The 72,089-nt window shown below is 39.9% G+C and overlaps 2 protein-coding genes across 2 annotated transcripts; one reads left to right on the plus strand and one right to left on the minus strand.

Annotated features, from left to right (window-relative positions):
• Positions 1–13,519: 13,519 nt before the first annotated feature.
• On the minus strand, positions 13,520–20,757 carry syap1 (synapse associated protein 1). Its single transcript, XM_075470795.1, has 9 exons — positions 20,447–20,757; positions 20,000–20,118; positions 19,741–19,807; positions 17,508–17,581; positions 17,287–17,426; positions 17,015–17,163; positions 14,554–14,600; positions 14,296–14,452; positions 13,520–14,109 (listed from the first exon to the last, which is right to left on the minus strand). The coding sequence occupies exons 1-9, from the start codon at positions 20,646–20,648 to the stop codon at positions 13,979–13,981; spliced, it is 1,086 nt and encodes a 361-aa protein (XP_075326910.1). The 5' UTR covers positions 20,649–20,757; the 3' UTR covers positions 13,520–13,978.
• A 1,038-nt stretch (positions 20,758–21,795) lies between these two features.
• phospho2 (phosphatase, orphan 2) lies at positions 21,796–27,134 on the plus strand. Its single transcript, XM_075470889.1, has 4 exons — positions 21,796–21,861; positions 22,358–22,435; positions 22,558–22,652; positions 22,748–27,134. The coding sequence occupies exons 2-4, from the start codon at positions 22,365–22,367 to the stop codon at positions 23,311–23,313; spliced, it is 732 nt and encodes a 243-aa protein (XP_075327004.1). The 5' UTR covers positions 21,796–21,861; positions 22,358–22,364; the 3' UTR covers positions 23,314–27,134.
• Positions 27,135–72,089: the final 44,955 nt, after the last annotated feature.

A 72,089-nucleotide genomic window follows, 5' to 3' on the forward strand; every position in this document is an offset into this window, starting at 1 on the left:
TTCCACCTTCCATCTCCACCTGCAGCTTCCACCATCACCCTGCAAAACCTTCCACCTTCCATCTCCACCTGCAGCTTCCACCATCACCCTGCAAAAACCTCCACCTTCCATCTCCACCTGCAGCAACTACCATCAGCCTGAAAATTGTTCCACCTTCCATCTCCACCTGCAGCAACTACCATCTGCCTGAAAACAGCCCACCTTCCTTCTCCACCTGCAGCAACTACCATCAGCCTGAAAATTGTTCCACCTTCCATCTCCACCTGCAGCAACTACCATCTGCCTGAAAACCCTCCACCTTCCATTTCCACCTGCAGCAACTACCATCAGCCTGTAAGATGTTCTACCTTCCATCTCCACCTGCAGTAACTACCATCTGCCTGCAAAATGTTCCACCTTCCATCTCCACCTGCAGCAACTACCATCAGCCTGCAAAATGTTCCACCTTCCATCTCCACCTGCAGCAACTACCATCAGCCTGCAAGATGTTCCACCTTCCATCTCCACCTGCAGCAACTACCATCAGCCTGCAAGATGTTCCACCTTCCATCTCCACCTGCAGTAACTACCATCTGCCCGCAAAATGTTCCACCTTCCATCTCCACCTGCAGCAACTACCATCTGCCTGCAAAATGTTCCACCTTCCATCTCCACCTGCAGCAACTACCATCAGCCTGCAAAATGTTCTACCTTCCATCTCCACCTGCAGCAACTACCATCAGCCTGCAAAATGTTCCACCTTCCATCTCCACCTGCAGCAACTACCATCTGCCCGCAAAATGTTCTAACTTCCATCTCCACCTGCAGTAACTACCATCTGCCCGCAAAATGTTCCACCTTCCATCTCCACCTGCAGCAACTACCATCAGCCTGCAAAATGTTCCACCTTCCATCTCCACCTGCAGCAACTACCATCTGCCCTCAAAATGTTCCACCTTCCATCTCCACCTGCAGCAACTACCATCAGCCTGCAAAATGTTCTACCTTCCATCTCCACCTGCAGTAACTACCATCTGCCCGCAAAATGTTCCACCTTCCATCTGCACCTGCAGTAACTACCATCTGCCCGCAAAATGTTCCACCTTCCATCTGCACCTGCAGTAACTACCATCTGCCCGCAAAATGTTCCACCTTCCATCTCCACCTGCAGCAACTACCATCAGCCTGCAAAATGTTCCACCTTCCATCTCCACCTGTAGCAACTACCATCTGCCTGCAAAATGTTCTACCTTCCATCTCCACCTGCAGCAACTACCATCAGCCTGCAAAATGTTCTACCTTCCATCTCCACCTGCAGCAACTACCATCTGCCTGCAAAATGTTCCACCTTCCATCTCCACCTGCAGCAACTACCATCAGCCTGCAAAATGTTCTACCTTCCATCTCCACCTGCAGCAACTACCATCAGCCTGCAAAATGTTTTACCTTCCATCTCCACCTGCAGCAACTACCATCTGCCTGCAAAATGTTCTACCTTCCATCTCCACCTGCAGCAACTACCATCTGCCTGCAAAATGTTCTACCTTCCATCTCCACCTGCAGCAACTACCATCAGCCTGCAAAATGTTCCACCTTCCTTCTCCACCTGCAGCAACTACCATCAGCCTGCAAAATGTTCTACCTTCCATCTCCACCTGCAGCAACTACCATCAGCCTGCAAAATGTTCCACCTTCCTTCTCCACCTGCAGCAACTACCATCTGCCTGCAAAATGTTCTACCTTCCATCTCCACCTGCAGCAACTACCATCAGCCTGCAAAATGTACCACCTTCCATCTCCACCTGCAGTAACTACCATCTGCCTGCAAAATGTTCCACCTTCCATCTCCACCAGCAACAACTACCATCAGCCTGCAAAATGTTTTACCTTCCATCTCCACCTGCAGCAACTACCATCAGCCTGCAAAATGTTCCACCTTCCTTCTCCACCTGCAGCAACTACCATCAGCCTGCAAAATGTTCTACCTTCCATCTCCACCTGCAACAACTACCATCAGCCTGCAAAATGTTCCACCTTCCATCTCCACCTGCAGCAACTACCATCTGCCTGCAAAATGTTCCACCTTCCATCTCCACCTGCAGCAACTACCATCAGCCTGCAAAATGTTCCACCTTCCTTCTCCACCTGCAGCAACTACCATCAGCCTGCAAAATGTTCCACCTTCCATCTCCACCTGCAGCAACTACCATCTGCCTGCAAAATGTTCTACCTTCCATCTCCACCTGCAGCAACTACCATCAGCCTGCAAAATGTTCCACCTTCCTTCTCCACCTGCAGCAACTACCATCAGCCTGCAAAATGTTCCACCTTCCATCTCCACCTGCAGCAACTACCATCTGCCTGCAAAATGTTCCACCTTCCATCTCCACCTGCAGCAACTACCATCTGCCTGCAAGATGTTTTCCTCAAAGAGCTCATAGACCTTCACAATGAAGTCACAGAGGTAAATGATGTTTAAGAGAAAAAAAAGGGATAAATTAATTATTCAGCAAGAAACAGGAAACATTTGAATTTCCAACATTCTTCATAATCAAATTAAATGTTTTTCCTCTAAATGCAACAAATTTTTCTTTGGCTTTCCTCCAGAGACCCATCTGGCCCTCACAGATACTCAAGTCAAATAGAAGCAAACCAAGTGCCATATCTCCATGGACACCAACACCACCATCTCCTTGCCCTAACTGGGAGTGCTCCTTCTAACTGGACTTACTGGACAAACCAAGCAAACGTCCGCCTCACTGCATTTAAAATAAAAGATCCTGTGACTTCAATTACTTTAAATGATTTTGTGCTCTTTTCACAATTGTTCACTTGAAAGAGAAGCCTGAATGAATGTTGTTTTTTTTAATTGATTTGGTTGAAGTTAAAGTTTTTAATTCTATTTTGTTTAAATGTTTTGCTGATGTTTTGAGGAAGCTGATAATGGTGAAGAACTGTATTCATGTTTGGGGGTGAAATGTAATGTGGAATATATTCAATTACACCAGTGAGAAGAGCTAAACAGCATTAAAAATAAATTTGCTCCTGAAAGTAGAGACCAAACCTTGATTAAAGTATCAGAAAGTAGACATTAGAGCTTTACAGAGAAAACAGAATTAGTATAGAACTTCACATTACCAGTCATATTCTCTCAGTGTAACTTTACTTTTCTATCTTTGTCCATGAACACCAGAGAGGAGCTTTATTTCAACACGGTCACCTCTCTATTTAACTCATTATTTGTTTTCCAAATGATTTAAAAAGGTCTCCGAGGTTTTTGGGAATTAATAAACAATTGCAGTGCATGCAGCCTCAATATAAATCATTTCACTGAGTTCACAATTCTATTCAATTCAATTCAATTCATTTTTATTTATATAGTGCCAAATACAACAAATGTCATCTCAAGGCACTTACAGGCATGCAAACTTGCCACCTTTCGGCGAAATTCGCCGTTTTGAAATCAAAATGGGTCATTCTTCTGAATCGCGTAGATCCGAGGAGAAAAAAAAATGGGGGGGAGGGGGGGGTGAGCATGTCAACTAATGAGTGGAACTGTGAACCTCAAAACAACACTAGACCTATCACCGCCGCTCTCTTCTCGTGACAACAAATGACTGACAAGAGTGGCGTGTGAGAGAAGCACTATCACCAATCAGAAGTGAGGAGGGCGAACCCCTATTCACCCCCACCCCCCCACCCCCACCCCGACCCCACACGGTGGAAATTGCGACAAGGACAGGTAGGGATTAATGTTTACAGTTGTTAACTTTGACGCTAAAATGCTACAATTTGACTGATGTCCTGAAATAGTCTTCATAACGAATTGTGTCGTTAGATCAATTAATGTGCTTTTAATAGTGTCTTTAATACAAGTGTCAGCTAAATGTCTTGATAACAGACTTGAAATAGTCTACAATTCCTCGATATTTCACCGCCTCACAGAACGCTGTTTGTGTTAGTGCTACTCGAGGTAACTGTAGAGTGGCTAACTAGCGCCTTCCACACAAGTTCAGGGCTTTGCTAATACTTTTAGCCTACGTCAATGGAGACCTTAATTGTCGCCGGACTTGGCTTTTTAACGAGGTATGCCCCTTTATAATACCCTCCGATAATCACGGAAAGGGAACATTTTGCCCATTTGAGGAGGTCGTTTCATTCGTCGTGAGTTTATCAATGCAGAGTCCGGAGAGCTCTGCCACAGGTCGTATTTGAGAGTGCGACCCCCATCCCCTCGCTGTTCGCCCACACCCCCGTTGATGATGACAGCCTACAGGTGCACTCGTGTTCATCCAGTATGATGCACCATCAATCGAAGTTAAAAGGGGCACAATGTAGGATTACGTAGTGCTCGTGGCATGCATGTCTCAAAACTTACACTGTCATGAAAAAATGCCGTTTAACTAAGCTTGCCGCGAGAATGTTTTTCATGTTAGAGTGCCAGCTGTCGATACAAATTTGTCTCTGGCGGTACGTCAAGTGAATTGCTGATATAAGTTTTTCCCGTGGAGCTCGTTTGGCTCGGCATGCCAAACGTTCACTTTAATGGTTTAATGACAGCGGACCGCGAAAGTGGTCGGGAGAGTTATCGTTCAGGCTATTACTAAGCATAGGCTGTCTTGGGGCAGTAATTAATTAAACTTTTAATCCTACATACTTGTAGTATCCATTTAAGGACCATGGGACTAACTTTTTCGTTAAATTTAATGTAATTAAATGTATGATACTACAGTTAAATGTTTTTGAAGACCTGTGATGTTATATATCAAACACATAATAGTACAGTAAATGCAATTGATAGGCCTACTGTACCTATAAATTCATCTTTTATGCTGCACAGCTGTTCTCTACTTAATGCAAATGGGACATAATATATATTTTGTATAATTTACAACTTAATGCGTCTCATGTTTCCGCTTTTCCGCGCGTGCCGTGTGTCCGTGTACCCTTGTCACCTTTTTCACCCCTTACCAGTTTGCATGCCTGCACTTAGATAGTAAGTCCAATTCAAGCCAATTGGAATTCAATTAATTAATAATAATCATAATTCATAAAATAATCCAATTCGTTCATATAGAGCCAATTCAAAAACAATTTCCTAGCTAAGAAAACCAACAGATTGCACTGAAAACTTTTTGTTTTTTGGTACAATCTCCCGGCCTGAGCGTGCCTGAGGCGACTGTGGAGAGAAACGACTCCCTTTAAACAGGAAGAAACCTCTGGCAGAACCAAACTCAGGAAGGGTGGCCATCCGCCTCGACCAGCTGGGGTTTGAGAAGACAGCGACGGCGGCACTGTAAGGTGTGTCAGATGAGGCCCCCCAGCAGTCTAGGCCTATAGCAGCTTAACTATGGGATGTTTCAGGATCACCTGAGCCATCCCGAACTGTAAGCTTTATCAAAAAGGAAAGTTTTAAGCCTGGTCTTAAAAGTGGAAAGGGTGTCTGCTTCCCAGACATTTACTGGCAGCTTATTCAACAAGAGAGGGGCCTGATAACTGAAGGCTCTGCCTCCCATTCTACTTTTAGAAACTCTGGGAACCTCAAGTAAACCTGCAGTTTGGGAACGAAGTGCTCTGTTAGGAAAATATCTTACAGTGAGATCTTTAAGATATGATGGAGCTCGGTCATTAAGAGCTTTATATGTAAGGAGAAGAATCTTAAATTCTATTCTGAATTTAACAGGGAGCCAATGAAGAGAAGCTAAAACTGGAGAAATATGATCTCTCCTGTTAGTTCTCATCAGAACTCTGGCTGCAGCATTTTGGATCAACTGAAGGCTTTTCAGAGAATATGTGGGACTGCCCAATAATAAAGAATTACAGTAGTCCAATCTTGAAGTAACAAATGCATGAATTAGTTTTTCTGCATCACTTTGAGACAAGATGTTCCTGATTTTAACAATATTACAAAGGTGAAAGAAGGCAGTCCTAGAAACCTGTTTTATATGCGAGTCAAATGATAAGTTCTGGTCAAAAATAACTCCAAGGTTCCTCACTGTAGAACTAGAAGCCAAGGAAATACCATCTAGAGTAACTATATAGCTAGACAAATTCTCCCTGAAACGCTCAGGTCCAAAGATAACGACTTCAGTTTTGTCTGAATTTAGAAGCAGACAGTTCTAAGTCATCCAGGTCTTTATGTCTTTAAGACATGCTTGTAGTCTGACCAACCTATTGGGTTCATCTGGTTTTATAGATAAGTACAGCTGAGTATCATCAGCATAGCAATGGAAATTTATGCCATGCTGTCTAATAATGTTACCTAATGGAAGCATGTATAAAGTAAAAAGAATCGGTCCAAGCACAGAACCCTGGGGAACTCCATGACTTACTCTGGTGTGTGAGGAAGATTCTTCATTTACAAGAACAAACTGAAATCTATCAGATAAACATGATTTAAACCAGCCTAATTCTGAGTTGACAAACACCACCGTGAGAATCCAGAATATTCTCACTTGTCAGTTTATTAGATATTTTCTTCATACTTACTGGGTCTACTTGACATCTAGACGCTCTCACAGATGTTCTTTAGTCTAATACAAAAAAAGGTCAGCAGTGTCCCTCGTACTAATTTACCTTAATGTGGCACCCCTGAGAGGGAGTGGCCACATTATTATTTCTTATATAACATAAAACGGGTAAAACGTGTTTATGGGACATTTTTCATTAATTTATATATTTATTTTAATTTTATTTAAAATGAGAGAACCATACGAAATGGGTAATTTGATTTTGGGAAAGTAGTGGGGCGGAACATTGCGGTCGCTCCAGGTGTTCAGGGGTACGTTCAGTTACCGTAGTAACAGACTCTCTGAACCTGGTCGGGACCAGGTTTTCCTCAAGAAACCTCGAGTTTCTTTCTGTCTCCGCCCTCTTTCAGCCACATTAATTCAGTCAGCAGAGCGAGTTCTTCTACCTCTAGAAGTACATTAGGCACAGTTGGAGGCGACTTTTTTCACCAACATGTCCTTCTGACAATGATCCCGTGGATGAAGGTGCAGCATAATTGCGCAGAGAAATAAATATTCGTCGGAGATGGTTATCAGACCGCGCACAGATTTTTGCATTTACAGACAATTATCTTTTTGAGCGGCACCATCAGAATTTTGTTGGGACAAGAGAAAAAAAAAACATAAAAGACAAATAAATATTTGTATGAATAGGCTTAAAAAAGACATATATAGGCCTATTATATTTTATAAAGGCACTCGTTTCTTGGGGGTGGATTCCCTCAGCCACTTCCCTTCTGTTAGAGGTGGCGGTGCTGGGCAGCACCCGTTTTACGGGCATCTGCCTTCTTTCTGTAGGCTCAGTAGAAGTCTTGTGTTAGTTAATAGGCTTAATTATTTAACAGACCATGATATAGATGAGAAGACGTGTGTGAAAATAACATTATGTTGGGAATAAGACAGACAGACAGACACTTTATTAGGCCTAATCCCGAGGGAAATTCAAACGAAGCCAAAGAAGCCATTATGAAGTTATTCCACTCACAGTCTGTCAAAACTCTTGTTTGTGGTGGTGTGTTGGTTAGCACTGCCCTTTCACAGCAAGAGAGTTCCTGGTTTGAATCCCAGCTGGTGTTTTTCTGTATGGACTTTGCATGTTCTCACTGCCCAAAAACATGCATGTCAGGTTAATTGGTGGGTCCAAATTGACCCTGGCAGTGAGCGTGGATGGCTTTTGTTTGTCCCTATTTGGCCCCGTGATGGACAGCTGACCTGTCCAGGGTGTGCCCGCCTCTCGCCCAATGACAGCGGGGATAGGTTCTAGCTCCCCTGCAACCCTGAGTTGGATTTATGTGGGTATAAAAAATGGATGTCCCAATAAAAAGAATCTCGCACTGTCAATGAGCGCAACAGTGCTCATTGGTGGCTCATAGTGGTGATGTTTTGGTCGTGTTTTGGTGGAACACAGTAGCCCTCATTTATCAAACTTGCGTAAGACGAAATACATGCGTAGGTCGTGTGTACGTTCTTTTCTGCGCAAAGGTTGGCATTTATCAAATCCATCGTGAGCACTGGAAAGATGAAATCGCCACGACAGGTCTGAGGCTGTGTACCCACTTTTCCATTTTGACTTGCGGTGACTGCAATAGCATACATAAACAGCAGCGTCACAAGTGCGTGCCTCATGAGTCGCAACAAATCCCTATGTTAAAATTACAGACTTATCACTTCAAAGAAGGCCCATGTTTTATTTGACTTCAACATAAATATAAACATAAACGCAAATTAAATAAATAAAAAAATTAAACAAGTACAACTCCGTAATTGGAAGAGTGATGGCTCATTATTCAACCGCCTATTTAAGAGGTGATTCTAGCGGCGCGGTAATGGCAAAACGATGGCAGATCTGGCTTTGTTAAGGCTGATTCATACTCGGCGCAACCTCGCTCATACTAGCTGGTCGCAAATGGCGCAAACGGTCACGTGACCCAAAATTCCGCCACGCCCCCCTTCGCAAGCTAGAAAATCCTCGCTCGGCGCAAGGGCGCGCACACAACTTTTTTTCTGACTTTGCGCGCGCTCAACCGGAAACAGCTGACCAAGAAAAAGAAAAAATTAACACCGCAGAGACCGCGGTGACCGAGAGGATACGCTTCTACAAACATCTGTACGACACGTCTATGAAGTTACACTGGGACAACGTTTGACAAAGTTCGTCTTGTTGCAAAGGACGAACATTCCACCTTCTCTTCTGTTTTTGCCGCAGCTGCTTAGCTCTGAGATACATATACAGTTCTACACCCAGAGTAAATTCATTCCGCATCAGATGTGCCAGCCTCTGCTGACGTGACACCACAGGTGGCATTGTGTATGCTTTTCAGCTTGTTTCCTCAACAGTGACGCCCGCTGGTCTGGAGAGAACTGCAAATGTGACGCATACTCGGCGCAAACTGCGCTTATGAGCTGAAGGAACTGTGAAGGGGCTGGCGCTTTCGATGACGTCATTAATGGTTCTCGAGCCAGAACAGTTGTGCGTTTGCGCCGAGTATGAACCAGCCTTTAGAGGACCTGAACGCGCGCATCAGGCGCGAGAGAGTGTTCCGGGACCGGCAGGATTTCTTTTGGGAAAATGATGAGTGGATTATGAGCCGTACAGGAGAGGCGCTTTAACACTGCGCATACGCAAAGACGTAGCTCCGATCAGGCCCGCCACCCTCTCCTCCAAGGCACTCAAATCCAAACCTGGATCGGAGCCCCCCCCCCCCGTTTGTGACATGCTGCGTCGGAGAGCTGCAAATTTCATATCGGACCACTTCTTCCTGATCTTATTGGAGAAAAAGTAAAACATTGTTCAATTTTAGATTTCATTTAATCTGGAGTTTATCACATTTTATTGACCATCACAGTAGGGGAAAATACATAACTCGTCCGGTCTGCGATTTACATCGCCAACGCTGTTGACAGCCGTCCCAGCTGTCAACAGCGTTGAGAGCGTTTCTTTGCCGCCTTTCGTCTTTCCATGTCCCAAATTCTAGAGGCGCAGCCTTTTGTAGAAGGCGTGGTTAGGATCATACGATGGATTTCTGCCGCCGGATTTATCAACAGCCGCTCGGTCTTACGATGGGATTGGTGTGGTACGCATGTTCAGTAAATCTCACTTGAGCGTCTGCGTACGACGAGTTCTCCGCTCATATCAACAATGCTTTCTACGACGGCTTGATAAATGAGGGCCAGTGAGTTAAAAGCCCGCTCATAGATCAATCATAAAATATTGATTTCACATCTACAGCCCCACTGTGGACCAACGTGGAGGACTGCGTCATCATAATGTCCTATGATTTTCAGTTTTTAAAAAAAGTACTTTCCACACAGTTGCATGCAAAATAAGATAGAACTTTTAGAAAATACTGTATCATGATTTCACTACAGTATTCATATCATATTGTTAAGATTTGTCCACTTATTTGTCTAAACAAGTATTTTCTCACTGTTGAGAGAGCCCCAAAATGTCCCTGTCAGAAATGGCTGTCCTGTTGTTGTTGGGATATTTAACAAACAAAGACGTGATGTTTCTGTATTCATTTATTTTGTATTACTTTATTAATATTTCTGTTTAAAGTTGGTCGAATTGGACTGTGAAGAAAATTTTAAAAAAGTCTACCAAAACCTGAGATGTGAAAGGGGCCGTCCATCCATTTAAATCAGTACTTTGATGTCAGAGTTCTGGGTTGAAATTGAAACTGTCACAGGCAACAACTATTTAGGTATTCTGATTGATGAGAATCTATCTTTTAAACCTCATATTGACTAACTGTTGTTGTTTTTTTTTTAGCTTAAACTTAAATTGGGTTTCTTTTTTGAAACAAAAAGTGTTTCTCACACCAAGTCAGGAAGCATTTGATCCCTTCAACCTTCCTCCCTCTGATGGATTATGGAGATCTGCTATTCCTGAACACTTCAGCCCAGCATTTGAAAAAAATGGATACTGTGCATCACTGTGCTCTGCGTTTTATGACTGATTGCAGCTATCGGGTACATCCCTGTACTTTGTATGCTACAGCAAATGATCCATCTCTATCTGGCCACAGACTCTCACTGGCTGTTTTTTTTTATCTATAAATGCAATTTTGGACTTCTTCCCACATATTTATGCTCACTGTGTAGGAACTTCAGTCATTATGGTCTGTGCTCTCAGGACATCATTTTGATGCAGTTCCCAAAAGACAGGACTGAACTGGATAAAAAGGCCTTTACATTTTCTGCCCCTGCTACCTGGAATAATATGCAAAAGAATTTGAAACTGTCATTTCAGGACAGCGAAATTAGCTCACTTGGCTCCTGTAATTGGCTGCTGTAATTGCCCCGATGTTTAATGCTGTGATATCTCCAGGTCATTTTTTCATGAAATGTGAAACTGTTGTTTATGTGTTTGTGTATTTGGTCTTGTATTTTTGGTCTTGTTGTGTGTTGTTTGTTTTACACTGCTGTCTTGGCCAGCTCACTCTTTGAAAAGAGGTTTTAATCTCAATGAGTTTTTTTCCTGATTAAATAAAGGATACTGACTAACTAACTGTCCAGAGTCGTTTCAGATGACTCAGAACAGCTGCTTGCTGAAAATGTTTCCTGAGACTCATTTGGAAAAGTAGCAGTAACAAGGAAAACACAGGCCAGTACAAACTCTCAGGCACTGAGACAAGTATTTAAGTCAAGAAACATGAATTACAAGAGTTTAATCTAACTTATAGGTGTCCTAAAATTTCATGTGAATGCACATGCAAACAACTTAGAACACTAGACTTTTATCAATAGTAAGCAGTAACTGATAAGTGTTCAGTATATTTTTAAGTTTGGAGCCTTTCCATTTAATGGTGCTTCATATCTTTACCTCCATACATTCAAGCTGGATGTTGTCCTCATTTACGCCTCTACAATCAACTGTCACATAGCTTTCGCTTCAAATATAAATATACACGTATAAAAGAAACGTTTAATAGGAAATGGCACAGGCTTTTATGAAAAATGGAACTCTTATTAATCCAGAATGACTTCTTCGTCAGCTTTCAGCTGCATGGCTGAAACCACATCAGAAAAAAATACCTTTTCTAGGTAACCACATTGTTCGGCTCTCAGATACTGCTAGCTTTAGTTGGATCCAAATGATTGTGTTTGGTGGGACTGATGAGTTGTCACCCCAACCATGAGCTCCCAAACAAACTATGTATGAGGTATATACAGAAAGAGCAGCACAGGTACAACCAAACCTTTAAGTGATGAACAGGGTGTTTTACTGTGTATCATTCTGCAGGCCACACAGTGTGGCAGTTTGGCAGATGGTATTTGCCAGAAGCTGCAGGGTAACTTTAAAATAAATAAAAATAATTTTGACTCTCTGTATGTTTTTAGTTTTGTAAAGAATAACTCACATCTCAGAAGGATATCCACACACTGTAAACCATCTTTTATCCCAACAAAACGTGATCACATGGACTTCTGAGTTGCATGAGAAAGAATTCTGATCTTCTGGATCTCCATCTTCAACGCCATCTTCTGAAGAAAGAAGCTGGATGTATGAAGCTTTTAATGCACATCAGCCTGGAAAAGACTGAATGTACCAAAATTTACTTCCTGTTTTTCCTGTCTTATCTTAGTAGGAAGAAGAGTAGGAAAAGACTCTGAAATTCAAAATCTTTGAATAACATTAGCATTAAACCATCGAACAACCATTGAACAACTCAGTATACCTGCACCGGTGGGAGATGAAGACAGTGGGTCCAAAGGCTGGAAAAAAAAAAAAAATCAAGGGATGTTTTTGCTGAGGAGACACTCCAAGTGTCTTGTTCTGTCCTCACACCTTAGTCTGGTCCAGTAACAGTCGTTGAAACTGTTCCAACTGGCCACTGAGCAGATCTACTTATGAATAAATATACCTTTGTATGAAACAATTTAGAACGTATTTTTGATCTTACAAGGAAACAAGAAATAATCAAGTGGAGTCCATCCTAGCAGTTCCACCTCAATGGGTTTGTTTTTCAGTATCCCTTTGAGACACGGGTTTCCACTTTTCTATATTAATGATATAATAGTCCTGCCTAATGAAAAAATGCACAGCATACAATATGAAACTCCATGAGTAATATCTGTGTAGTTCAAGAACTGAGATGGAACTAGTACATATCTGATGAACATGACCCGAACCAGCCAAGAGGGATTTCAGACCGATAAAGACAGAAATTGGATTTTGGAATGGGACAATAATCCGAAACACAGCAGTAAACTCACAAGAGGACGACTGAAAAGGAAACTGATAACGGTTTTACTTTGGCTCAAAGTCCAGACCTCAACCTGACTGAGATGCCGTGGCGCGACCTTAGTGGAGAAGTCAATAACAAATGCCAGCAAACCCCAATGAACTGAGGCAGCACTGTAGAGAGTGGACATAAAATTCCTCCGCCACAAAGGGAGAGCCTGATGACGTCACACAGAAAAATCACCATTTCAAGCTAGTGCTGCTAGAAATGGTTCTACAAGCTGTTGAATCACAGCATTAAGATGATTTTTCATACATAAGCAAAATGTATGTTGTGTTTTGTCTTATTTTCTTGAGATAAATAATGACAGGTTGGTGTATGTCATGTTGTTCTTAATCTTAAGTTCATTTTTAGACCTGCTAAGGTCCAGATGATGTCCTACAGGGCCTTTGAACTGAAATAGAATGGGCTTTCTTTAACACAGGACTGGGGAAGAGCAGGAGTGTTCAGTCAATATATCAAACTGCATGAAAATCTGATAGCTTAGACAAGTTAAATAGCACTATTTATCTTAAACAATTAGCTGTGTACCCTTATACCAACAGAATACACAGTTCCATTATTTTCTAAGCTTCTTTCGGTTGTTTTTTCTGTCCACTGTAAATATGAAGCCTTACAGTTCATGGTGATATTATTAAGATTTATAAAAGAATAGTAAAACAGAGAAATGTACAGTTTTCCAGCTGCAGAGAAACTGTGGAAAGCAGTTACAGCACAAAGGTGGACTGATCAAAAAGGGCTTTCAACAGACCAGCGGATCAAATGAAGGAGATGTAACTCCAATTATCATGTTACAACCCTCTTTATTTACATTTACATTTCATTTTACATTTGACTTTTACTGTACTGTGATAAGAAGACATGTCTGTACAACCAACCAGGAAGCACCAGCAGAACCAAAGATAAAATCTAAATATAGACAGACCCCCCTATATTGTAAGTGATGGAACTTATGCTGGAGCACCCTCTAGAGGCTTTTCATCAAAAATGACAGCAGGTGGTGGGAAACATGGAGCTAAAGCTAAATCAGAAAGTAGAACTTCACTAATATTACTGGACATAGCTGCTGCTGCCTCCAGCAGAGGCATTCTTGCTATGATTGGCTCTAAATCACTTCATCAGGTAGGTGTGGAGCAGGGGACTTTGAAGTTTTTCTTCCCATGCTTCACATCACTGGTCACTGTTCATCCATTCTAGCTTCTCGCCTGTGAAGGCAACAAACGCTTTTTAAAAATTTTTTTTTTAGCTTTCTTCGCCCTGGAGCATCTTCTCAATCTCTTGATCCCATTGGTCGTCCTTGTGATCGGACTCAGTCACAACCTCATACTCCTGAAGTTCTTGCTGCAACTCCTTTTCCCAATCTGCTGACTCATCTGCATGTAAAGGTGAGGGGAGATCACCAGCAAAAAAGAAGAAAAATTATTTACTCTGTGGCTGAAAAATAAAATTCCCGAAAGTCCAAAAGTAAGATTGTCGGAATAAGAACAGTAAATACTTTACATTCAACATAAAAGGTTATTTTAAAAAATAAATCTATAGATTGTGACGATAAAGCTCACCATCCGGAGAGGGAACGTTGTCCTTCTTGTCCAGCACCAGCTGCTCCATCTCTTTCCTCAGGTCCTCATGGTTGATGGCTGTCGAGTCGAAAGCGTCACTGACAAACTCAGACACTCCAGGACTTGTTGAAATCTCCTCCTCTTCCTCCTGTGGTGGCTGCAATTCACGCAGACATGAAAGAAAAAGGCAAGTAATTGCTCTCGTTACTCCTTTTTTCCCCTCTAGAACTAAAATGTCAATACATGCAGTCCTTTTACCTTCTGAATGTCACTGATGGCAACTGGAGGAGTTTTTGGTCTGACGTCTACAAAGGAAAAAAACGACACCGCTTTTAGTTTTAAAATCATTAGATGTTACTCTGTGACTTTCCTTGCCGTCGGATCGTTGTATTGTTCACTTTGCAGCACGCTTGTCTTGTGATCGGGGGTTTTAGCTTTCAAAGTGTGAAAAAAATGTATTTTTTGTCGATCTATGAGTCCTTTCAGACAAATGAAAAAAAAAAAAAAAAAAGAAAAAAAAAAAGAAAAAGTAAGAGTCTTTTTTTTTTTTAAAGTGTAAAACTCTTTTCTGCTACAAGAAGGAGTCTAACTGGCCCTGAATGACGTCTGGCAGACTTTAGTGTACAATCAAAGGTCTGGACCCAGGAAACCATGACCCAAACAGCATCAAAACAAATTGTGTCTTACGTGTTTTCTGAACTAAAGTTTCACGCTGGTGAGTACAAAGTACATACTGTATACAGTGCCTTGCAAAAGTATTCGGTCCCCTTGAACTTTTCAACCTTTTGCCACATTTCAGGCTTCAAACATAAAGATATAAAATTTTAATTTTTTGTGAAGAATCAACAACAAGTGGGACACAATCGTGAAGTGGAATGAAATTTATTGGATGTGTCAAACTTTTTTAACAAATAAAAAACTGAAAAGTGGGGCGTGCAACATTATTCGGCCCCTTTACTTTCAGTGCAGCAAACTCACTCCAGAAGTTCAGTGAGGATCTCTGAATGATCCAATGTTGTCCCAAATGACTGATGATGATAAATAGAATCCACCTGTGTGTAATTAAGTCTCCGTATAAATGCACCTGCTCTGTGATAGTCTCAGGGTTCTGTTCAAAGCGCAGAGAGCATCATGAAGACCAAGGAACACACCAGGCAGGTCCGAGATACTGTTGTGGAGAAGTTTAAAGCCGGATTTGGATACAAAAAGATTTCCCAAGCTTTAAACATCCTAAGGAGCACTGTGCAAGCAATCATATTGAAATGGAAGAAGTATCAGACCACTGCAAATCTACCAAGACCTGGCCGTCCCTCTAAACTTTCATCTGGAACAAGGAGAAGACTGATCAGAGATGCAGCCAAGAGGCCCATGATCACTCTGGATGAACTGCAGAGATCTACAGCTTAGCTGGGAGAGTCTGTCCATAGGACAACAATCAGTCGTACACTGCACAAATCTGGCCTTTATGGAAGAGTGGCAAGAAGAAAGCCATTTCTCAAAGATATCCATAAAAAGTCTTATTTAAAGTTTGCCACAAGCCACCTGGGAGAAGCACCAAACATGTGGAAGAAGGTGCTCTGGTCAGATGAAACCAAAATCGAACTGTTTGGCCACAATGCAAAACGATATGTTTGGCGTAAAAGCAACACAGCTCATCACCCTGAACACACCATCCTACTGTCAAACATGGTGGTGGCAGCATCATGGTTTGGGCCTGCTTTTCGTCAGCAGGGACAGGGAAGATGGTCAAAATTGATGGGAAGATGGATGGGGCCAAATACAGGACCATTCTGGAAGAAAATCTGTTGGAGTCTGCAAGAGACCTGACACTGGGACGGAGATTTATCTTCCAACAAGACAAGGATCCGAAACATAAAGCCAAATCTACAATGGAATGGTTCACAAATAAATGTATCCAGGTGCTGGAATGGCTAAGTCAAAGTCCAGACCTGAATCCAATCGAGAATCTGTGGAAAGAGCTGAAGACTGCTGTTCACAAACGCTCTCCATCCAACCTCATTGAGCTCGATTGGGCATGAATGGGCAAGAATTTCAGTCTCTCAATGTGCAAAACTTATAGAGACATACCCCAAGCGACTTGCAGCTGTAATTGCAGCAAAAGGCGGCGCTACAAAGTATTAACGCAAGGGGCCGAATAATATTGCACGCCCCACTTTTCAGTTTTTTATTTGTTAAAGTTTGACACATCCAATAAATTTCATTCCACTTCACGATTGTGTCCCACTTGTTGTTGATTCTTTACTAAAAAATTAAATTTTATATCTTTATGTTTGAAGCCTGAAATGTGGCAAAAGGTTGAAAAGTTCAAGGGGGCCGAATACTTTCGCAAGGCACTGTACTTTTCATCAAAGTCATTAGTTTATCAGTGTTCTAATTGCTACTGCAGTTGGGTTTTGTATGGACCTTGATTGTTATGATGTGTGATATGGTTTTCAGCATTTTAGTGGCCAAGAACAGCTTTAAGATAACTGGCAATGAGCCACCACGAGTGAGCTTCCTTTCAGGATGCGCGTCCTCTTATCATCAAAGAACAGCTGTAAGATCCCACACTTGACCAACTGGACTGTGAGCACAGGTTTAGAACTTAAATGTCTCGTGCTGCCTTTGATGGCAACTCTGACAGTCATCTTACACCACCATCCCCAGTTCTCCTGTTCCTCCTCTCTCCCTGCTGTAAAGCATCTGTAAAAAGCCTGACCGTTTAATTCGACGTCCTCTGGTGACACGCCGACCCCGCTGTCCTCGCCGTCCTTCTGCTGCTGGGCTGCCAGCGCTGTGAGCTGAGCCGACTGCTTGATCAGAGACACCCGGTAGAAATAATTCCTCCAAAACACCTCCTCCTTCACACTGTAAAAAACACATCATCACAGGACTCGAATTTCATCTTAATGTCGATTCCTCAGTTAAATGAACGCAGGAGCAGGCGCCTGCTGTTCATACGCACACAGACAAAGTTTTAATAACGCTTACTGTTTAGGCACCAGGTCGAAGCGCATACGGTTTAGGAGCTCGTCTTCCTCCAGCATGATGGCAGCCAGAGGATACATCTGCTCCATATCGAAGTGGAACTGAACACCAGCTGGAGGGTCCCGCAAGAAGTTGCGCTTGTCCTGGAATCAGCAGCCAGAGAGGTCAGTTTCTCTCATTAGAAAAGAAAACCTCGGCATCTAGAGTATAACGTCTTTGCTTACAGCGGACAGAGCGAGAATCTGCTGCTGGATTGTCTCCTCCTCATTGTAGCCGACCCAGGGAGGCACTGCTGCTTCTAGGCAAACATCAACACAGTGTTGTTAACCTTTCCATCCTTTACCAATTGTTGTCCACACTTGCTTTCTGTTATGTCCATCTCTTGCTCTTCAAAGCACAAAGGACTGTGTACGAAAAGGGCTGTATAAACAAAGCTGAGCACACGTTCAAACACATGTGTACGCAGCTGGTTCTGTTAACAGACGTAGTCTGAGGGGTGGATTGGAGAGCTGTGAGGAGCTGAACGTTTTGACCGTCACTCTGAACATGGCTAGATCCCCATGGTAATCTCAAAACCTTCGTGCTCAGACTTTCAGTTTAAAGACTTTAAGTCTAAAGACGAAAAGATCTAAAAGAAGAAGAAAAAAAAAAGCAGCTAAATATTTGTCCAATTTTTTCTGGATGATATCCCAGACAGGAAAATCAGACTGAAACAACATTTAAATGTAAGGCTTATGTAAAAATGTTAAAGCTTATGTCTGACGTTTTATTACACATCAGATTGTGAACTGACAGAAAATCAATAATTAACATATCTTGGCATTTTAATTACCAGTTTGACCATAACGGAGTACAAATTTTGCTAAATGTTTTTAATCTACTGGATATTTTTTCCACCATGGACACTGTTGTGCAAGTTGATGCTTCACAAGAACTAGTTCGACGTTTCGTTCACAAATGCAACTTCAAAAACAACCCGCAACAGCAACATGTCGTACACCTAAAAGAAACAAAGAAAACAGAGCAGCAGCTGTGTGACAAAACCTGGTGTGGGAGCAACACAGCAGATAAAAAAAAACATACCCACTGAGAGTGCATGACCACAGGTGAGGACAGATAAGCTTTCTGCACAAAGGCCAAAACAAAAGTCCTGCTTACATGACAGGTGCTCTCAGCTGTTGTTTTGCTGTAAAAAAGTATTCTCCTAATAGCATCACACTCAGGTGGCAGGCCTGGCTCTTTGCCTAATTCCTTTAAAGATGTCTTCTGACACCTTCTTTTTCTTTTTGTCAGTTTCTATTGTGTCATCAGTTGTGGGAGTGTTGCTGTGTAGTTCTAATTAATAATAATAGTAATTGCATTAGTTGTTTGTTGCGTGCAGAAATCATGGCAAGGACTGAGACTTCTGCCAGAGCACAAATCCGCGGAATGCAGGCACAATTCAGCGTGACGTACGCAGCGGCAGCTATCAGCTATCAGCTATCAGCAGTTCCAGGCATTCTGAAGGTCTTTCAAAGTCTTCCTGGGACATCAGCTGCTTTTTCCCACACATTTTCAGTCCAGTCCTTGTATCTGACCATTTTCAGATGATTTTTTTTAAAGCCACTTAACACTGGCCTGTGATTCATTCAAGCATAAAAAGACACCTAACTCAAGGGCTGAACCAGTGTTGTATCGATACACCACAGACAAGTTAGCACACAACCAATTTCAAACTAGGCACTTTGTTTCTAGCAGACTCATGCAAAGACACATAATTAGTTCCTATTTCTTTAGCTGCTAAAAAAAAAGAAGTGATGTCCTTAAGAAATAAGAAAAAAATCCTGAACCAGGACCAGAGACATACATCTGGACCCTCAGATAATCTATCTACTGTTGACCGAAGCCTCATCAGAAATGGTCTCCATGGCAGGGTGGCTGTCAAGAAGCCGTTCTTAAGGAAGGGAAACAGGGAGAAAAGGCTGAGGTACGCCAAATGACACAAGAAGTGGACTGAAAACCAGTGGCAACAGGTCTGATGGAGGGATGAATCCTCCCCAGAACCTGGACCTCAACATCATTGAAGCAGTGTGGGATCATGTTGACAGAGAACGGAACAAAAGGCCCAGAAGAAAAAGCTTTGGAATGTCCGACAAGGAACCTGGAGAACTTTTCCTGTAAGAAATTACAAGAAAGCTTGTCTAAGAGGGTTCAGGGCTGTGTTAAAGAATAAAAGGTGCTCAGGCCAAGTATTGACTTTTTAGCGAATTAGAATTGTACAAACTCTGTTTTCCTTTCAACATTTTGATGCGTTATCTCATCGAGACTTTAGATTCCCAGACACCTTGATGGATGTTTCTCCCACTTAACCACGAACTGCAGTACTTATGGCCTTCTTTGAAGTTACTTTGGCCTGTAAACTAAACGTATAGCATTAAAAAAAATAGGAGGTAGTTTCCGTTTTCACTTCTGAATTACCTGATTTTTTGGCCTTCTTCTCTTGAACAAATTTCTCTTGCTCTTTCTGGAAGTCTCCAAGAAATGTCTGCAAACAGAAAAAACACAGTGAGAGGAAAGACAGTTTGAAGGGCAACATGGACGGACTGGAACTTTTATCAAAATGATAAAAGAAAATGCTGCCTTGAAGAAGAAAAAAACAAGAACAGATACAAATAGAAGCAAGAGCACCCTCCGCTTTGCTACAAAACTTGTCAAACAAGCCAGCGGTACAACGTGCCTTGTCTATGATGCCGTCGATTTTCCCCTCTTCCACCGTCTTCTTGATGGTCTGAGCGGTCTCGACCATAGACTCGGAGATCTTCTTGGTGGCACTGGAGGCAAAACTGAAGATGAAATCTTCAAATAGAGGAGGTGGACCAGAAGACAGGATGTTACAAACAGCATCACATACTGGGGCAGTTTTTTTTTTTTTTTAAATTTCAAAACAAAACAAATAAAATAAAATAATAAAATCACGCAATACATGGGAGAACAGTTATTCTAGCAATCTGATATCCTCTTGTGGGGACTATAACACAAACCATATGATTGAGGCAGAATCATTTCTTGTATAACAGAAAAGTGGACTTCACTTCCTCACCTTAATTCACGTTTGACAAACCTTCATAAGAAAAATTGATAAAACATTGGTTAGCTAATGGTGAAAAACATATTCCTTTCTCACCACCAATTCCTACGTTGTGCTCAGGGTTTTCTTGGTTGGCCTCTGGTTCTCTCTCCTGGTCAGCTGGTTGCTGTTTGTTTACCTCATTTTGTGCCTCCACCACTTTCTCTTCCTGCTCCTCAATCAGGCTTTCCTTGTCATCCGACGTGTTCGTGTACGTCGGGTTCTCCAGACCCAACCACGTCCCCAACCCTTTAAACATGTTGGTCCAAACAAACCTGTTGAGACAGGAGGCTACGAAGGAAAGATATCAATCTGAACAGTTCGAGATTTTTATGCAACCAGGAACTAAACCGTCAGGGTTTTCTTCTTCTCTGCATACTTTGCGGTAGTTGCGATACTGCCACCCAGTGGTCACAAGCGTGGAATGAACCTGTTGTTCCGTTTTCACTCCTCGATTAAAACAATAATGTGTTCAGAACTACAATGACGAATGTGTATATTCTGGCTGTATTACCACAAAACTGTTTAATGGTCGCAAAACACAAGCAATTAGTTATCTTTTGAGAGGAATGTGTGATTATTTTTTATCAAAGAAACACTTTTTTCAAGCTGTAAGACCAGCAGGTGGTGGTAATGAGCCAACACTTGTTCTACGTCCCCTCCAGGACCACAGACAGGTGCCGAGAAGTGCATGCCCATAAACCGTTTCAGGTGTGGATTATTACATTTTCCCAATAAAGTTACAGTGATAATATTGAGTTGATAATGGTGTTTCATTCGTTCATCTGTTTTCTCATTTCTTCATGTAGATGAATAATACATGTACACCTATGATAATCCGACAATTGTAGCTCATCTGGGGGGGGCAGAAAACAATACCTGAAAAAATCGGTGGAAAACTACTACTACAACTTCAAGCATAATAATAATAATAGTAAAAATAATAATATTAATAATAGTAATACTTTTATTTGGTAATGAAAATATGGTCACACTAGCATAAACCATGACCGTCAATTTTAATTCTTAATTTTTTATTTTTAATTAACATGCTCCACATTCTCCATTGAGGGTTTACATTCAAGTAGATACTTGGGGCAAGACATCCAGCCAACTCCAGCTTTTTATTACCTTCATTAAGTCTACATTTCAGATCATTATATACAACAAAAACCAAAACAAAAAACATACCATAAAAAAATTTTGGACTCGTTGAAATTCGCATCTGTTTATTCAATCAGGTAAATAAATGATAATGTAGTTATATCATTTAATTCCAGACTATCTTTAAAGCAGAGTTTTTCAGACCTTTGCCGAAAAGTGCATCCCCTGCTGGTCCTGATGCATTTCTCGGCAGGCAGGCATGCACTTTACGGCATAACACCGGCCGTCAGTTGGTGGCGCTAATGCACTATGTTACCAAACCCCATTGAGTCGAAAACGAAGAAGATAGACCGGCACGCCGATGACAGGTAGTTTGGCGTCAGTGTTGTTGTCTACAGTTTCATGTATTATTATATAGTTTGCGTTCATTTCGCTGGACCACGGTGTAGTACAGAAAACAGTGTAATCCTCGTTGTTTCTCCTCAACCCGATCTGAGCTGCTGGAACTGAAAGGATTAGCCGTGTCGCTAACAGTTTTTCTTGTACAGAAACGAGGATATATGAAACTCCCCGTAGAAAAAAATGATAATGCAGAAAACAATAGCTTAAACCTGGTACTTATAGATGAAATAAAACGATCTCACCGCATTGAGGTTAACTGAGACCTCGCGGGTCAATCGGCACGTTAAAATGAGCAATCTATAGAAAGTGAAAGTGTTTGCAGTAGTTATTAAAGGTGTCTGCTGATTAAAAAAAAAAAAAAAAAAGTTTTAGACCGCCTGTAACGAGTTATTTGACGTGATGTTCAAACAATCACTGATTTCTAATTCCAACCAGATCATTTGAAACTGTCTTTTTTTCCAGTTGAAACATGACCACTCTGATGGTTTTTGATTTCGACCACACTGTGGTTGACGACAACAGTGACACCTGGGTGATCAAGTATGTAGTAAAAGTTTCATTACAAGACAATGAATCAGAATAGCAGAAGATATCTTGAGATTTTTTTTTTGTTCACAATGTGTTTATTCATTGAGGATCATTTCGTCTGATCCTGTCCTCAGATGCCTTCCAGATCAGACTCTGCCCGACTCTGTGAAGAACTCATACAGAAAGGGCCACTGGACTGAGTACATGGGCAGGGTGATGAACTACATAGGTGAGAGTTCATTTTTTATGTTTGTGCTGTGTCTTACTGCCTTATACAACCTGCTCAGTCATCAGTTTGTATCTTTTTTTCATCGATTCCAACAGGAGAGCAGAAGGTCGGCCCCGACAGCATCCGCAGTGTGATGGAGACCATCCCCTTCACAGCTGGAATGACAGACTTGCTGACATTTATATCAGAGAATAAAAGCACCATTGACTGCATTGTCATCTCTGACTCCAACACCATGTTCATTGACTGGATCCTGAAGGCGGCGGGACTCCAGACAGCTGTCGACCAGGTTTTCACCAACCCGGGCAGGTTCAGTGAGTCGGGGTTCATGGAGGTAGAGTGCTACCACTCTCACGACTGCCAGAAATGCCCCGTCAACCTCTGCAAGAGAAAAGTCCTGGAGAAGTACCTGTCCGAGCGGGCCGATGGAGGTACGACGTACCAGCGGATCTTTTACGTGGGAGACGGTGGGAACGATCTCTGCCCTGCTTCCTGTCTGAGAGGAAATGATGTTGTGATGCCCAGGAAGGGGTACACTCTGGATAAACTTCTGGCCAAACTAGCAGCACAAGAAGGTGACGCATCTCTTAGAGCTCAAGTCATTTCCTGGAGCATCGGCACAGATATTCTCCAGGAGCTGAAAGCAAGTATACAGTCATAGTTCCGGCCAGTGGATCGATCAACTTCTCAGTCATGATTGTACTTGTCGCACTTATCATTGCAGAGGGCACACTGTCATTGTTCTGATTTCCAAATTGTGACAGTATTTCTAACTTTAATATTTTAAATATATTTTAGATGATAAGACTATTTATGATTTTTCTGTTTTCTTTTTTCAACTAAGCTCTGAAAAGGGAAAATTTGTGAGCAGGGAATTTGTGGTTGGACTCTTTTCATTTCTTTTTCTCTGGTGGTTTGGAGTGGAGGCCTCCGAATCAGGCTGCAATCCATAGTAATTACAAAAACAGTGTTTGTTCAAGATCAGAGTTATTACCTGGTAGATAACCTGAAAAGCATGGAGGTGGCCTTAGAATTACTTCACATGAACAGTGTTAAGGGACAAACACCTGAGATTGACAGTAGGTTGAGAATATTGGCACTAAATAAATGGTAACCCAAAAGAAATGTAGCATCGAAAACGCTTCTTTCATAGCAGTAATCCCCTTAACACTCAATGGCCTTTATGCAGACCAACAATAATATTGAGACCATTGACCCTTTTCTACATGGGACAGTATTTCAAGTTATGGTGTTTGTATGAGTTGCGTGTAGAATATTAAACTTAAATCCCAGTTTACATGCTACAGAGCATAGTTTGAATAATGCGTTATGTCCATGTAACAGCGCTGCAGTGTCTTATGCCCAAACCAAAGCTTTACTCGGGTTTCTGCCTCACTCAAAGGTTTGTGTTCTTTGTTCCTGCAGCCTTCCTGTTGTGCAGCTGCTCTGTTCTAAAACAGGAATAATCTAGTTAAATTCTATTATTGCTTACTGCGAATGTGACCTTAATGGGTATAAGGCAGTCAGAAAGTAGTGTTTAGATGGAAGAGTCTCATTCAGAGTGAGGTATTAAGCGGGAATACTGGGATATTGCTGTACATGTAAATGTAGTCACTGGGCTTAGTGAAAATTATGCGGTTGTTTTTTTAAATAGTTTTGGTCCTGTATGAAACGTGCTGTGAAAGTAAAAGGCTTGACAGTTCAAGGGATTTTAAGCATTTTTAGATAACCTCAACAAGAGACTGCATACCATGGCCATGGCTGCATGAAGTAATTCAGGAACCAAATCTTAAATCTTAAATCTACACCAGAAGTTAATGTCTTCTACGTAAGTCTGTAAGTAATTCTGCTAACAAACAAACCATACCATAACCTCATAAGAAGATTTTAGTATTAACACAGCAAAATAGGCATGACTTACTTTTTTTGTTGCCGATAGTGTACGGAAGGTTTGGATAAATATCTGTTTTCAAATGAGAGTACGAGAACAAAATGCTTTCATTTTTTTTCTTATTTTACTAAAAAGACACGGTAAGGTGTTTAAGTAACGATTTTACAAATTGGGAAATAGCTTATTTCTTTGTTTTGAAGAACAAGATGGGAAAAATTAGGTGTATGTCTGTTAACATAAGGTTAAGCTAAAGCAGCCACTTAGTTAACTTTGTTTAGCATTACGACTCAAAGCATGTGGGCCTGACAAGAAACATGTTCCTAATGTCAGGACTCAAATCCCACTCTCTAGAATAAGAGCCCTCTGTTCAATTCAATTCAATTCAGTTTATTTATATAGCACCAAATTACAACAAATATCATCTCAAGTCACTTCAATAAAACAGTCTAATTCAAGCCAATTGGAGTTCAATTCATTGTGATCATAATCCAATTGATTAAATTCAAAATTAGTCCAATTCATACATACAGAACCAATTCAAAAACAATTTTGTGGCGAAGGAAACCAACAGATTGCACCGAAACTTCTCTTCGGTCCAATCTCCCATCCTAAGCATCCATGAGGCGACTGGAGAGAAACGACTCCCTTTTAACAGGAAGAAACCGCTGGCAGAACCAGACTCAGGAAGGGTGGCCATCCGCCTCGACCAAATGGAGTTTGAGAGGACAGAAAAGAGGGGACAACAAACACAGTAACACCATTCAGTGGATACCTGTTGAGACAGGGAAACACAAGTTAATGACAACAATAATGCCAAATGTACATAATATAAAATGAGAAACTTAATGGGGTAAAAAAGAGAGCAAAGTGAGGAAAGGTGTGACAGATGAAGCTCCCCAGCAGTCTAGGCCTAGCAGCTTAACTATGGGATGTTTCAGGATCACCTGAGGAAAGTTTTAAGCCTAATCTCAAAGTTAGAGAGGGTGTCTGTTTCCCGGACATTTACTGGCAGCTGGTTCCACAAGAGAGGTGTCTGATAACTGAAGGCTCTGCCTCCTATTCTACTTTTAGAATTTGTGGGACAGCCCAATAATAAAGAATTACAGTAGTCCAATCTTGAAGTAACAAATGCATGGACTAGTTTTTCTGCATCACTCTGAGACAGGATGTTCCTGATTTTGGCAATATTACAAAGGTAAAAGAAGGCAGTCCTAGAAACCTGTTTTATATGTGCGCCAAATGATAAATTCTGGTCAAAAATAACTCCAAGGTGCCTCACTGTAGTACTAGAAGACAAGGAAATACCATCTATAGTAACTATATAGCTAGACAATTTCTCCCTGAAGCGCTCAGGTCCAAAGATAATGACTGCCTGAATTTAGAAGCAGTCATCCAGGTCATTATGTCTTTAAGACATGCTTGTAGTCTGACCAACCTATTGGTTTCATCTGGTTTTATAGATAAGTACAGCTGAGTATCATGAGCATAGCAATGGAAATTTATGCCATGCTGTCTAATAATGTTACCTAATGGAAGCATAAGTGAAAAGAATCGGTCCAAGCACAGAACCCTGTGGAACTCCATGACTTACTCTGGTGTATGAGGAAGATTCTTCGTTTACAAGAACAAACTGAAATCTTTCAGATAAATATGACTTAAACTCTGTTGAACATAATCCACCACATCAATCTCCCGGCCTGCAGGAACTTTGTTGCTTCTTATCCTCTCTCAGTTCAGGTCTGGAAAATGAGCTGGTATGGGCTACATTTGCCCCAAGCCTGAAAACAGCTAAGTGTGGATGCAGAGGTCAGCTTTCCTCTCAGACCACATGACAACAATATGATAAAAGCTTACTGTGACATTTTTGTTCACCGACTGCAAAAAAAGAAGAAAAAAAAACTTCTTTCTATGCTATGCTTAACTCTGGCTCTTTCAAAAGGAAGATACAGACATGACAATGGTCCGATAATCAACTTAGTCGTTTTTGCAAAGCGCAGCAAAGAAGTTATGTAACACAATAAAATATACAATCGCATTATTTTGGTCATATTTGTGTTTAAAACTGCACTTAGCCTTGTTTTTATATTTTTCACTGCACACATTTACTTTTGTTGTAGCAAGAAAAGGACACGTGTTTCTCAGGAGAATATGTTCTGTTCTATTTAAGTATCCTTTGCGCTGTGGCAGTGAAGCAGCATGTGCAGTATTCAGACTTTAATGAAGCTATTCTTCCGTATGTAAATCACATCTGTGCTTTTCCAAAATATCTGAATGTTTTCAGCAAAAACTGCTAATAGGTGTGATCATAGGTTGAAATCAGGAACTAAAGATATAGCCAACACTTGAATGTAAAAGCTTTATTATTGTTATTATTTTTTATTTGGCCTACAGGTTAAAAAAGATTTTAAAAAATGGTATTTCCAGGAGTGAAGTTTTGTCCTAGTTTTTAAAAGATACAAACTGCTAAATGAATTGTTTGTAATCTGTGTTTAAGTCTGTTTAATGTTGATGTAAGTCTCAGTTTGAAACATTAACTACTGGGCTGTTTTCTTCCATCCACATCATTAAAGGAAACAAACATTATTATGAAATATTGTTGGTGTAATGTCTCATGTCTTCTTACTTAGACATAGGCAGCACAGTTTTACTGGTTAGGTTTAGGCATTGCAACTGCTAGCCTAACATTGTCATCAAAACTATCAGATTTTGATTAGGAGAAGATCATGGTTTGGACTAATTCTTCATCAACTCACACTATAAAAATAATTATTTACCTAATCCTAACATTGACCTAAACTTTACCATACCCTAACCAATAATGTCATCATACCTCTAATAATAAGATTTTATATTATAAATAAATATTCATACACTCAAACATGCAGTACAGCTCAGAATTTGTGATGAACTCTTTTTGTTCAAAGTAAGTATGCTGCCGATGACATATAAAATTACAACGATGAGATGCAAAATGAGCATAAATTCTACGTTTTCCTTATAACTTAATCTACCCTGTGGTTATTGTTCCTGTTTAGGTGAAGTCCAGGTCTACCTTGAAATTGTCAATGTCAATTTAAGAAAGGTTTTACATGTTTCATGTTTTGCACAAGTGATTGAAAGAATATAAGGGAATAGTTCTGGGACTTTATCCAGGTGTCCCATATTATATGGCTAGTATAGTGGGTTTCCATACCTCTTCAATAGCCACTTTGAAGGAAAATCAAATTTTCTTGGAAACACATGCACTAGGAGATTTTTGTTAATACTATTATGATAGATAAGGTTTTACATGTAAATTCTAACGATGCCACTAAAATCAGAATTATCTGGAATCCATGTTTTCTTGTTCACTGAGTAACCAGCAGAACTATCCTGTTTTTTCTCAAATTTTCATTTTAATGAGGGAAATACACTACAAATCCCTGGTTTGATGGTCTACTTTGGCTTTACAGACCTTTACAAACAGCTGAAATGAGTTTGTGATCAGAGAAACTGTTGTTACATGCATCCATCCATCCACTTTCGAATACCTGCTTAATCAAATTCAGAGTCGTGGGGGGGCTGGAGCCTATCCCAGCTGCCATTTGGCGAGAGGTTGGGGACACCCTGGAGGGTTACCAGTCCATCACAGGGCCCAGATAAACGTGACAAACAACCAGGCACTATAATTGTTACAACAAAAATGTATTCTTAATTTTGAAACAAATTAAATACTTGTTTACACTTGTGCAGTTCATGTACAAGATGAACTCCACAGCCATGCTTTGGATTCCGTAAGCCTGTTTTGAGTCGAGTACCATTTATTAATCCCGAAATTAAGGTCTAGTAGCAAACATATATCAATACAAAATACACAAGGCACTATACACAACATTGCACATATAACAGCCATATAACTCTTCCATATATTACACATATATCAGCCATATAGCTAAACGCTAATGTCAGCATGCTAACAAGCCATTAAATGAAGCCAACATGCTAATGTCTAGCTGGGTTTTTATTGTTCAATGTGATGTTCTGAAATTTTAACTTTCATGTTCACACTAGGTGAAAAAGATATGGCACAGGAAAATCTACATGGGATTTCACCTTAATCCACTCAACAGTTGCTGGGACATACAAGAAAAGGTTTACATACCAAAAGAAAGTTTGATACTTTCAGAAATAATGCCATGAATAGTTCTCAAATGACTACACTCAAAGTCCATTTTTCTATATAAATCGATATTGGTAACTCATTTTACTGTTGAGAGACCACAGGACCACAGTTAGCCTGAGCAATAACTGTCTTCAAAATATGCTGATTGGCTAAGAGGCCTAGCTAGTTACTTTTTTGTTCAATATGCAAATTCTGTCTCACTTGAGAACTTCTTGCAGCTGCGAGTCTTGAGGCACAGGATTATTTTCAAACGCCTCTCTTTGATCTGCTGTGTTTTGGGTTGCATTGCAGGTGTACATGAATTGGGAAAAAAGCACCTGCTAAATTAAAAGAATGGAAATATGCTGTTGTTTCCAAAATATTAAACCAGAACTGATTTAGCATTTGTTCAGATTCCCCTGAAGATGCAAAAAATATTCTCTCCTAGGTCTTGGATTAAGAAAGAAGATGAAAACAAAACATACGTTACTAAATTGGCATAAATGCATGGGGATTTGTTTGTTTGAAGACAAATTTGGAGTGTGAAAGTGGGCCAACGCATGCAAAGATACCATTTGCGTAAGATCTAACCTGGTATTATGGTCCACAATTCATCAGGCTTTGTTTACCTTCTGAATCCACTCTTCTCTGTTAAGAGGCTTTAACAAGGATTGCTGTATGCAGTTGCAACCCAGGCCATCATACTGAGCTACAACCTTTCAGTATTTTAACAAGCTGTCAACACAGAGCGTTTGGTGTTTAGGCCAAAGAACGAGTTACATTTGAACACATGAGCTCATTTACTTATGCTATGATGTTCACATGGTGTCCACATGATGTCTGGCACATGATTGAACATGTTGTTTTCATCTGCAACATGAGCACTGTTGAATACAAAAATAAAAATCCAATATCAAACAATTAAAATAGGCAACATCAGTCTGTCTTTCTGCGATAGCAGATAGAACTAACAGGTAACACAGCCACAAAACATGTCATGTCCATCAGATAGGGACATGTTCTCCCAAATGTCCACAAAGCATACAAACTGAAAGAAATAAAAATCACTCCTCAGTATCTTTGATGGTCGTAAAAAGATAGATAATAAGATATATTTATACATAACATCATTGGACCGTAGGATATTACTTACCTTTATGCTTAACAGCTTAATCACTGAATGGTTTATTTCAACTACAATGAAAGATTACATATTAGGTAATGTGGGAAACTGCTCAGGGACCTCAGACAATGGGTATGCTAACATGCACAATAATATTCAGACATTAATCTGATAAAGACTCTACTCTGAATAAGATACTGTATTTTCCAAGTACTTTAGTCTGAATTAATCATATTCAGCGTAAACAATAACTAAATTAGGCAGTGTGGAGTATTCCGATCTTGGTCTTATTCTACAGAAATCCAAAATAGTATGTCTGTGGCAAAAAAATGTTTTGGGGTATATTCAGTTCAATTCAAATAATAATACTCTAGAATATGTTAAAATATGCTATTGTAATAGATAGATAATAAAATTAAAATGTAATAGAAATAAGCTGCTATAGAAAGTTAAAGAAAAATGTTTTAATGTTTTTTTTTAGAGAGAATAATTTTAATAGAAAATCTCAAGAAGATGGAAAAAAAGACACAATATGTCCACAGCTACTGCAGCAGGTTGCCTTTAGTGCGGCACCATTCTAGAATTTATATAATATAATATAATAAACAATGGATATAATGAAGGCTTTAGACAAGTGTAAGTATTGCGATGCCTCAGAAGATGTAATGCAAGCGGGAGACATGCTCCATAATATGTAAATGGCAATCTAAATGACATGTCCTGGTGTACCCACCATAATCAGAACACTGTCTTAGAAAAAGGTCTTTAATCCATCGAGAGGCCATCAGAAGCCTCGGGTTAATCAATGGGTTTGGTTAATCTAATTAGTTAAAAAGTGCACTGTGTAAAGGCTTGTGATTCATCAGCATCGGTAGAGTGTAATGCTGATGAAGTTTGAGACTCTGCATCAGACTATTAACTCTTTTTTCGGGGATGTTTGCTTTATTCCCTGTCACCGTCCAATTTTGTGTGATTAATGTGTGTTTGATTTTGGGAATAAAGCTGACCTGTGAGGCCATGTTCAGGAGGGAACCATCTCTCAACACACTTAAATGAGATTTGAAACTGTCACAAGAGTGACTTCAGGCAGACACTATACCAGCACATTGAATGCCATATTAACATGTCATTATCTTTTTTTTTTCACACACTGTGCGTGATTAGCATGTAAGCAGCACTTTATTGCGCAGTTACCAAGGTAGCTTGTGGAAAGTTTCTGACTAAAAGCTTGAGTGCTATTGTTATTTTTCTTCTGACAAGAGCAATTAAATGGTTATCTTTTCAGAGTTTCATTGTCAGTCCCATGAACCGTTGTGATGAAAAGTCATCTTCCTGCTCACTCAAATGATATCTTATCCATTTTAGAGTATGAAAGCAAGGTGAGAGTCATTGAAATGCCAAACTAGAATTCATAAAAGGCGGAAGATAGTACTGAAATATTAGTGGAATAATGTAAAGGTGGGTTTTGAGTTACTGAGATCACCTGGACTGATATTAATAATGTTCTGATATGTTTGCCATTTGTGTTATGATATTAACAGCTTGAGGGAAACCAGATCCATCGGGGAAATTCAACTCTACAATGTACCCCCAGAAACTATGCATTTTTAAGAATTAGTCCAACATAACACCATTTATTTTGCATTAATTGTTGATAAATATTTAAGGCAACAGCCCTTAGTTTCAGTAGACAACTGTCTCATTTGCGCATTGAAGCAATAAATGGGTTGACCTCAAGGCACCCACCAACATAGACTGCACTTCTCAACTAATGTATCAAATGTTTTGTAAAATACACCCCAAACTCATTGTTGTCGTCTCAGTTTGCATATTGTCCTTAGATAGGGTGTAATCTAAAAACAAATTAGACAAACAGTATCCAGTCCTATTATGACAATTACTCAGCATTGGAGGAGAGGACCCACAGCCTTTTTGTGTGAGTGTATGAGCAAGTGTTGGAGGAAGGGGCCAAAAAAGCTGGTTTATGCCAGTTCTAGAGATAATGCCAAGCTGCCATCTGTTATGAGTCAGCACTTGCACAACTTGTTCATTTGCATCAGTTTAATCATATAGCTGTCGAGTGTCTTAATGTGATAGCAACCATAAATACTAACACAAGGTACTTTTGATAACAGATTTGAATGGAATGACAAAGTTATCGAGACAGTGATAAATACATGGATAAGAAACATACAATTATGAAACAGCATATAGAGATGGTATACTGATTCATGTTGTGGCTTACAACATACATACTTAGCTAGCATTTGGTTATGCAGTGGAGGACATACTACAGGTTTAATGATTTAGGAATTCAAAAGGCAGCCATCCAAGTGAACAACCTTGGTTCATGTTCTCTGCTGCTCATATTACCAAGCCCTCAGAGAGACAAAGAAGCCCCATGAGCTTCAGGGGTGGCGGTAGTGGTGGTGAGGGGGGTTGGACTTTTTTCAATACTCAGAATCTGAAACAGAAAACCTTTAAAAACCAGCTTGACGTAAGATCTGGCATGCTGCGTGATCAGCTTTTAATAGTGACCAAGGGAGCTACTAACTTCTCTATTGGTCCCACGATGACATTACATGTGGATGAACCAACTGCTCCTTAATAGATCTCATCAGCACTTAAGGGAATAAGTCTAACTGCTTACAGATGTTTAAGAGGAAAAAGGGAAGTGCCATACATTGCCAATCTTTCAGACCTGTTAAAAGGGACACATAATTTACAGAATGTGTCAGGGAATGTCTTTTCCTACATCTTAAATTGATAGACAGCAAGTCAAAGTAAAGGTTGCCTCTCTTTTTGGTGTGCAGAACCTTCTCTCATTACAGGGTTGAGTGGCTCAGTTTTCTCTGCTCTATGAAATCTACCTCTTGTGGGAACAACGATAAATCTATATAGATTAATGTAGAATGTATGTACAACATGTTCCTGCCGTGCACTGAAATTTTGAGCAAGGGGAAGGAATAACCTGATATTTCTCAGATTGGCACATTCCACACTACTCTCCCTATGGCCACTGTTGGTGGATACTGAGATCTTGTACACCTTGGCTGATGAAGTTTCTTCTTTCTCTTTCAGACTCAACATAACCTGCTAGACGTGAAGAGCTTGCTGAAAGATGCAAACCTGCTGCAGGTCAGAGCGGTGAGGAGGCCTCTCTTGGGCGTCTGCCAGGAGTAAACTCCTGTCTTTGGCAAGCTGGTGTTAAACCGGGGTTGTGTGTACTTTTAACTGGAGAAAGTGACCTGCAGAAACCATTACCACAGAGGTGTTAATTACAGACTGCAGTACAATAGGGATTCTGACCATTCTGAAGACAGGCAGCCTATGCCAACTATCTGGGACTTTAAATGAAATGTGGCTTTATGTGCTTGAGTTCGGCTGAGTAAGGTGCAGTGGTGGAAAAGTTTAGATTTGTTACTCTCAGATCAATACTTTTGTAGAGCTGCAGCTAATTTCTAGTAAAAAAACGAACAAACTTAAAAATAACTATGTGCAAGTTTGCACTCAGCTATTGAGCACATAGCAAATAAACAACCAGAGATGACCATATATAATCAACTTGGACTTCATCAGTTAAACTCAAATGAACATAGCTCAATAACTGCTTATTGTTTGTGAAAACATTATTTTTTAAATAAAGAAACTATACAAAATGACTGATGATTCAGTCTTGTGTTTACCACTTATTATGCTGTGGCTCAAAATTGATGAAAGCAGATTTATTGCTAGCCCGTTTAAAGTGACATTAACCCTGCTGGGAAATGTTAATGCTGCTGTCGCTGGTGCCAGAAAACTGTGGCACATTCCATTTTGTTCACCTTGGTTCAAGCCAAAACTGTAATCTTGAAATATGCCTCGATTGGCCCTCAAAATGACAGCTGAGACTCTGCAGTGTTTAAGATGAGCTTTGCATCTACAATGTGATAGAACTGATTAATTAAAGGAGGCAAGAATCAATTACAAGAAGAAGAAAATGATGTATGGCTACTCCATATATTCTTCTTTAAGTAACTGCCACAGCTCAGCTTTTCTGCCCTGATTCATTTGTAGGGACGGTGTCACACTTTCAAGCCGTGTGTTCGGCTTTCTTTCTAAACCCACTATTGCTTGATGCTTGGTTTAAATTTGCCATTACCATTGATTTCGTCTGACAAACGTTAGCTTTTCTCTTTTAGTCCCTGGCTCCATTTGTGCCACATTATTTCACGGGAGTTAGTAAGACGGATGCCAGTTTATTTAGATTTATCTTCCATAGGTATACAAGTTACAAATGTCATTTTTTTAAAAACCTGTTTAAAAAGATATTTATTCTCTGTACCTTTTTCTTTTCAAAACTCTGACCATCTTATAGGATCGTAAGATTTAGTTCAAGTAAAATCCAAGGAAATTCATCAAAGAAATATAAATGTCCGGCTAATAATCTCCTGTAAAAATCTTTTGAAACACAAATAATAACTCAGTTTCAATGCTGTTGGCAGGCAGCTTTTCTTACAGTGTACATAGCAGGCGATTTCCATTAATTCAATTCTTAATCCTAGGAACCTCTACATTAGCTTGTCTCACTTCATGACTCCAAATAGCTTGTAATTAGTTCAGAACGAGAGGATCTGGCCAAAGTGTCTTCTGATTGGTCAAATTCCTGTGGTAGGAGTGAAGTAGAAAATAACTGCAAAGGAAGAAAAATGAAAGTGCTATGGAAAAGACTGTGCAGGTCATGATTTAAAACCTGAAACCTCAAAGGTTTTCCTCTAGGTTTTAACACCACCCACCATTCATTCCTAAAGTATTTCCTCACGTGACATTTCCGACCTGCTCCAAAGTAGCACCTGTTGACATCATTACACCATGAGTGGCAACACCATTACGTGGCAACAGAAGTGGAGACGTCATCAATAATCTAATATCACATTGGTGAACCAAAGAAGGGAAACTTAACTGTGACCTTGAAATTACCACACATATTTTTTCCAAGGACCAACATACATATTTTATCATCTGTCATGAGATTGTGTTGCTAGTACTAGTTCAGTTCATGTGTGGGAAAGAGTGCATGCACAGTTGTGGTGCATGCACATTATTTGTACTGATGTTTTCTCCCCAACCCCTTCGATCATATCCACTCAGTCAGGGTATTGTGGTATTGTGCAGGGTATATGCAGGTACGTACATGGAGGGTCCCCCCTTACTTTTTAGTAATAGAGTACACAGACTCTGAGGAGGCTGATCGAAAAGATTTGGGCAGAAAGTATACCCACTCCAGGCGGCACTGCACCACTTGCAACTGCAGTAGAGGTTTTGAGGAACTCAGATTCATCTTCTGCTTCACACTATCTCTGCGTTCCCTGTCTGTCACTGTTATTCTGATTTAGCGGTGCAATAAAGTACTTTATTTTACTGGGACAATATATGAAAAAGATGTTACATTAAATAAAAAAGAAATCATCTACTGTCATGTATTCAGGACTTCTAGCCATGGGTTATTGTATGTATGAAATTGTCACATCTTAATAAATTATATTTCTTCTGTATTTTACAGTGGTTCCCTTTTTATTGGCTTTCGATCCCAAATTTACCAAGCTTGTATACCGACGCCACAGGTTTCATGGCTGGTTGGACTGCTTGGCCCCAAACAGATACACAGTAAGAAGTGTTCTAGAATCATAACATGAATGTATAGTTAGAGGGTTAGTTTTAGTGGGTGTGGATACTCTCCCAACAAGAGCCTCAAATGTTAAATGGGAGAATCATTGAAAAAGAAGTACCTCTCAAACCAAAGTTATGTTTGCTAAACATTCGCCCGGACAACTTTGTGACCTCCAAAAATGAAAAATCCTTACTCAATATTTGTTTTCTGGAAGCTAAAAGATGTATAGCCTGTTCATGGAAAAGCCACTTCATAATGGCTAACAGGGATGTCTTTTTACTTGGCTTTAGAAAGGATAAGCCACACCACAAAAAATAAGCTTGACAAGTTTTGGAAAATCTGGAAGGTTTTCTGTAATTTCCTTGAAAAAAATGACATTGAAGTAGATGGCTGGAATGAAGAGCTGAATTAGTATACACATTTATATTATTATTATTATTTTTTTCTCCTTCCAGTTATTTATTTATTAATTTCATTTTAATCATTTTTATTGCTATTATTATCATTGCTTTTTTTTCTTGTATGTACCCTCTTGTTCTATGTTGTTCACCATTTGTAAATTAACAAAATGTGCAATAAACATGTTTAGAAAAAAAAATGTTAAATGGGAATCTAAAACAGCAATTAACTATTCAAACGTCTATTTTTTTCATTTTCACTCTGATTATTTAAAACGTTTCAAGTAAATATTAAAGGTCTTATATAAAAGGTATATGAAAGGTCTTTTTCAGGTCTAAGAATACCGCTCCCATTGTCTTAACTGAATATAATGATCTTTTAATATTTTATTAGCTAAGGAAACAGAATTTCTTCCAAAGAAGGTAAATTATGATTTTGGAAAGATCAGCATTTATGTATGCATTTGGTTTAAAATACGGTCAGATCTTCGGCTAAATTACAACAAGGTACTAACATAAATTATTCTTTCTACAGTAATAACTGACAGATCAGTGTTTCATGCATGTTTATACTGACCACAGAACTAAAGCTGTAGCCAAGGAAACAAGGATTTTGCTGCTCTTAGAATCCATAAATGCGATCCATTAATTATTGAAATAAAAAAAGACATCCCAGAAGACTTCAGATCAAGCGTTTAAAAACTATAATAGTACACACTTTGACAAACTGTCTTGAATGTGAATACTTTAGTTTTGGGACAACTCTTGGTGGGATAAAATTACTAATGACATCTGTTAGTATATTAAACAGCCTCCTCGACAGTTAAAATAATCACTCGTGTACATGGTTGTATCAAAGAATAACACATATAAATACCAAATTCATTTGAAACTGTCGAGATCAAGCCATGCCAAAAGGCACAATGCTTTTTCTTCTTTTAGCAAAAGGGATCATTGCAGGCATTATGGTTTGGCTTTGGTATTTTAAGAGAAGGTCAGTCGAGCAGCTGAAAAGTGACACATATTGACTTTACATGGATAGTAAGCATGGCATTGGCCATAATAAAGCAAAATCACGTGAAACCTTTTAACTGTGCACAGCAGTCAGTCTGATCCAACATGACAAATGCTTACCCTTTTCTACCAATTGCTCCCACGTCTGTGCTCATTGTTCTCTTTGACAATAATGGCCCAGATGCAGAGCTCCTTGACCCATTTCATTTCAAGTTCCAATGCTGTGCTTGGTGGGACTGAGTAGCTCTGCTCATCCATTTTGGTGCCCTCTGCGTCTCAGTGTGTCGGGTTATGAGTCGAAGTAATGATCAGAGGCTGCCAGAAGATGGCAGTGTTGCTCTATGATACAGTTTTCATCAGGCTCGTGTGAATAAGGATAGTCTCTGCCATGCTCTCGAGTCTTTTCTCACATTTTGAAATCAAACTCAAAGGAGCTTTTTTTCTTTTAACAAGCAAGGACAAGAACAATCATAAAATCAATGAAAGAGCTGATGGAGGAGCGAATGTCTGTGAATTACCTTTGGATGTTGCCTAAGTAAGTGATCATCCTTTGTCACGATATGTGGTTGAGTGTCAAGCCCCTCCTGTCCAAATCATATGTAGAAAAGATTTCTCTTCTTTAGAAGTCTGGAAACTATGTGACATTTATCATCCACCTCATAACATTTTGTCAATCTGCCCTTGAGCAAGGCTCTTAACTGTGAGCTGCAGTGTGAATACTTCAGTGGATGCTTTTAGCTGTTTCTTTCATCAAAGGTTCAGGCTGGATTGTGTGCTAAACATGACAAAACTTTGCTATATTTCTTTTTATCATCTTTTTTTGTATATGTTTATTATTTTAGCAAGGTCAAGTAACTCCAGGGGATAAATAGGTAGGCTAGAGGAGGGCCACACCCGGTATATTCTGCTTGTTTCCCCCTTTCATATTTCCTGTCGCACCAGCTCTGCTCAGCACCCTGATCCTTGTTGTTTTCGGCCACTTAAAGCTGATAATGAAATGTATGCGCTGGGCGAAGCAGGCGATTAATCAGAGCAGATGTGTATCTAGGTGAGCGCCAGACCAAATCTCTGGAGCACGGCAGCCTGACAGCTCAAACGCTACACCGGCCCTCGCCTCTCACCCAAGGATCGTCACTGACAACGCATGTGCCAGCCAGCCTTATTACAATTAATTAGCCGGTGCCGAAATGTCCTCACACTTCAGATGCGATCATGTCTCATCTTGGCCAACAAAAAGGCTGCTGGTGGGCTGTTGTCATGTTTGCTGGCCTGATAAATCTGGGATGACACCATACAAGCAATACATGGCAGTTATCTCCTTAAAGAAGTGACACATTAATCTTACTATAATAAGATTTAAATTGGACCTTATATTTCCACCCTGATGACTTCCTGAAAATATCCCCCCAAATCTCTCTGCACTAATATGTGACATTTTGACAATGCTCATCCGCTTTATTCATGTAGCATCTTTCAAAACAGAACCGCACACTTCTTCACAGGGAACAAAATTATTCTATAGTGCTAATAAACTATTTATTCCTTATATTATAACTTCAATAAATCGTTTTAAATGTCATACATAAATTATGGCTCCATATTTCTGAAATGAGTTTGCTTACAACAATTTATCTTCCAAGGAGCAACACCATCACTGAACTGTGTTACACTAAATACTGTCATAATGTTGCTTGAACTGTGCTGTAAGATTAATTGCATCTTTCAATCTGGTTGTCTTTCAGTCCACTCTGATTACCACACAAACTGAGACTGTAAGAGCAGGGACTCGGTTGATTAATCAAAATGGAAATGGTGCAAAACGAGTTTTCGGTCCATTTTGTGGGACCTGGTGCACAAATCCGAGGCTGAACTTGACTCTGGCACATTGGATGCTTAATGAGGTGTCCAGTGTTCACAGATATGAGCTTGACTCGAAAGCTTTGGTTAGACTTGACAGTTAAGGCTACTAAAAAATGTATTATAAAGAACATTCTAAAATCTGGTCGATAGGAAAAGGTAGTAGAAAAGTAACAGTGTGGTTGAAATGACTGATTTTATTTCAGTCAACTTCTTCATTAGGAAATGCCTTGTTGAGATGTGAGCCCACCATTTGTTCCCCACAAAACATGTTTGACTCTTTATAAATACACGCAAGCTTACAATAACCTTGACAACATTATAAGATTTTAGTACTTTTTTTCTCCATTTCACATATTTCAAAGACTTGAAATATTAAACCAAAGGTAATTTGGAAATCTTAGCTCGCATTTTATCTCTGAAATAAAAGGGAAAACCCAAAGTGTCACCTTAGAAGCCCACTCAACTTCTACTTTGCTTACAAAAGCAAAATTGTTATCCTTATAGCAAGTTTAGCCCTCATTCATTTCATTGCATTGCATTCATTTTCTGGGATTTTAGAGATGACAGTCTGAGTGAACTTCCAAACCTGGGCACATTGTTTTGGGCATGTGATACCAAATACAAAAAATGCTCAACCAAACCCAAAAAAGATCGTTGTTTCATGGCTGTCCCATTTATTATCACAAATGGTTTGGAACACTGATGGCACTCCTCCAGCATAAGAATATGCTAATGTAAGTGTTATTTCATCTGTTTTTTTTTTTGCTTGCTTCCCAAATCTTTAAACTCCATTCAACACAGTGCACAAATTACCACTTTTGTATTAAGCTGTTTTGTGAGGAGAAAAAAATGATCTCATTGCTGTAAGGGATCACACAGCAGAGGGTTATAAGATTATCAATTTTAAGCAGAAAGAAAATTTGGTAGTATAGATACCTCGGGCAGCCATCATCTGTGGCTGAGGCATGTTTGTAAAAGAAATTTAAAAGATGAAATACCGCTTTACATCTTCTAATACCTCACTCAAAGGTTTGTCTTTAACTTAGTGCTGCATCCCAAAAAATGTGGCAACTATTCTTAATTCCCTGTAATGTGTAGTTATGGTGCTGTAAGACTAGTATTAAGACTGAAGTTATTAGAATTGAAAGGACAGATGAAAAAAAAAAGAAGGGAAAGAAACTAGAAAAGTTGCAAACAATTTAAAAGCAAATACATTCTTCTCTGAGAAGAATGATATTGCTGGTGTTTGAGAAGAGCAGGTCTACTCCCCAGATGTGGCCGACACAACACACTTTACGTCTTGGCCCTTATACCTCAAATAGCTTCCTTCATGAGGCAGGCCTCTTCAGTCAAAGGTGACTTTTATTTGCTGTGCCTGTCCTTTAAGGTCTCTAACAGGGCGAGTAACAGATTTTTTTCTGCTCAGCACTACCATAAGTGCCACACAGGACATCCTCGCGCTTCTGAACTAAATTTACACAGGAATACATTCAGTTTGTGTTCAGGGTGGCTTTTTTTCTTGCCCCCCTCGAGCCCCTCTGCTCACCCAATGACATCATGTAGAAGTCAATGTGATGAATTGCCTGTCAATGGCTAAAGCAAGTTGTTTCTAAAGGAAGAGTTTGTGGAGCTGTGCAAAGGAGCTGAGAATACCATCAGATTTCTCCTGCAAGGCAGACATTTGCTTTTGTTCTGTTTTTCTGAGGAAATGCAGGCTAGTTATGCAAAAAACATACAACATCAGAAAGTTACTTTGTGGTTGTTCATTTCATGTCTCCTATCCCATGCTATTAAGTAAATTAAGGCATTGGCAATCTTCTTCACTCCCCCATTTCCTTCTCTTCAGGCTGTCATTTACTCTCTTCACATCTCTACCTCTGAACTCGTAATCACTGTCAGTCAACACATGCCCACCGCCCTATGCATACATTCACAGACACATTTGACATCCTTTATGGTACATTTGCGATATTTGCAAATCAGAAGGCGCATTGTTTGCTCAGAGGAAACACTCTAAAGCAAGTGTCAATATATCCATAAACAGTGTTACAGCTAAAGCAAATTTCATTCCAGGTTTGATAAAACATAAACACTTTACCTGCTTGGTACCACTACCCACAATATTATTATAACATGTAATATGTGGAATTGTTGAGTCTCCTAATGTTAAGGGCCTTGAGATAACTTTATATTGGGGCTTGGTGCAATTTTTAATTAAACTGAATTGAATACAGTCTTGGTCATGTCCTGTCTGTCTGTTTAATTACATTTCCGGGTTTAAGTGGAAAATAAAGTCAATTGAAACCATCCAGGTAAACCAAATTACATGCGATGATTGTCTAATTTTTGGGGCAGTGGATAAAGCAACTAAAAAATTGATAAACAGGCTTTTTTCATCAGCTGGACCAGAGCCACTGTAAAGAGAGAATATGGGAAATATTGTACAGTCATCAGCAGCTACTAAATGATGATTTCATGTCCAACATTCACCATCTTTGTAGCTCTCTTTTGTTTTCGAAAAGCTCTTAGGTGGAAACCTCTTAGTGGCCAAATCCCCCAAATTTCATAAAAAGGAGGGAACATTGGAGAAAAAGAAAAAAAAATATTGAGCAAAAATGAACATGAAAAATGTGAACTATCTCCTGGTGAGACGTCATGGTGAGTCCTTGGATGCTAATGCAATTAGCACCAGCAAAGCAATAAGACAAGATAAAGATGAAGACACTGATATTGCATGGACTGCTTTAATATTATAACTTAAGCTGTGTTATAAAAGCAGGTGACATATCAGTACCACAGATTTTTATACAGTTACAGCTATTTTTGTGCAGCTGTTTGGCTACTGGTGGAAAAATGCTGCGCAACGTAGTCAACTCACAGTGTTCTTCTCATACAAAGGTAACCAAACCTAATTGAAGGTCAGACATGGTGATATGTCAGTGTTTTCTTGTCTAAACATATTTTCATAATCTCATTTGGCATCTCAAACCATTGCTAAACTAATTAGTCACTGTTTCTAAATGTCCTAATTATTAGTCTACTATCATGCTTCACTCAGTGGGGTTACATGGCACTAAAAGGATCGGATTATTGGCTAAATTACAATAAGACTGAGTTGCTCCTTATTTGAGCAAGGGTAGTTATCCTTGGATATATGGCGGTGAATGAATCGAATCATAGGCACAAAGCATGCCATACTCCGATACGATAGGTGGCGTTGTACCCATTTCGACTATTGCTAATAGAGCCACTTCCGGTTGACCGCTTCACCACCAACAACAGCAAACTCAGGCATTCGAGAAAATGGCGAACGAAGAGCAAGATGAAGCTGCGTCCCTCTACATTTTGTTTGTGATGAGCTGCTTATTGCACAAACGCGATGCACAACGGCGGCGACAACAACAATAGTATCGTCTCTTCCGACTTCCGGTTCACGACCCCAGGAAAAAATCTCGAGCATGCGCAGAACGCAAAGTCTAATTCACCACGTGGTTCACCGGTCTACAAGCACGTTTAATTTGACTTTCAACCGAGTTATCTTGGGGTCTTAATCAGATCGCGAGTAATCCGATCCGATCCAATTTCTTAATAACTCAGTCTTACGGTAATTTAGCCAATAATCCGATCCTTTCAGTGCCATGTAACCCCACTGACTGTCTTTTTATGTCACTTTTGACTGATAACGATTTTAAGAAGCCATTGTTAGAGTGAAGAGTTGAGCAGTATAATATTATATTTGCAATATTGCTGCTTTTTTCAGCCTAAAAGAAACCAAAAGAACAGGACATAATTTAAAATAATGTGAAATGAAATGAAAAAAATGAAAACTCCAAATAGCCTTGGATGTTGTAACAAATAAGTGATATATTCTATTTAACACAGTTTTGTTGACCAAGAGAGAAATAGCATAGAAACAAGCCTACCCAAGTTGACATATGGTTGGACAAGATCCCTTGAGATTAGGCAACAGGAGAATTCTTCTTACAAGTGGAAGTGACCAAGCAGAACCATAGAAGGCAATGAAGTGAGGAGACTCTCATCCTTGAACAGTTTTGTTGCTTGCTGCGTCCAGAGGTCAGCGTATAGGCGAAGAACTGCATGAGGGAATGACTCAAGACTTACCTTGAAGCAGGGCAAGAAATCAAGATCTTCTTTTATGAGACCAATCTCTGAACCGAGATGAAAACTTTATAGGTCAAGGGTTCTATTTCAGATTCAAGTCAAGCAAATAATAAATAAAAAAAGTCTGACAGCTAGCAAAAAGTTAAAAATCACTTAAATCCATATGTGTGTGTAAATATAAATGTATATATATTTATATTTAAACACACACACACACATATTGAACTTCAATCAATCAAATCACTAATAACAATTTAATACAATGATACAAGGGAGTTCCCGATTCAGTGAGTATCTATTGGGGGTCCTGATCATAGGGATTTTTTTGATTGATCATGGATTGGTTGCTAGGGGTAACTGAGTACAAGTCAAACCTTGATGTCAGTTGTTTTACTACTCCAGCTCCAAAAGGCTTTGGGACCTGTGTAAAATGTAAATAAAAACTGCATGCTGTGATTTCCCATTTTCATTTTATTCACAAAAGAACATAGAAAACAAATCAAATATTGAAAGTGAGACATCTTACGATTTCATGGAAAATATTAGCTCATCTCGAATTTGATGGCAGCAGCACATCTCAAAAGAGGTAGGTCAAGGCTATCTTTACCACTGTGGGGCATCAAATGGGGAGACCAGTTGCTGGACCTTTGGGAGATGGCTGTTGTCTACAGTTTGCAAACAGACATTAAGCCATAAGAGCGCTCTTGGTTTGGAGAGGCAGTTAGCAGGATTGATGGCCTAACAAAGCTAACAGTTATTTAAAACCGAGACAAGAGAAGAAAGTATTGTAACGATCTAAAACAACTCACACCTCATAAATGTATAGCAGTTGGAAGGAACTATGGTTTACTTTTACACCAGTTATCTTTGGCCACAGATGGTTGCTTTCTTTGGCACTACTTTTCATCAACAGAAGAATGTGTTTGTTGTGCAGGTAGTGCAAATCCACCGGTCAGTGATTGCTTGTGCAGTGCCTGAGCATTACTGGCGCAACACAGACATTCTGCAGTTGAAAAAGTATATTGCCAGTGTGAATAGCTATCTGAGGCTAAAGAGAAGCTGTGTAAAAATCCACACTACAACATCACAACAAGGAAAAGGGACACTCTTTTGAGGACATTAATGTACACATTCTTTGACAGATGGTTTGAGAGAGGAGTCGAGGAAGCCATCTATGTTAAACTGGAAAAAACATCATTGAACAGAGGAGGTGGTCTCAGGTATCACCTTCCCAGCATTTACAATGCAGCAGTGTCTCTCCTCCCCAGGCAGTTTCACAATCATTCACACCTTGGATCCTATGAGCGAAACTCGCCCTTTCAGGCAGGTAGACAATTCAGAGGTGATAATGACTCTTAACGACATGTACATTGGTATGGGGGTGCAGTGACACATGTGACTGTAATGACCCTCTCTGCTTATAAGCTGATACTCCCCAGCACCTAGTTTAGAACCGAAGAAGCCTTTCGGATGAGAGGTGAAACGTCTTCAAGATCCAAAAAGAAGTCCAGTTGCCCTCATTCAAGCTCTTATGATTACCATGACCTGGATGACATACAACATTAGCTCGAATCAGTAAAGGTTTATCAGCCTTGTTTTTGATGGTGAAAACTTGTTCTCCTTCTGTTCCCATCTTGAACAGCCACCAGCTTGGACTGCCCTTTGGTCCTGCTCCCTGCATTTTTAAATTCAGATTGTTGTCCACGGCAGGTGAGGTACTAACTATTCATAAGAACTTAACTTACACCACTCCAAAAAAAAAAAAAAAATAAAGCTTTAAGAGCTTTCTGTAAAGACATTTGAATTAATATAGATTCTTAAATAGTTACTTTTATAAAAAAAAAATACATGCTGCACTATGTGAATAAAATAAATAAAATTATTGCAGGGACCAGCATGAGGTTGTTTTCTTCAAGGCATTGTAAAACTACTGAGGTGTCACACTTATACAATACATAGTACACATTTGAATAACTTTAATGTACTTATAGTGTGTAGTTTGCCACTGCTTGTTGCAGGACATTACAAGTATTGGAGTGAGCCTCAGACACTGGGACAAAAAATGGGATAAATGGGATATCCCTATATAATACATAATCATAAGTCAGGGGCCATACTACCTGCTTAATCAGTGCGTTACTTTAAATGTTGTCGCTATTAAAAGAAGAAGCTTATTCTTCTAACCCCAGTTGAAACATGTCATTGTTGCTTATTGATTTAGTCAATGACATACTAGTATACATTATTCTTGATGTCATAGCAACAATTTATGAGTCTGTCTGTAAAAATTGAGTTGGAATAACCAATGTAAAGGTGAGATCCTCTGTATGACAATGGATGTTAACACAGAATACAATGTAGAGAATGTAGCCTATGTCATTAGGTTAGATTGCCAAATAACAAGTTAATGCTGAAAAATTATGTTCACAAACAAAATCTTCAGCCGTTTCTGTATTTGCAGGCTTCTTTCTTATACAGAGGGTTTGTTTAGCTTTTACTCCAACGTGACCTGGTTTGAGGCTCAAAAACCTGGTGACTTTTATAGCACAGAGTGAAATAACGGGTTTGCAGATCCTGTTCCACACACACTCTTAGATTGGTCTCTAGGTACAAAAATAATCCTAATGTCTGGAATTGGTTTGCTAAGGAGGAAACACAGATCACAATGGACCTGATAATCTTTTTGCAAATGAGAATTGAGTTGCCATGGGGAAGGCGGTTTGGTTTTCTTTGCCATGTAATAATAAAATAGGCTTTGTGTGTATGACACACTGCTCTTTGTGAAAGAGACCAAGCTGTGGGAAGAGGCACAGGAATACTGCTTTACTTCTGAGATGGACCTTAATTCAGACAAAAGCAACTTCATCATATCTGAGTTTTCCTGTACATTGGCTTCAAAAGGACATTTCAGAATCAAACAGAAAATTCTACTTCTGCTACTACTACTACTACTAAATACAGGACATAAATAGCAAGATTGGGTAGCCCTCTTAATCGTTCTTCACTTCAAAACTTCTGTTGAAAATAAATTTCAATATGTGAAATTTGGATTACAAAAAGATTGTATTATTAGACCTATTATTGCAGCAAAGCTCAATAAGCTTTGCACTAAATATACACTTTTGTTTGAACAGTATGTTGTGTAAAGGGTGTGTAATATTGTCCATTACATTGAGCAGCTTGTGCAACTTTACTCTGAAGCTCCAGAGCAATCCCTAGATTTGATCCAGTGAGAATGTAGACTTCTTCAGGGCTCTTGTGCTGCTAAAAACTCACTCAGACACCCAACCATTCAATTGCACAAACTATGGTCTGTTTGTGAGATAGCAAATAATTGAGGCAGTTGTAGAGGCATCCATCTGTACTTTTCTGAAGCTTCTCACACAGCAGCGGAGTTTATATTGTGTTTAATGCACTGGAGATTGAAAGAATATGATCATCACAATCCCTGCTTTTCCCAGATGCAACTGGGCTCACTGAAGCAGATAGATAATAGCATCTTCATCTTCAACCCCAGGGTGGTACATAAACTGGGCCCTGAAAGGCAACTGCTTAGGTGAGCAGTAAACGTATCTCCAAGATTTTCTTTACATGGAATGTTAGGGCAGCTTGTCTATAATCACTCAGTGGGGTTACATGGCACTGAAAGGATCGGATTATTGGTTAAATTACAATAAGACTGAGTTATTAAGATCATGTATATACCTTAATCGGACAAGAAATTGGATCGGATCGGATTACTCGCGATCGGATTAAGACCCCGAGATAACTCGGGTGAAAGTCAAATTAAACGTGCTTGTAGACGGTGAAGCACGTGGTGAATTAGAATTTGTTTTCTGCGCATGCTCGAGATTTTTTTCCCGGGCTCGTGAACCGGAAGTCAGAAGAGACGATATTACTGTTGTTGTCGCCGCCGTCGGAAAGAAACAAACAACGCGATGGAGAATGGGCCGTTGTGCATCGCGTTTCTGCAATAACCATGCTCATCACAAACTAAATGTAGAGGGACGTAGCTTCATCTTGCTTCGCCATTTTCTCGAATAACTGAGTTTGTTGTTGTTGGTGGTGAAGCGGTCAACCGGAAGTGGCTCTATTAGCAATAGTCGAAATGGGTACAGCGCCACCTATCGTATCGGAGTATGACATGCTTTGTGCCTATGATTCGGTTCATTCACCACCATATATCCAAGGATAACCACCCTTGTTCAAATAAGGAGCAACTGAGTCTTATTGTAATTTAGCTAATAATCCGATCCTTTCAGTGCCATGTAACCCCACTGACTGAGGGCGGATGGATTAGAAATGTTTAGGTACCTTAACAAGGTAGGATATCTTCCAGTGCACTGGAACCTTCTGCTGACTCAGGCTAAGGTGGAAAAGTTGCTGTAGACACATGCATAGCTGGTCCATGTAAGCCTTCAGAATCTTAAAGATGACACCATTTGGATCTGCAGCCTCGTTTTGTGATTATTTAGAATTCCAAAACATGTTCAGTGATGTTTCAACAGAAGCTTCCTTGAATTGCTGATAATGGGATTTGACAGAATAATAAAGATTCTGTAAAGATTATAGTGTATTTCATGAAACACAGTGGGCCCTAAGTGATGTGGCGAATTGAGTGTAAATTGACATTTTCACAATAGCTTTGTGATATAGAATCACGTTTCCTGTAAATATGTGGAAAAAGAGATTAGAAAAGAGACAATAAAATCCTGGAAAAACTGAGTAGAAGAAAACAAAACAATTGGCTATTGACAAATGGGAACGCCAAGATTATATTTACATTATACCAGCACATCTTCAAATGCTGAATCACTAGCTCTGATAAAGTACACATTTTTTAAAAATTTGTATCAGATTTTGGGCTGGGGGCATAGCTTTGTGTATGCAATTAGACTGCTGCAAATGTCCCAGCTAGTTATGATTGAACTGAGTTATGCTGTTGAGGCAGTTACTAATGGACCAATGTATTACTTCTATAATTAACTGTGACACAGAACATGTCAGTCAGATTAAGATTGAATGCAGGACAAAGACCACACATTGAAAGATGTGTGCCATTCAATTTGGGACAAACACTTCATGGTCAGATCTGAATGTTGTATTACTGTGAGTAAAAACAAAAATCAACAAGTGCTACAGTTCTAGATTTTTCTATATGTTTTGGATGTTTGTGTCATAGTGCTGGTCCACCACCCCAGATAGCAAAAAGACTTGCACTGCCTTCGCAACGGATCCGGAAAACAGGTCCGCCTTCAACTTTCCATTGCGGAGATGCTGTTTTGTGCACGGGTCCGGATAGGATCTGGCGCGGTGTGCAAGTGGACTCCGAGTCGGACCCGTTTTCCGGATACGTTGGGAAGGCAGTGCAAGTCCTTTTGCTATCTGGGACTGGTCAAGACTGAAATATGTTAACAACGACTTGATAGATTGCTGTAAAATGTTGTACATACATCTTTGGTGCTTCAGAAGAGGACCTCAAGAGGAACTCTATTTGTTCCTCTATCCCAAAATTGTCCATTCCATAATCCATTTTCTACCACTTATTTAGAATCTGGTTGGAAGAGCAACAGTCAAAACAAAAATACCCGGACCTCACCTCTTTCTAGCTACTTCCAGCTCCTCCATGGGGACACTGTGGTGTTCCCAAGCAGGCTGAGATGTAAACTCTCCAGCGACTCCTGATTCCGCTCTGAGGCCTCCTGCCAGTGGGACATGTTTCAAGCACTTCTCTGGGAATCAACTGGAAGGCATCCAAATGAGATACCCAAAACACCTAATTAGGCTCCTTTCGATGTGGCTGAGCAGTGACTCTCTTTGCCCCTCCCGGGTGACTGAGTTCCCCCAATCACTAAGGGTTTACCTAGAAATCCTGCAGAGGAATCTAATTTCAGCTACTTTCATGATTCATGATCGTATTTTTTGGTTACTACCAAAAGCTATTGACTATCAGTTCAGGTTGAAATGTAGACTAATTGGTATATTTGGAATCATTTGGTGGAAACTTGGAAAATTGAATTGGAGAGAAGTTTCAATGCAATCTGTTGGATTTCTGAGTTAGGCAACTTTTTTTAAAAACTGGCATGATATGAATTGGACTAATTTGGGTTTTAAGGAATTCTTATTTGATTAGGATTGTATTACAATGAATTGGATTATATTAAGCTTGAACTGGACTATATCTTTGAGGTGCCTTGAGATGACATTGTGATTTGCCACTATAAATAAACTGAATTAATTTGGATTGAAGTGTTCTTTATTTTATATGATATAATCTAAAGTATTTTGCAGTGCACACATAAATCTGCTACATATCTTTAAGTTTTGAACATGCTGTAATACCATGCAGCATGAGCAAATCTACAATAGTCCACAAGATAGAGCGTGGAGCCAAAGGCAGTTTAACGCTTCATGTAACTGATGTTACTCTGTACCTGACCTTGAATCATTTATTTAACACAACCTCATCTTCTCTTATTATTCTGGGTAATGAAAGTGAGGAACAAAAAAACATGTGCATGAACACAGAACACCCTTGGTGATATTCTTTTGGCAACCTTGGGTAAAGACTAGCCAAAAGTGTTTCAGAGAGTAAATGTGCCTTGCTGAGTTGGACAAGACGACGCAAACAGAGCTTTCTCCTGTGAACGAGCGTGTGTGTAAGTGATGCCCTACATTACCGCACCCCTCACCTTTTCTGTCGTTTTACAGGACATGCTTACCTGGAAGGCCCTGTTCAACAGTAAGAATCTCACACAATCCTATTTGAAGTCAGCTCTGTGGATTTAACCACTTTTTGAATTCAAATCACTCACACCGCAGTGTCAGGACAAGGAGAGGGTGGGAGGGGCAGCTGGAGTTAATATAAAACCCAAATCCCATTAGAGATGGACGGCAGCAAAAATGAGGGGTTGGCACTGCTCGACTTAACACACTATGTGAAGAGAGAGCTCTTTGATGGGGGTCAGAGATGATGTCCCACACTGCACACTTTTTACTTTTTTTTGTTTTCACATGTCTACCCATCAAACTGGAAATAGCCAGAAGTGAAATGTATCATTACAGGATCTGTGTCCACAGAGGAGCAAGGCTAGAAGGAGTAGGTGACTTATCTGCCACAGACGAAGGTCTTTGGGGTAATAAGGCATGCATGAGAAGCTGTTTCCCTCCTCTGAATGGGGTATCCATGTCGCTTGGTCCCCGTGTAGCCTGAAGACTCTCTGAAGTGGTCGACTTAGCGTGGCCTTCTTGTATAATTAGTCTCCTGAACCATGTAGGATGTGTTACTCACCTCCTCTATTTTCATTTATATCTGTTCCTCCCTCTCTTTCTTTCTGTCCTGCAACTTGACCAAGTTCATTTTCTCTAAAGGCTACAAAAACACACTAACATAGTCACTGTTAAAATTGTTACAACATTTTTCCCAGTGTTAATAGCTGGTTTTAATGCCTTTATTGTTATTCACTTTTTACTATAACAAAATTATAATATTAAGTATTTGATGCTAAACTTGCCCCACAGTACTCTCAATTTTTTTTATGTAAATATGCTTTGTGTTGTTCCTCCTTGGAGTTCATTCTCAAAAGAGTTACAAAATGGAAGATTACAAAAGTGTGTTTCTGTGTGAGCCTCCTGGGAGCCTATAGTAACACTTTTGTAGCACAGTTTGTTTTGTCCTTTTAGTCAAAGAACTAGAGCAAGTTCAACATAGAAGAGGATGCCCTGAGAGGATCATGATAACTGCTCAAACTCTGATTTCAAACAATATCTAAGAGGAAACTCAACGTCTATCACATTCGACAAAGTCAGACTAAGCCTGATTTATAGTCGTCCGGGAAAGGCCATGGAGAGCCCTCTCCGTCGTCGGAAACCCTCCCGGAGATGCCCTCCGTCCCTTGCGTGCGTCGGCCAAAATTCCTATCTATCCGTCGAGGAGACGGAAACTCGCGGAGACCGCAAGGGTTGTGATTGGTCGGCTAACAACATCATTTCCGGAATCACTTTTCCGGTTTAGCTCCTTCCTCTCAGAACAACAACACCTCCATTTTTGAAAGAGTTTACTGTGTGCCGGTCAACATTTGGTCAAAATTATTTGCATTTCAATATCAAAAAGCTCCAACTCCAACAACAGTCTTTCTCTCTCGGTCGCCATCGTTCACTGTGAGGAGTGGAACGGAGCCGGAAGGTGAACAATCAAACGACTGTCACGATAGACGAGATTAGGTGGTCTAGCGTAGCGACACCTACTGATCGGGAGTTGAATTACCTTGCGTATCCGACATCCCGACGGAGAACTTCGAAAGGTTCAAAGGCCTCAGTATGCTTCTCCGTCGCTATCCCTCAAGCCGTCTCCGTTGTCCGTCCTTTTGAAGTTCTCCTTCGGGCTGTCGGATACGCAAGGTAATTTACCTCCCGATCAGTAGGCGTCGCTACGTTAAACGACCCAATCTCACGACGTCTATCGTGAAAGTCGTTGATTGATTGTTCACCTTCCGGCTCCGTTTCACTCCTCACAGTGAACGATGGCGACCAAGAGAGAAAGACTGTTGTTGGAGTTGGAGCTTGTTGATTTTGAAATGCAAATAATTTTGACCAAATGTTGACCGGCACACAGTAAACTCTTTCAAAAATGGCGTTATTGTTGTTCTGAGAGGAAGGAGCTAAACCGGAAAAGTGATTCCGGAAATGATGTTGTGAAATTGGCCGACCAATCACAACCCTTGCGGTCTCCGTTGCCTCGACGGATAGAAAGAAATTTTGGCCGACGCACGCAAGCAATGGAGAGCGTTTCCGGGAGGGTCTCCGTTGACGGAGAGGGCCCTCTGTAGGCGACCATAAATCAGCCTTAATAGCCTCTGCGTGACCACGGAGTCAGATTGGCAGATAGCGACGGAGTAGCATACCAAGGCCTTATCGTACTAAGAAAAAGCAGTTGGGAGTCAAATTACCCTTGCATGCGTACGCTCAAACTGAACCCAGGCCCTTTGCATATGCTCTTCACTTTGACCCAGAAGTAACAGAAAACGTAAGTTCTCAGAAGAAAAAGAAGCTTGACACAACAGAGAATAACCACAACAGATAGCAGAGCATCTCATTTGTAAAACAACACATACACAATGTACAGAGAAGTAAAGCTGTCCAATTTGCCACCTGATATGACAAAAATTTGCTGCAAGCTAAATGTTTTGTCAATAATTTTGGCATGTGATGTAATAGATCAACTAAAGAAAAGAGCAACGCTACAAAGCTGAAAGTGAGCACACCACATCCTATCATAGCAATGTCAGACATATTTTGATAAATTGATTTCCCTCTCATCCTTATATACAGGGACAGGTAGTATACAGCATACTTGTATGCAGGGAGTTCAATTCGATGGCAAGGTTGAGTTATAAATGTAGCTCTACTTAACTGTTTGGAGACATACTGACTGATCAGAGACCATGATGGGTTTCCATACCGACCAAACCTGAACCACAAAAAAATCAGTTTGCAGCTTTACAGTTCAACATTACAGTGCAAAATAGGGAGCAGCTGAGACCAAGCATGTACTAAAATCTGACAATCAAATGTCTGCTGTACAGCTTTCGTTTGACCTGTAATTCCACATGTGGAGCTTCTGACAATCAACCGAGACCTGCAGAGAAAGAAATCTTAGCACAAAGGTAAAAGCAAGCAGACATGCTGAGGTCATCTGGTTCAAATGATCAGATTAGCAGGGGAAAACTATTGCGTAGGCAGCGAGTGGTTCACTCTGACCTTTGGAAAAAACCTACCAATCAGTTACCTTTGAGCAAGGCCCTTTAACCCTCAATTTGCCAGTCGAGTAACATAGGGGACATAGTTGGACTTTGGAGCTCATCTGCGTGGGTTTTCATTCGAACATAGTTGGTTTAAGAAAAAAAAAGTTGTCAACAAGTTTGGCTCAATGCATTGTAAGACTACTAAACCAACTTAAATAAGATAAAGAGTGCCACTTCCTTGGTTAAGATTGTTCAGAAGTTAAGAAAAAAAGAAGAAATAAATGACTGAGACATGGGAGGGGAGGAGGGAAGCTTGGCTTTGCTTGCCTCCCTGGTTAAAGCAAAGAATAATTAATGGAGCATTACACAGCAATGTATCAAATGATCATGTCAGTTTTGACCATGCAGGGGGAATGATTAGAATGATTAACAAGCCAGAAGAGTTGTCTTGCTGAAATGGGCTCTGTGAAACAACTTCAAGTTAATAACAGAAGACATTTTAAAAATGAATTCATTTGAAATACATCAAACCTATCAGATGAAACCCTTTTTTTCCACTGCTTTTTTTAACATCTGGTGGACTTTTCTTACTAAAATTTTAGGATTTTCCACTTTGTGATATGCGAACAACAGACAAATTACAGTATATTCTCAGTGAAAGGAATGATCTCTTCTCTTAAATCTTCTAGTATGTCTACAGATATAGATCATGTCTCTCAAAGACAGCTGTCCCTGAGACCTAATAAATTAGTTGCATCAACGGCCCCCAGCACAAGTACAGAAAGCATCAGATGAAAATTTATTTCCTCAGATAATGTGCCTCTTTGGGTCACAGAAGGTTCACAGGATCAATCTAATCCCAGTGAAACTACAACAACTTAAAGCAAGGCACTTTTTCTTTTCACAGCATTTGCCTTTTGACCATCTCTATTTAGTAATCTTAGATTATGTAAAGGTATGAGGTGGATAATTATGCCTATGGGCTCCATTCACAGTTTATTACTACTCTCAACAACTGCTGCATCTGAGAACTGTGTTCCCGGGAAAACGTTGAGCTGGAAACATTGCGTTGGGATTTTTTGTTAGCTGTCCCAGAATACAGGTTTTAATTCAGTAGCCAGGTTTCCATCAACACCTTTTGATGTGTTTTTCAAAGTTGTGCTTTAGAAAAAGTTGGTGGAAATGGAATAATTTGGGACAAAACAGATACAATATTACAAAAAAAAAAAGTGCATATGCTCACATGAAGTAATTTTTGGCTTTTTTCCTAAAAGATTTAGACTGTGAATCATGAGAGGACATCTAAAGATAGCTGAATTTGCAAACATACATAAAGCAAAGTGCAACAACACTCAAGTAAGATAGAAACAATATAGCTGATATTAATGCATGTTTAATGCTGGGACAAATATGTCCAGAGTCAAATCATGGAGCTATGCAAATTATATTTATGGTGTTCATTTCAGCTAATCAATCTTCGCTCTCTTTAATCATAATCATAACTCCACCACAGCCCAAATGATAAACCATCCAGTTGTAGCACACTACATTCATCTCTGGAGTTCCCACAAGTGGTAAATGTTCCCTCAGCTGGATTTATATAATATATTTAAAGCATGGAATCCTATCTTACCTCTTTAATTAATTCCATAAATCATTATTAATAACCTTTAAAACCCCCCATCTGCAAGGTTATAATCACCGCAGTCAATCTTTGGTGTCAGTTTTGATTGCCAATCCATGTCCTTCTTTAATTGACCTTGTCCAGTGAGGGAAGAGCAGACAATATTGCTTTTTCCCACTGGTGCCCCACTCATTTCTTCTTGAAATGAAGGCTGCTCCCAGTTTGTTCAGCAGATTCCCTTCCATCACTTTATCCTTTGAATAGCTGACTTACAGTTTACTCTAAGTCAAAGTTATTAAATACGTGAAATTCTCACCAGCATTCAATAAAAACAGATGTCGGCACTTCCAACACTATTCAACCATTCAGAAATGGGGATGCAGCTACACTTCTGGATTATTCTGCATCAAGTTTAAACAGTACAGAAAAAGTCTAACAAGTCTTCTACACTCTTTCACAAAGCTTCATTAAAGCAGAACTTTATCAAGAATAACTTTAGTCATGTCTGCTAAAATGGACACTATAGCCTGATTGTCAGATGATCAGAGAGACAAACCTGTGAAGAAAAACGTTTTTCCTGTTTCCTCCTAAAGCTCATGATAACTAACAAGAGCCTCAGAGCCTGAAAAAAAACAACCAATCGAAGCCAGGAGGGCTTTCTAATGCGTGCCAATCACTGCCACTTCTACAGTTTCTATGTATACATATACAAAGCCAATGGTCTAATTAAATTGCCAGGTCGAACTCTAACCGTAGCCTGACTCAACTCTACCAATCCCGTTTTAGAAAATTGCTCGTATGTGCCACAAAGCAGTGGTTGATCAGGTATGCTGCATTTAGCTGATTCTAAGCAGGCAGCAGATTTCCCTGCAGTTCATAATTCATCTTACCCCTGATCTCTGTCACTAATAGACGTTAGTGACCAAGTGCCATTGGAAGCTATGCATCCAAATGTCATCAGCAACCACCGTGCCTCTGTTTAACGAGTAATGTTTTAAATTTCAGATCACAAGCTGTTCCGAGGCTACATACTTTTTCCATCCAAAATCAAGATCAAGAAGAAAAAAGAAAGATGGCTTGTTCCACAGATCTCCCTTTATTAGATGTTGTAGGTTTACATTAACAGCTTTCAGGGCAGGAAATGTATTTTGAGTTACCTGATTGCTGCAATTACTAGCCAATTGGGTCTCTGCTTGTAGTACATAAACACTAGATGGCAGTTTATGTCTCTGTCATGCTTTTAGATCTCCTCCAGTGTTGAGTGCACGCCCTGTGACCTGACCTCCGTTGCTCTTACAGGTGTGAGGCAGGTATGATGTCCGTGGTGTTTTGCTCTTTCAGTCATTCTGTAATATTTGCTTATTGTGAGCATTTACTCATCCTTAGATCAGCTCACTGTGTGGCTTCCTCCTGTCCTTTTGCTTATTACCTGTCCTTAATCTTTAACATATTGATATTAAGTGGACGCTGTGCCGCAGGTTTACAGCGTCATGCTGCCTCCTGTGTTGGTGTTGGGAATCACTGCCTGATTGGTATGTATCGCCCGCCAAAATGAAAACTTGCAAATAACTGATCTTTTTCTAACCTGCTGTTTTATTCATGCCAGGGATCCTGGGCCTGTTCTGAGGTCCTTGGTTTAGCTGGAATGTGACCATTGCTCGCACTGCTGCAGCTGTGGTTTAGGCTACATGAACACTGCTGTTTTGCCCTTGTTCATTAATTCCTTGTTGGTACTTTGCACTTCTGTTATGTTTTTCATGTTAGGCTTCTAACTTCATTATTTGGGTTTGTAACAATCTGACTATGTGCAGGTTTTCCAAGACTTCCTGGTTTAATGGTTAGCAGACTGTTACTGCACTGTTCTGGATAGTGTAGTGGTAAGATTGCCACCTTTTATGTGGGAAACCTGGGTTCAAATCTCCTGCATGAAAGGTATTACCTCCAGTAGGGGTTCTGAGACAATACTCACTAACCCTACCTGTGTAAGTTGCTTTGGATAAAAGAGTCTCCCAAAATGCATAAAACTTAAAACATGCCTGTGCTTGCATAGTGTGAGGGTGGGGAATGATCTGATTTTCAAACCTTTTGGAAAGAGAAAAGTAGTCTTCTCTGGCACTCAAATGTCTATTTATTTCTAACCTGCCTCCTCCACTGGTAACCCCTTAGCTATATTTTTAAGCTGTTTTGATTACTTATTTTTTAATTTTTGTTTTTGAGAATTAAACTTTATTTTTGGATGGAACACGTCTCCTGTTCTAAGTTGAACGAACCTGCCTTTTATTCTTGAGGTGGTAATTGTACCAGTTTCTAATCACCTTTTAATTAAGGAATATTCCCAGGGTGGCGTTGTTCTTAACTTTGACCCACCTCACAGGAGTAACTGGGTCCATCACATATCCTACACTTGAAAACACCTCCAGATCCTTTATCCACTTGATTTATTAAGGAATGTGAGAATGTGCCTGCGCATGACAGTGAAGGGACTTTTCACTCAATTGTCCAAAAAACATTTGAGCCCCTGAAAAAAGGGTTCTATATTTTACACAGCTGTAATTCCCTAATCCCGTCTTTGTATTGCATGTGAATACACTCAAACTAAGGCTGAGCATCTCCACTTTAAGCCTATAGTAATTACAGAACAACTTGACAGCTCAAAATAAGAAATGATGTCAGTGCCAAAATACCATTTTTTCTAAAATGTAGAATTGTGTTAGGTTGTCATACAATTAAAGTTAACATTCATATATATATATATATATTTCTTTTTTTTTTCTAAAAAAAGGGCTCTTGCATACCAAACCACTGTTAGGCAGTGGTGACAATAAAAGCGTCCTCTGCTAGGTTCTCTTGAGTTTTGAGCATCTGGGCAAAATGGCTCTCGAATACACCATGAAGACCACATCCACCGTCAGCTTGGATGTTCCATCTACAACTGTGCAAGAGGACTTGACTCTACAACACAGAGGCTCTACTCTATTTATGGTATTCAACAAGAGAAATTGGGAGACTATATTCCAATGAAGTCAAATAAGACAGTGTTTCCTTGTTATCACATCACTATGGCTTGTCTGTAGATTGAGTTTTATTTAGCATCTAGTCATAACACATTGAATGTATACCTGTGTGGCTGAATTACACCAATATTAGCACTGGTCCTTATTTAGCAGACACATGGAAAGCCAGTGTCAGTAGCTGGCAGATGGAGATGTGAGCTGGGTCAGATTATCATATTAATAGCTGTAGAGTCACATCTTGAGCAATTTTAAAGGGATGAAAGAGAACTAATTATACAAATTTGGAGCTACACAGGTCTGGTTTTAGAGGATTTATAACAGCCAGAGTGGGACTTAAACATTTATTGATTCAGTTTCGTAACTGAGACTTCACCCTCAACCTGTTTTTCTAACAGAGATGTTAATCACATTTTGAGACCAGCTTCTTGGTGTTAGGGAGAAAGAACTTAGAAAGGACCATGATCTCTATTCACTTCTTGAACCCCGAAACTATCCACGTTACATTTAACTTTTGTGGCACCCTCTAACTTACCAGAAGTCATGGTATGTGCTGTGTGCTTAAATGGTGATGCTTTGGTTAAGACCAGAAACTATTAAACAGTGCATATATTTGGTAAAAGATAACAGTATGGGCCAAGTTAAAGGCACCTCTTTTTTGTCCTTTGTTATTCCTCAACTTTTCTCAAACCATGCTGAAGAAAACAAGTTCTTAAAGTGACCTGATACACTTGCAGACATACAGTAGACACACATACACACAACAGCAGGGTGATTTATTTTAAGAACCAGAGTCTAAGAATGCCATTTAGTAAAGTTGGCAGTGGGTAATAAATCCTCATCAAGTCTGATGCATCCTGTTTGCTTCTTCTCTCCTAGTGACAGCTTTTTAATAAGCTGTGTGTGGTCCTGTATGTGCACTTGACATTTACTAGCTGATGTTACCCCTCCTTGTCCGTCAGTGCACATTATGTATTTTCTACTATACCCAAGCAAAGCATTAGTATGTACTATAACCATGTCATTCATACCATTCAAGGTCTAGGGGAATGGGGCTATCCTGTTTGTAGTCATAATTGATTTCTTTTCAGCTGCACAAATGAGTTTCTTATTTCTTTGGAAGTTATTTATATGGAAATGGTAAGACGTTGTGACTACATTAAAGGAGTAATTCTCACCTCCTTCTAAAGTCACTACCTCCTGGGGAAACTCCCTTTTTTGCCATTTGCTGTTTGCTGATTCTGTCAGCAAAAATTAATTGGTGTCCATTTTAACTCCCTCCGAGCCTTAATTTCTATGAGCAGAGAGATACCCGGGCCCAATTACGTGGCGTAAATAACATTTGCTCTATAATTGCTACAATAAAGATTTATCGCCTTCTCGTCATTGTCCTTATGTGAAAGCATTGCAAGGCTAGCCAGAGGAGACTGGGGCATGAAAAAGTTAGCTCACAGTGTGGCCATGGCAGGCTATGTTGTGTGCCTTGCCTGGAGGTGGTTCGGGGAAAAGAAGAGATCAATATTAGATAGACTCTGATCTTATCCATATCGATCAAATGCAAATTTCCTCTCAAAACAAAAGCAGATAACATGATAGAATTCTTTGCTAACTGAGAGCTGTTTCTTTTTATGGCCATCTGAACCTCTTTTTATCATAAGCCTTACATTTCACAGTAACAAGTGTCACTGCAATAGTGTGTCCTTGATTTTATGATCCGACAAAGTCAGATTTTCTCAGTTGTAACTACTTTGTTAACTGCTGTTCAAAAGACTGCTGTTTTGCCTTCATAAGACATTCTAAGTCATGAGCAGTGTTGTGCATGAACGCGTTCAAAAGAACGCGTTCATTGAACACGCTCATTTTTTTCGCGAACGTTGAACTGAACGCAACACGTTTTTTAATAAAGAACTTGAACGTGAATTAGTTCACATTCTGTGTCATGAACGGCAGACATCACTGTAAATGAACGTTGGAATTTGTTTTCCATTGAAAACTGAGTGACATCTGTTTTCTCTTTTGAAACGCAACGAGAGAAATTCCTCCCTCCTCTATTCTCGCTGGTGCCGCTTAAATCATGTATCACCAGACAGAAATGGTTTTGACATTGTGTGCGCAATGCATTGCGGGCAACGTAGTGTCCGGCTGAGAATAGTTGAATAACATACTGGCTTCCGAACGACGTTACCTGTGATGAATTGCGCGCGGAGGGCTGGAGGAGCGAGCGAGAGAGAGAGAGCAATGACGAGAGTGAGTGAAAGCCCTGCAATTAAAAAAAAAGGCTAGTGGAAGTGATGGCACGGAGACAGACACCGATTCTCCTTATGAACATTTAAAACAATTTTACACTCTTCCAAACCAAGACCCCAACGGCAAAAATCTTACTTTTCTGTGTAAGATATGTCCACCTGCGCAGCAAAAACAAGTTAGGACATCAACAACGTCCTTCTCGAATTTGAAACGGCACATTGAGTTAAAACATCCATCCAGTGTGAATGGCATGCATATATGCACGCCCTCGAGGGTCATAAGGGAGGAAAGGGAAAAAAGACCCCCTGCCAACCCCAAACGCAAATGACACAGCCAACTGGTCTACCTTGTCTGTACTGCTGCAAGTTTCATCACCTGGTAAGAAACCCACAATTGCAGTGTCATGAGCAAATGTCTACAATGAGCAGTTTCAAAGAACATATAGTGATTTCTAGCTCGTAGTGTGAAAAAAAGTATTTATTTGAATATCTCACGAAAAAAGTAAAATGAACTGAACTTTGAACTAGTTCAGAATTAAAATTGTGAACTTTGAACGTGAACTGTTCACTTTGAGCATGTATGAACTGAACTTGAACTAGTTCAGAAAAGCTGTGAACTGGCACAACACTGGTCATGAGGCTTTCACCCACGAGGTTCCAATCCATTCACATGACCTAGGTGTCCAAATACTGCTGTTCAGTCAGAGCAAATGCCTCTACTTTGGTGTCGGCGCACTGACGCACCAGTTGCTTCAATATTAGATTCTGCAAGGTTCATTTGTTGCAGGTGCAGAAAAACTACATTGTCCATTATGCATGGACAAGCAACTAGTTCCTGATAAGGCGGCTGGAGGGATGGTGGAGGAAAGTCACAGGACTAACAAAAATGATCAGTGATGAGTAGCATCGTGGAGGTTTTTCAGTCTAGAAAATTGTGACCTAGGAAATAACTATCTGATGCAAAAGTGATGCCGTTTAAAAATCACTGTGTATATAGCCTTTTCTCATTCCTACAGACTTTTAGGTTTGAGTTGTTTGAGACTATGAACACATGCTTTTCTGTGGCCTTGCTCTCAGCTTAACTCTGCCATCAGAATTGTTTACTGCAGGTAAGACACTAACTATTCATAAATACTTCACACAACCCAGTGCTGATAATTACAAATGACAGACAGCTATGCCATTTATTGAATTTGTCTTGGTTATTAACATTATGACACATAATAACCAACAAAGGGGAATGCTTCATCCTTTGTAAATAGTTTTTCATAATGTCTCCCAATACTCCACAATTCAGAGACATCCCATGATGTATTTGGATGACAAAGTTTTACAAAACTTTCAGCATGGGTTTACGTTCATTGCACACAAATGGCACTAGAATGAGGTCATGCACATCGTGCATACAAGCTCTTCTTACATTGGACTCTGTCTTAATTTTTCTACATCATACATGAAAGACCAGGATCAATTTTCTAAAACTTTCCCAGATTATGTGAATGAATAAATACTTCATGGTTGTATTAATGGCGTTTAAAGGGATAATGATGAGTGAGGGAGAACCTGCAATATGATCCACCGCTCATCAGGGACCTAAAGTCATTTTTGAACCATTTCAAAAAGCCATGCTTGCCTATTCATCCATTTCCCATGTACAATCCAAATAAAGATGGCATTCCTTGCCAGGTGGATCTGGGGCTCGCCATCTCCTCTCCTCAGTTTCTTTTCCTGTATTAATAGCTCCTCAGGAGAGCCAAAAAGGTCTGTATGTCAGGTTTTATCTCCAGAGAAGAACAGGGGGAAACTAAATGAAGCCTGAACTTGAGAACAAGCCCATCTAAGCTTCTCAAGGGGATGCTCGGAGCACATTAAGGGAAACATCAGTAATGTGCAAAACAAATGGAGAGATGTGAAAACCCCTGAAGACTTCCCCCCACCAGCTACATTGAGCCTGTGCCATAAATCTCAGGACCCCTGTGCACAATGTTGTATCCTGACTAGATGAGAAAAAGAGAGACGAAGCCAGGTTTCTTCCACATGGAAGCACTGTAACTGTCAGACGGAGGCTTTTCATTTCACTGCTTAGCTCTGAACGTGGGCTGCTTGTTGTCACTTTGCCAAAGGCTTTTTCAGAGTTGATGCACTAAACAGTTAGTCGAAAAGTTAAAGCAATTATCCATCACTGATGTCCGGAGAGTATTTCTCCTGCCTTCAATGACAGTCTGTTTGTAACTACATGATTTGGATAAAGACTAATGGAGAGTGTGGAAAGCACAGAAGCAATGGGATTATACTAATAAAGATGTATTATGGGAGCGAACAAAAGGCCTTGGCAAGGTATCCGACCACTGGGGCTTGTGAGTTGCTTGTGGATAGGATGGGTGGGTGGAACACACTGAGGTGTAGATTTTCCCTGATGAAACGGGGGCATGCTTTAAATGATATTGCAGATTACACTTTATTTTAAACACTATGAATGATGGAGAAGCAACCATGATGGAGATTTATTGTTAGACCACCTTGATTCATCGATTGAACAGTGATCTTTTTGGATTCAGGGATAGAAAAGTTAGTCTTTTATTTAGTCTGACATTTTGGTTTAGACTTAAAGATCTGATTGATTTAGATAGATTTACTTGGATTCTTAGACATTCATGGCCCTAAAAAACCTCATGGGTTACTTTACACAGTATATTTTGAGTTGTCCATCTGTCCTGTAAAGCACCATTCAAACAGCATTCCTACATTTAGCTGAATGTGTGCAGACAGTATTTATCTCTACACAATTCAGAGCTCGGCCAACTGCTTTTGTCTTTGCCATCAATTAATGCTATTGACCCAAGAAAACATTAAGTACAAGTACAAGTCCCTGTGTAATACTGCTTCCACCTGCATGCACACATGATATTTCATGTTTATTCCATATTTTGATACTGCATGATCTTAATTTTCGTCTTTCCAAAACACAAAATTTGGTTCAGTTATTCTTATTTAACCAGAGACTGTACAGACAAATTAAAAACAATTCTTGAGGTTCATGAAGGATTTGCACCTTGTTGTAAATCCTCAGCATATGCTCTTTAGAGGTCCTCTTTTGATTTTAGACTTGGATAACCTGCCTATTAAAGGTTAGGCTACACAAAACCTGAAAAAAAATCTAAAATTGCTAAATTTTTCTCAAACATATTGTCAATAATGAGCTGACTTGATGAAGCTCATCTGGAAAAATTTTAATCATTCTAGAATAACTACTATACTGCCATATAAGTAATTTGTTGATACTGTTAATTATGACACTTTGGAAAGGGAAAGAGTATTCCTACAAATTACAGGAACCATCTAAATGACTGTAGGTAAGTTGATTGTTTGCCCATACCCTTAAGTATGACTTATGTAAGCGTTTAAGTCCATCCATCCACTTTTTTATACCTGCTTAATCCAATTTAGGGTCGCGGGGGGGCTGGAACCTATCCCAGCTGTCAGTGGGTGAGAGGCAAAGCATTTAAGTGTTATATTGAATACCGACAGCAAATAGAGCAAACCCCATTATGCACAAGCAATAAGGTCATTGTAACAAGAAACATTTTTTCACTTACTTAAGGAAAGGTTCCAGTGATCATCGACATGCTGTCTTCTGTATATTCCTGTCATTTTTGTAATTCACTGAGCCGATTCCTTTCTCAGAATGTGCAAATCTATTGATTTGGTTCCCATAGTCTGTCTGATGTATTTGTTGCATTTTTGCAGTTTAATGACCCTCTGGGAAGGAAAGTGACAATGGTCCAGCTTCGCTCCAAGACCCATTATTTTGGCTTGTTCAGAACTACAGTTTACTGCTGTTACAAGTGCATAGCTTGGTGAACTTTTGATGTGACAAATTTCCCCACAGCTAATAGACATGAGGCGTCCATTCAGGCACCGAAGGTGATTGTGTGGGCTGTGTGTGTCTGAATTCCAGGAAATGTACAACACAACTCTGTGGTTGTAAATGATAATTGGACATTACTGGTGCTAAGTATCTTCTCTGGTGATGCTCTGCACTAAACTTAAACTCCAGCTTGTTCCATGGGCTTGCCCCTTTATGTTTCTTCTTCAGCATATGGAAGGTATACTCAATTGGATTTAAATCGGACTTGGCCATTCAAAAACTTTTCATTTTCTAGCTTTTAGAAACTCTGGTGATGCCTTAGCAGTACATTTGGTATCATTATACTGTTGCAGGATGAAGCGCCATCCAGTGAGCTTGGAGGCATTTACTGGAACTTAAGTAGATAAGATGCTTCTATACACCTTACAATTCATTATACAGCTGCCATCAGCAGTTACATCATCAATGAAGATGCTACTTGTGGTAGCCATACATGCCCAAGCCATAACATTCCCACCATCATGTCTAACAAGATGGCCCTGTCACACTGTTGCGTATGAGAGAAGCGTATGAGTTGCGTATGAAAATTAATAATATAATTTTCATACGCACGAAAAGTCCTTGAAAATAAAGAATTGTGCGTATACTTACCGTATTGAACCTATGAGTAGCTTATGGTCAGCGTATTGACAGCGTATGGACAGCGTCTATATCAGCAGCCTTTCCATATTGCTCCATTATTGCAGTAGACGACGCGCTATCAACATCTCTCGAGACATTCATCTCGATCATGCCTCCCAAGAAGCAATCGTCGTTTGCCCGGGCCCTGGGCCGAGGAAAAGGCAAAAAAAACACAAGAATCATTCTCACCCAAACCTGCTGAAATGCCTGATGCACCTGCGGCTGATGAGTTACATGCTTCTGAGCGATCAAGATCCCCAACTCCTCCTCCTGACCGCTCCCGTGAATCGTCGGTTGCCTCAGATATGTCAGTTGCCGCCTCCATCTCCGCCTGTCTGGCTACACCTTCATGCCAACGTATGGCAACTTATGTCCAGCGTTCTTGACCTATCAGTAACGTACCTATATCGTACCTCTAGCGTATTCAGCATATGCCTAGCGTATGCTTAGCGTATTAACCATACGCAAAAACACACAAAAGTTTTGAGCATGTTCAAAGATTTATTTCTGCCTCAGCGTATGCCAACGTATGCCAGCGTATGCCAGCGTGCTTGAAACGTACACAACCTATGCCTAACGTTCCCCTAGCGTATGTCAGCGTATACCAGCGTATGAGTGATAATTTTCATACGCTGGCATACGCTAGTGCCATACGCAACAGTGTGACAGGGCCATGAGCTGGTATTCTTTGGATCACGGTCAGTTCCTTTTTGTGCATTATTTTTTCTTAATGATATTCCAGACAGTTGATTTTGGTAATCCTCAGGCTTGATTGATTTTTCTAATGGTTTTATTCTTGTTTTTCAGCCTCATAATAACTTTCTTGACTTTCATTGGCACTTCTTCTCTCCTCATGTTGAACAAAGGCAACGACAGAAACCAGAAGCAATGAAACACACCTGAGTAATTACAAACACCTGGGAAGCCAACCGTCCCAAACGTTATGTTGCCCTGAAAAGAGGGGGACTGTGTATGAAAGGTATTGCAATTTCTTCATTGTGGAACTGAATTCTGGAATGTGCACTTTTATCACATCTGAATTGTTTGATTTTAAAAAGAAAAATGGGACTTTGTCCCAAACATTATGGAGGCCACTGTAACCTGAAACACATTTCAGGTGTGTTTTAGAGTAAGTGATATGTCGAAAACAGATTAATTAATTAATCTTAAAGCTGGTATTATATTCACTGCACAGACAGAGACCTGCCAACAACAAAATGACACAATAGTGGATAAAGGATTTGCACCAACCAGTGCTCTGAAGTTTCCATATTCTTCCTCCAATTTGGATGCAATTTGGATGATGTAATACTGTCTAATTAAGCTAAGTGTCTTCACTTAAAGTATGTTTAATTCTATTTTATTTCATTATATAAATAGTGAAGAAAAATAATAAAAAAAACTAATTGCATTCCTGTGGTGCTACACTGCTATTTAGCACATTTAAACATGCAAACAAACTAAGTTAAAACTGCAGTGGAGGATGTATTCTCAAAGCAAGAGAAACAGATTTTGAAACCACACAGCTGGAAAAACTCCCACCCACTACCCTCTGAGCGCCTCCCAAAGCCATACCCTAATAACTATGCACATGCACCCAGTTACCTGGAAGAGCAACGAGTTAGCCTTGGACAAACACCAGAAACCGTGACAATGAAATACAGCCACTGACTTACACACAGTGCAGTTACATACTGTACATACTGTGCTTGCTTTATAGTAATGAAAATAGCTAATTCCCCCCACATGTCAACCCAACTATCTTTCTGTCTCTACAATATATCTGTAAATATGTATATATGTATATATATCTATGTACATATATACTGTATATATGTATGTATATGTACTGTATATATGTGCTTTACAAAGTAAGAATGTAATTGAAATTAGGAATATAAAGTAAAAGATAACATGCAAAATAAGAGAAAGTATAAAGATTAAGGAGATTAAAACGATGATTAAAAACATTTCACAAATAGCAGTAGTATAATATAAGAGCGATAAAAGTAAAAACTGAGTAAAAACAAAAAGGTTTAAAAGAAAAAGGAAAACAAACCAAACCATTAACTGCAGAAAAAAGCAGCCAAGGTGTTAGTAATTCCCAGAATGGTAGCCGTTGTGTAAAAGCCATCCTTCTGTTGACTCTGTAATTAATGTGGAGGGTTTAAGTTTTTGCTCATTCTCTGCCATTCCTGTACTGTCTGCTGGTGACTGGCCCTGCAGCCATCTGTAGACTCAGGTGACACTTGATTAATACACAGACAGTGCACACAGGAGGAACGGTCACCAGGAAGAGGAGCTGGTAGGGCATCCAATAATTGCATTTATGGTAAATATATTAGCAATGACATTTGAGAACATGTTAGCAGACTGCTGGTGCCATCAGATTAACAATGCTATGTCTGATTACTGCACCACAGAGCTGTGGCCTGATTTAGTCTCTTTGATTTTTTATGCACTTATTGGAAATAGAGGTTCATTCAATCAAAAACAACTGCACTACCAACTTCTCTCATCATCATTTGTAATGGCAAGCTATGACAAGAATCCCTTAAATACATTTTAATGTCAAAATTAGCAGCAGTTAAAATATTTAAGTCTATTTATCAGCCGACTAAAGGTACCAAAGACATTTGTAGGTTGGGTATGAATTACCATTCTGCTCCTTCCCCTCTAACTGTTGCTCAGGCAGACTGGTCAGAGTGGCTTTCCTGGCCTCATTTGCTGGTTAATTGCATTTTATAGTTGAGCTAAAGACCTGTCATCTGTTTCTCTGGTTTCATTTATCTTACAAATAACCCAGAGAGGGTGGGTTAAACTACCTGTGCAAGCTCAATAAACTCTTTTGCTGAATTTCCCATAAAGCTTTTACAGCAGACATAGCTTTTTCACACTTTATTTCATGGCCTCGATGAGACAGAATTCAATTCTGGGAATCCATGCAGCTGAAATTATTGGAAAAATTAAAACATGAACAAAAGTATCTTCAGATTTGTGAAATAAAGTTGTCAGTTAAGAACTTCAGAGAGAGAAAAAGCAACTTACATCCTACATAGTGGCAACCTTGTCCCAGTTTTTTAACAGCAAATTTATTAAAAATCAACCTACCTAAAAGCAAAAACAATATCAAAACATCCGTGCTGCTGCAGCTCACAACACAGTGTTGCATCCTCTTTTCTTCAAGGTACTGTGTATTCCCACTGTGAATGGTGTCCCCATTCCTTGTAATTATGCAAATGACACATTAATGAGGTGTAATTGTAAATTCATAAAACAGCAGGGGTAAACTGTATAAAGATGCAATGTCTTAATAAGGGTAGTGGGAAGCTTCATCATTGAAGGGCTGAACACACTAATTGTTTACCCACCACTGCTACTTTGAGTAGCACATATACATTTTGGGGGCATGAAGTCTAGTTATGAGTATTTATACTACTTAATGAATGGTGTTGAGTGTTTGCCATGGCGAAGAACATTCACAACACAAAATATACATTTTAAGCGACAAAGAGCCAGTGTAAAACAGCCGGGAGCAAGCGCTCAGCTATTTAGCCTTGACATAATTTGTTCCATACTTCATGTGAGATAATTAGTGCTTTGCATTACTCCTTATTGCTGTCGGTGGCTTTTTGCAGTTGAGGTGAGTCAGCTGTTTCACAAGCAGCATAACATTTAAATGTGTCTAGTGAGAAGAAGTAGAAGACATTCCATAGTGTTTTGAATATGAACAATTCAGGATTTAAACTTTTCATGAATCTAAATCATCTGTGAAATATGTTTACTTTCAGAGACACCCCTTTTCACCACCTGTTCTCAGATTAACAGACTAATTCATTTATCAACACATTTTGTCAATAAATTCATAAAGGCAAATACATTTTTTGCCCCTAACTTGAAATACTTACAAGAGCTGTGTTGTTCTTTCGTACATCTACTGCAGCATTGAAGCTCTTGTCCCCTTTTATTCAAATATCAGCTTTTTGTTTCTTGACCTGAATATTTGAGCTTCTTTGAGTAAAACCCCTTATATGTACAGAATTTGTCACATATTCATCTGCTAAATGTAGAGACTTTGTCTGTGCAAGCGTAACACTGACGTTTGTAACATCATAACTAGTATGAATGTATTACAGAAGTACAAGTGTAACTGTGAAATGGAGACTTAAAACATGTAAACAGCACTAATTAAATGGAATTTTCTTAGAAGGAGGCATTCTGTGTCTAGTATAACTTCAATTCCTAAAGGATTGGGAAGTTGTGTAAGATTTAATTCAAAAACAGAATTAAATGATTCGCAAATCTCATAAGCAAGCAAGTAAGGAAGTGGGACTAAAAAACAACAGCTGGAGGTACATGTTGCAGCTAATTTGGTGAATTGGCAGCATTAACATAGCAGTAACCTGATCAGTAATATGATTGGGTGTAAAAAGAGCAGCTTAAAGAGGCAGAGTCTCATAAATAAAGATGGGCATAGGAGCAATTTCAGAACAATATTCCTCAATGTAAACTGTGGAAACTTTGAATATTTCATTTTTTAGAGTACATAAGTTTGTCAAAATATTCAGATAATCTGAAGACACGACACGGTTGAAAATCAATATTTGGTACCCGCGATCTTCAGGTGCTCAGGTGGCACTGCATTAAAGACAGACATGATAATGTCATGTAAATCACTGTTTGGGCTCAGGCACACTTACAGAAATGATTGTTTGTGGACATAGATTGCTGTGCCATCCACAAATGCAGCTTTAAATACTCTACCATGCTAAGAAGAGACAATATGTGCTTAATTTAAAGCAGAAAACTGTTTTGTGGTCAGATTAATCGAAATTTCATTGTTTTATTCGAAATCATCAATGCTGTGTACTCAAAACTAAAGAGAAGAGCAACTGTCCAATTTGTTATAGTGCTCAATACAGATACCATCATCTCTGAGGATATGGAGTTGTATTAGTGCCTGTTCCACAGGCAACTTGCACATATGGAAAGGCACAATCAATGCTGAAAGCTATATACAGATTTTTGAGCACTATACTTCCATCCAGATTCTATATTTTTCAGGGTAGGCCTTGAACATTAGGTAGGGCGTGAATCACTGCATACTGCCGTGTTGTTGTTATCGGGGGGCTATCGGGGGCTTTCTACACACGTGTTTAGTCGGATGACAACATCGACTGCAGCACAGCTCATTCACTCCATCATACTCAAAGTCGTCGTCCACGTCGTCAAAATTTGATGAATATTCTGCCATGTTGCACAAAACTAGCAGTACCAAACTCCGGGTGAAGATAGCCGACCATCACAGAGCACGGAGTAAATAAGCTGTGCTGCAGCGGCGCGTGTATAGAAAGACCCAAATAACAACAACACGGCAGCTCTGAGCTAACAGTGCAATAGTACGCGTTCATTCATTCATTCGTCTTAAAGTATTGGTGAAATAAAGGCAGATAATGCCTCATTTAGAGTCTGTATGCCCGGTTCACTCCCCATTATATAAATATTCGCAAAACTCGAGTGATCTAAATAGCGTCCAAAGGATGCCGACTTTCACCAAACTGTTATCGGTGTGTAGATGAACGTATTTTATGTCAGAAATAAGGTCCAAGTTTAAAAATCATGTCAGGGTACTTAACAGATAAAGTAAACAAGTACATTTAGATAGAGTACAATTAAATCCATCCCATAATATCTGTATTAATAAAGACTTACATGTATAAGATGTAGCTACCTTCCATTGTGGAAAACTGCTAGCATCAAAATGTATCTGGAGTATTGATACTTATTGGACTCAATAAGCAACAATCAGAATTGTTGCTAAAATTGTTGCTAAAATGTTACAGAGAGGTATTGATAGTTCTTACTGTTTTTTTTTTTTTTAATTGAATTAAAGGGATAGTTCGGGATATTTGACATGGATCTGTATGGCATCACCATAACCAGTGTCGTGCATTCAAACTGACTTACCCCCGACAGTGTCCTGTGAGCCGAGTTTTTGTCCAGTGTTGGTCAAGGCGAAAGTAGTCCGGCTTGTTTGCTGGGGTCAAGAAATTAGCGCGTTTTTCTTCCCAAAACAGTACGTGTGCTAAAGAGTGATTTATTTCATCACAAAAACCGAAGCCGGCAAAAGTCACTCCTCGTTATCACTTGGGCCCTATACTGTCTCATTGTGTATCAGTGCGCACGTCATTCTGACCGCGAGCTGTGCGCACGAGTCTTTCTGTTCTTTGGCAGTGCTCAACACTTACTCTGCAGACAACTGGCCATCGGGTCCAGCTGGTCTGGGACGCCTCTTCCAGTTGATCTTGGGAACATGGAAAAAAGTTCTCAGACGCCTGCATTCAGGAGTGCAGGGAAGTCACCCTTATTTGTGATGCAGGCAGCAGCTGTCCCGCGGCCACCGACATCCTCATCTAAGGTTTTGTATCTGGGGCATAACTAAATCCCACTCGTGGCAGCAGTAACATTCCACCTCTGTCTGCATTACTTCGCACTTCAAACAAGTGCACCAGGATTTGTCGGCCACCCTGGGTATCGCAGCTCCAGCAGTGGCTCCAGCTTCTGTTTCCATCACTTCTCTGTCCACCCTCTCTCTTTCTGCCCGATCTAAGTCCATTTGGCGAACTTCCTCCTCAGTATAAACGGGTTCATAAAGATACCCCCTTGGCTCTGAACGGAAGTCAATATGTTCCTCGTCGCTCTCGTAGTCAGACATCTTCCCGAGCAGTAAACAAAGTGAACTCGTGCGCACAGCTCGCGGTCAGAATGACGTGTGCACTGATACACAATGAGAGACAGTATAGGGCCCAAGTGATAACGAGGAGTGACTTTTGCCGGCTTCGGTTTTTGTGATGAAATAAATCACTCTTTAGCACACGTACTGTTTTGGGAAGAAAAACGCGCTAATTTCTTGACCCCAGCAAACAAGCCGGACTACTTTCGCCTTGACCAACACTGGACAAAAACTCGGCTCACAGGACACTGTCGGGGGTAAGTCAGTTTGAATGCACGACACTGGTTATGGTGATGCCATACAGATCCATGTCAAATATCCCGAACTATCCCTTTAATGGTGGTATAGGTAATGATCAGGGCATTTTAAATGATAAGTTGCTGAACTCTAAATCACTTACAGCCTGTGGCTGATTAATGAGATCTTTTTTTTAATAAAATGTGAAAACATTGTTTTCTTTCAAATGAGTCGTCACGTCTACAAAGGTTGCTTCATTGCTACAACACGGTCCAATAACAGAAGAAAAAAGATTCCAACCATTTACTTTGATAACCAGAACCATAAAACAACACCTAAGCTGGAGCAAAACAATAGTATTTTTTTCTTTAAGAATAGACATTAAAGAAACAACACCTATGGGAAAGCTTGTTAGTGTTCAGACACAGTGTTGAGGTGGCAATGAATCTGCTGAAAAACAATAGCTGTGTCACTCCTCTTTGGATTTTAAGTTGCCATGCGAATGTCAGTGGAGGAGAGAGAGCGGCACAGAGGCTGTGCTTTTGCATTTGTGACACATATAGATGTCTGGAATCAACTGCACATATCAGGCCTTTAATTAGTTTCAACATTAAATCGATGGGGTCTGATTAATTAGACAGGGGGCAGTGCGAAGGTTGAGGCAGGTTACTGAAACAAGAGAGCTTGCTTAAGGAGAAAAACTAATTGTATGAATTATTGAGCAAGCTGTCCACTGTGAGCAATGATGCAATTGCTTTTTTGAGGAATAAATAAATAAATAATAAAACTAAATGTACCCACTGGACCTAAAATTTCCTTTAACTTGATTTAGTGTAGGAGAACTGTGGTGGATGAATGAATATTTCTTTATAACTCTAAAAGCTGCTTAATTCCATAATGAGAACCATCAAAGTACTGATTGATAGCATGATCACACTTATTTAATTCTGTGAAATAATTATGTTAATTTTGGTTTCTTTTTTAAACTCTTTTGTGAGTGTGGACAGTCAAATGTAACTTATGGGATGGGCTTTTGTACTGCTTCCCAACTATTGATATTCTTAACGCCCTTCTTGTAAAAAAACACTGTTCTTG

Source organism: Odontesthes bonariensis, chromosome 1 (assembly GCF_027942865.1).
Source record: "Odontesthes bonariensis isolate fOdoBon6 chromosome 1, fOdoBon6.hap1, whole genome shotgun sequence".
Taxonomy (NCBI): domain Eukaryota; kingdom Metazoa; phylum Chordata; class Actinopteri; order Atheriniformes; family Atherinopsidae; genus Odontesthes; species Odontesthes bonariensis.

Excerpts from the sequence above, each read along its gene's own strand:
- syap1 (XM_075470795.1), bottom strand. The coding sequence starts at position 20,648 with ATGTTTAAAGGGTTGGGGACGTGGTTGGGTCTGGAGAACCCGACGTAC. Across the intron at positions 14,601-17,014 it reads AGAGGACGTCGAATTAAACG|ACGTCAGACCAAAAACTCCT; the intron begins GTCAGGCTTTTT and ends TTTCCTTTGTAG. Across the intron at positions 14,110-14,295 it reads CAACGTTCCCTCTCCGGATG|ATGAGTCAGCAGATTGGGAA; the intron begins GTGAGCTTTATC and ends CTTTACATGCAG.
- phospho2 (XM_075470889.1), top strand. The coding sequence starts at position 22,365 with ATGACCACTCTGATGGTTTTTGATTTCGACCACACTGTGGTTGACGAC. Across the intron at positions 22,436-22,557 it reads AGTGACACCTGGGTGATCAA|ATGCCTTCCAGATCAGACTC; the intron begins GTATGTAGTAAA and ends TCCTGTCCTCAG. Across the intron at positions 22,653-22,747 it reads CAGGGTGATGAACTACATAG|GAGAGCAGAAGGTCGGCCCC; the intron begins GTGAGAGTTCAT and ends CGATTCCAACAG.